This window comes from Brassica napus, chromosome C4 (assembly GCF_020379485.1).
Source record: "Brassica napus cultivar Da-Ae chromosome C4, Da-Ae, whole genome shotgun sequence".
Classification (NCBI taxonomy): Eukaryota; Viridiplantae; Streptophyta; class Magnoliopsida; order Brassicales; family Brassicaceae; genus Brassica; species Brassica napus.
In genome coordinates, this window is record NC_063447.1 from 49,138,268 (window position 1) to 49,207,950 (window position 69,683).

General features: G+C 35.0%; 9 protein-coding genes and 1 long non-coding RNA gene across 12 annotated transcripts; 3 read left to right on the forward strand and 7 right to left on the reverse strand.

Annotated features, from left to right (window-relative positions):
• The first annotated feature begins 7,112 nt into the window (after positions 1 to 7,112).
• On the forward strand, positions 7,113 to 10,860 carry LOC106446470 (extra-large guanine nucleotide-binding protein 1). The gene is made up of 7 exons (XM_013888208.2): positions 7,113 to 8,323; positions 8,730 to 8,972; positions 9,069 to 9,257; positions 9,331 to 9,508; positions 9,595 to 9,833; positions 9,907 to 10,070; positions 10,162 to 10,860. Exons 1-7 carry the CDS (start codon positions 7,322 to 7,324, stop codon positions 10,727 to 10,729), a joined length of 2,583 nt encoding a protein of 860 aa, XP_013743662.2. The 5' UTR covers positions 7,113 to 7,321; the 3' UTR covers positions 10,730 to 10,860.
• On the reverse strand, positions 10,718 to 13,151 carry LOC125586344 (protein root UVB sensitive 4-like). The gene is made up of 9 exons (XM_048756366.1): positions 12,505 to 13,151; positions 12,140 to 12,433; positions 12,005 to 12,067; positions 11,854 to 11,930; positions 11,685 to 11,790; positions 11,507 to 11,609; positions 11,276 to 11,430; positions 11,138 to 11,203; positions 10,718 to 11,059 (listed from the first exon to the last, which is right to left on the reverse strand). Exons 1-9 carry the CDS (start codon positions 12,946 to 12,948, stop codon positions 10,829 to 10,831), a joined length of 1,539 nt encoding a protein of 512 aa, XP_048612323.1. The 5' UTR covers positions 12,949 to 13,151; the 3' UTR covers positions 10,718 to 10,828.
• A 438-nt stretch (positions 13,152 to 13,589) lies between these two features.
• On the reverse strand, positions 13,590 to 16,805 carry LOC125586343. Its single transcript, XM_048756365.1, has one exon. It carries the CDS (start codon positions 16,393 to 16,395, stop codon positions 13,849 to 13,851), a length of 2,547 nt encoding a protein of 848 aa, XP_048612322.1. The 5' UTR covers positions 16,396 to 16,805; the 3' UTR covers positions 13,590 to 13,848.
• A 2,815-nt stretch (positions 16,806 to 19,620) lies between these two features.
• On the reverse strand, positions 19,621 to 22,000 carry LOC106392346 (cell division cycle-associated protein 7). The gene is made up of 5 exons (XM_013833169.3): positions 21,643 to 22,000; positions 21,279 to 21,512; positions 20,802 to 20,885; positions 20,563 to 20,692; positions 19,621 to 20,466 (listed from the first exon to the last, which is right to left on the reverse strand). The coding sequence occupies exons 1-5, from the start codon at positions 21,912 to 21,914 to the stop codon at positions 19,918 to 19,920; spliced, it is 1,269 nt and encodes a 422-aa protein (XP_013688623.2). The 5' UTR covers positions 21,915 to 22,000; the 3' UTR covers positions 19,621 to 19,917.
• A 675-nt stretch (positions 22,001 to 22,675) lies between these two features.
• LOC106395199 (GDSL esterase/lipase At2g23540-like) lies at positions 22,676 to 24,619 on the forward strand. Its single transcript, XM_013835711.3, has 5 exons — positions 22,676 to 23,179; positions 23,365 to 23,495; positions 23,589 to 23,837; positions 23,918 to 24,173; positions 24,293 to 24,619. Exons 1-5 carry the CDS (start codon positions 22,858 to 22,860, stop codon positions 24,514 to 24,516), a joined length of 1,182 nt encoding a protein of 393 aa, XP_013691165.2. The 5' UTR covers positions 22,676 to 22,857; the 3' UTR covers positions 24,517 to 24,619.
• A 2,238-nt stretch (positions 24,620 to 26,857) lies between these two features.
• On the reverse strand, positions 26,858 to 27,991 carry LOC106391073 (putative methylesterase 19). Its single transcript, XM_013831638.3, has 3 exons — positions 27,465 to 27,991; positions 27,260 to 27,397; positions 26,858 to 27,182 (listed from the first exon to the last, which is right to left on the reverse strand). Exons 1-3 carry the CDS (start codon positions 27,831 to 27,833, stop codon positions 26,901 to 26,903), a joined length of 789 nt encoding a protein of 262 aa, XP_013687092.2. The 5' UTR covers positions 27,834 to 27,991; the 3' UTR covers positions 26,858 to 26,900.
• A 34-nt stretch (positions 27,992 to 28,025) lies between these two features.
• LOC106391072 (methylesterase 4) lies at positions 28,026 to 29,136 on the reverse strand. Its single transcript, XM_013831637.3, has 3 exons — positions 28,706 to 29,136; positions 28,493 to 28,630; positions 28,026 to 28,423 (listed from the first exon to the last, which is right to left on the reverse strand). Exons 1-3 carry the CDS (start codon positions 29,069 to 29,071, stop codon positions 28,142 to 28,144), a joined length of 786 nt encoding a protein of 261 aa, XP_013687091.2. The 5' UTR covers positions 29,072 to 29,136; the 3' UTR covers positions 28,026 to 28,141.
• A 199-nt stretch (positions 29,137 to 29,335) lies between these two features.
• Positions 29,336 to 30,739, forward strand: LOC125586345. Its single transcript, XR_007322833.1, has 2 exons — positions 29,336 to 30,150; positions 30,226 to 30,739. It is a non-coding gene; the product is annotated as an uncharacterized LOC125586345 (long non-coding RNA).
• Positions 30,740 to 33,672: 2,933 nt separating this feature from the next.
• Positions 33,673 to 39,779, reverse strand: LOC106393895 (methylesterase 4). 3 transcript variants are annotated; one of them, XM_022701170.2, is made up of 4 exons: positions 39,336 to 39,760; positions 34,812 to 34,853; positions 34,202 to 34,339; positions 33,673 to 34,125 (listed from the first exon to the last, which is right to left on the reverse strand). In XM_022701170.2, exons 1-4 carry the CDS (start codon positions 39,729 to 39,731, stop codon positions 33,844 to 33,846), a joined length of 858 nt encoding a protein of 285 aa, XP_022556891.2. In that variant the 5' UTR covers positions 39,732 to 39,760; the 3' UTR covers positions 33,673 to 33,843. The 3 variants fall into 3 exon arrangements, with proteins under 3 accessions (XP_022556891.2, XP_022556892.2, XP_022556893.2); XM_022701171.2 differs by lacking the exon at positions 34,812 to 34,853 and having other exon boundaries at positions 39,336 to 39,758; XM_022701172.2 differs by lacking the exon at positions 34,812 to 34,853 and having other exon boundaries at positions 33,963 to 34,064; positions 39,336 to 39,779.
• A 22,352-nt stretch (positions 39,780 to 62,131) lies between these two features.
• LOC106446597 (methylesterase 1) lies at positions 62,132 to 64,772 on the reverse strand. The gene is made up of 3 exons (XM_013888371.3): positions 64,347 to 64,772; positions 63,387 to 63,521; positions 62,132 to 62,492 (listed from the first exon to the last, which is right to left on the reverse strand). The coding sequence occupies exons 1-3, from the start codon at positions 64,716 to 64,718 to the stop codon at positions 62,211 to 62,213; spliced, it is 789 nt and encodes a 262-aa protein (XP_013743825.2). The 5' UTR covers positions 64,719 to 64,772; the 3' UTR covers positions 62,132 to 62,210.
• Positions 64,773 to 69,683: the final 4,911 nt, after the last annotated feature.

Sequence of the window (69,683 nt, forward strand, 5' to 3'; positions counted from 1 at the left end):
TCTGCAACCTTCGTACAATGGTTGCTTTCCAGCATCCAACATATCATAAAATCTCCTAGCTTCTGCATTGGGTAAATCTTCCCCTCTAAAATGATCATTTACCATCTGCTCAGTACCTACACCATAATCTACATCCGTTCTAATTGGTTCTTCTAATCTAACCGCTGGCTGAGGTTCACTAGTACTACCATGTTCATAATCAGTTTCCCCATGATGATACCAAATTTTGTAACTTCGTGTAAACCCACTCAAATATAGATGAGTCCAAACATCCCACTCTTTAATAACCTTTCTATTTTTACAATTAGAGCAAGGACATCTTAACATACCTGTTTTTGCTTCCGGTTGTCGGTGAACTAACCCCATGAATTCAGTTATACCTCGTTGGTATTCTTCCGTAAGCAATCTCGTGTTCGGATCCAAATGAGGTCGATCGATCCAAGAACGAAAATAATTTGAAGAAGACATATTTTTTATGAATCAAATTCGTGTGTAAATAGAGTAAGAGGGAGGATGAAGATATGAAGTGAATGAAGAGGAAGAGGAGTGCTTGTATTTATAGTTTAAATCCTGCCGACATACCGAGGAAATTCCGACGGACAAAACTAGTTCGTCGGAATTTCCTCGGAATTTTGTAAAATCCCCCAACGGCTCTCCAACGGCTATATTATTTCCTCGGAATTCATCGGTTTTTTCCGAGGAACAGAGTTTTCCTCGGAATTTCCTCGGAATATTCCGACGGACTGTAGTTTCCTCGGAATCCCGTCGGTATATTCCGAGGAAATTCCGAGGAAACCCAATTTTGTGTTTCCTCGGAATTTCCTCGGAAATTCCTCGGTATATTCCGAGGATTTCATTTTCCGTCGGAATGTCCGTCAGAATATCGCTGTTTTCTTGTAGTGTTTCCTCGGAATATTCCGAGGAAATTCCGAGGAACAATATAAATTAATAGAAATACATGCACAGGATATTTTTTTTCCTCGAATTAATGAAAATATTCCGAAGAAATTCCGACGGATATTTAAGTGGCCGTCGGAATTTCCTCGGAATATTTTCATTTAACCGGGCAAACAAGCCGCCAAATATTTCGCAAAAATTGAAATTGAAAATACTGAGGGAATTCCGACGGAAAATATCCGTCGGACCCAAGGTTTTATAAACTCGAAACGCATCTTCTTCCCCATTTCTCTCTTCTTCCTCTCCGGCGATCTCTCTCTCCTTCCGGCGTTCTCCACCTTCTCTCGCGACGATCTCTCCGGCGAATCCTTTCCATTCCCTTACAAATCATGTAAGGACCCTATCCCACTCTCTTAGGTCCTATTTGTTAGGTTTTTAAGTAGATTTGATGATTTTAGAAGTTTTTTGATAGATTTTTGTTAGGGTGATTGGGTAGGATTGTGATTTGTTGTGTAATAGGTTTAGAATTGTGATTTGGTTGTGTTGAATTGATTTAGAACTTTTTTTTATAAATTGTTTAGTATTTTTGTATTTACAAAACGTTTTTTCTATATAAAATCGATTTTACAAAACCTTTTTTGTATATAAATTCGATTTTTTGATTTATAAAAGATGATTTCATATTTATAAAAATATTTATATTTATTAAAACTAATTTTGTATTTATAAAACATTTTTTGATTTATAAACACTATTTTTTTATTTTTGTATTTATAAAAACTATTTTTAAATTTACAAAACGTTCTTTGTATATAAATTCGATTTTTGGATTTATAAAAGATGATTTCATATTTTAAAATTAATTTTGTATTTATAAAACATTTTTTTTATTTATAAACACTATTTTATTATTTTTTGTATTTATAAAAACTATTTTGTATTTATAAAAAGATGATTTCATATTTATAAAAATATTTATATTTATTAAAACTAATTTTGTATTTATAAAACATTTTTTTTATTTATAAAAACTATTTTATTATTTTTTTATTTTAAATATGTTTTCTATTTCAATTTTAAACACTATTTATAAACACTATTTTATTATTTTTTGTATTTATAAAAACTATTTTGTATTTATAAAAAGATGATTTCATATTTATAAAAATATTTATATTTATTAAAACTAATTTTGTATTTATAAAACATTTTTTTAATTTATAAAAACTATTTTATTATTTTTTTAATTTTAAATATGTTTTCTATTTCAATTTTAATTTTATATTTTCGAATTTCAATTTAAAAACATAAATTTATAAAAAAAATTTAATTTTGGAAATATTCCGAGGAAGTTTATCCCTCGGAATATTCCGACGACATCTTCCTCGGAATATTCCGAGGAATTTCCGACGAACTTGTTGTCCTCGGAATTTATTCGGAAATTCATTTCCTCGGAATTCCGTCGGAAATTTTCGAGGGATTTCCGAGGAAAGATGAATTTCCGAGGAAAGATGAATTTCCAAGGAGTTATTTTCGAGAACTTTTTTCGTCGGTATGTCGTCGGAATAGCGTTATTCCGACGACATACCGATGATTTTTTCCCTCAGTATGCCGTTGTTTTCTTGTAGTGTTAGACCGAAACCAATATCTCCACATCTGTCAACCAGACTGTCTTACGTATAACTTTTGATAATGCAATGTACAGTCCCAATTGTAAATAAAACCTCTAGTTTCTGTACATGATGGTTTACAATCGATTGCACTGCTGTAAATACCATATTTATAACTGAGCACCAGCTTTTTTCCACTCTTATACTAGAAATTCGTTTAGTTTGTCCTCATGAATGTTTCGTGATGAAACAACAAGCATTCGTCAACACTTTGCAATGGCGGAGGCACCATGTTTTAGCATGGGGTCAGCTGTTCCCAATAGAAAAAACTAATGTAGTGTAAATTTTTTTAACTGATAATTATTTCCCCCTAACAAATATTAGATCCCCCCTCCCCACAAAGTTTTTTCCTTTATTCAGTTACTTATTTGATCACATCATTTCAAAAATAATTGAATGCTTCTATCAAATTTTAATGGCCAAAGTATAATCTCTTGTCATTTGAGACACTTTAAATTAATTCATTGAATCATATAATTTTAATTAAAAAACTAGGTGTTTTCCTGCACCATATGTGCAGAAATAAAAGTTTTAAATATAACTTATATTTAAAAATAAAAGCATCATTTAAACAGTAAAGAGGAAACAAGTTAGCACAAAAAACTTTGCAAATAACTAGAGGCAAGAACATCATTCAGAGAACTAATAATCTATGTATCAATATCATACTTGATTCAAAGACAGACATCTTTAACTAGTTACTCCAGCTTTCTTCCAAAGAACACAAAACCTCATTTATATGACAGCTTAAAACCATTCCCACCTCAATCCATGATTCTTTTTACTTCTTTATTATATTTATGTTTCTACTATTATATAGTGAATAGGTCTGGGCATTTCGGGTATCGGTTCGGTTCGGTTCGGGTATTTCGGGTTTCGGGTAGTTCGGATAGGGGCTAGAGGATTCATTTAGTACTTGACCTATTTTCGGTTCGGATAGTTTCGGGTTCGGTTCGGTTCGGATAGTAAATGTAGGAACCGGAAAATATCCGGAAAAAGTTCGGTTCTCATTTGGATCCGGTTCGGGTTCGGATAGTTCGGGTAGTTCGGATAATTTGGATAAAATATCGGTTATTTAGGGTAAAATATCAAATAATTAAGGTGATATACATAAAAATTTTGGATATTTTGAATTACTTTGGATATTTCGGATAAAACTATCCGGATACTTTCGGATACTTTCGGGTAGTTTGGATACTTTATAATAATTTAGTTATCATCAACTATTTTCAGATACTTTTAATAGAATTTTAAATTTAAAATATATTTAATGATGTTATATTTATATATAATTAATATTTTTATATATTCGGGTACCCGTTCGGTTCTCGGTTTGGTTCCGGTTCGGTTCGGTTATTTCGGATATAAAAATATAGGAACCGTTTGGGTATTTGAGGGTATTGGTCCGGTTCCGGTTTCGGGTATTTCGGTTTGGCTCCGGTTCGATTCTTCGGTTCCGGTTATTTTGCCCATGCCTAATAGTGAATGTGATAGTAATTGTCCATGTCACAATTAGCTTCAAGTCATGTTATCATTGTTAGTATTTCATGACATCATTGTTAGTATGTTATGTCATCATTTTTCTTTCAAAATTAATCTAGTGATGACACATTACAAATCACTTTTCAAATAATGTACAGAAGATGTATATAACCACATATGATCTTTGAATATCTAGTTGACAAAAAGACCTTAACCTATTTAATAAACTTAATTAACTTACACAAAAAAATTCATATACGAGTGCGAGATTTTACCTTTACGTTTTTTAAACGAATTATAATCTACATTTATTTTTTGTATGAATATATTATTTAAAAAGAAAAAAATCAAATATAGTTTAAAATGCTTAAAAGATTTCATACATACATCATTTTATCCTTCGGGTGACACGCCCTTCTCTCCTTTCATTTCTCTGTTTTTCTTTTTTTTTTTTTTTTTTTTGGATATATTCTTCTCTCTTTTCTTATCTTTTTTTTTTCTTTCATATTTCTCCATCAAATTAAATTCTCCTTTAACATACAATTTGTTATCGATTACACCATGATATTTTTAATTCCTAACTTAGTTTTTTTCGCTGTCTAATGATAAAAAAATTCTTGTACCATGTATGATGTATCTCGTATCTTTCGCTACTAATTATAATGTTAGCTGTTAATATTTTTTGTTGGTTAGTACTTAGCCGCTAAGACGTTCATTACCTAACATGTATATACTTACCCGCTAAGATGTACATTACCTAATGAGATTAAGTTCATACTTAGCCGCTAAGACGTTCATTACCTAACATGTTTAAGTTTAATTGGTCGGTAAGAACATAATTACCTGCTAAGACGTACATTAACTAATGTATTTGTTAACCACTTAGTAACTTCTTACTAACAATTAGATGTATATTTTATTTAGACAATTTGCTTATTATTCGTTCTTCATGTAGCAATTAAGTCACTGTTAACGGTATTAATGGTCGTTACCGATCAATGTTTCTCACTAACATGAAACTTAACGACTAATTATAACCAACTATATACCATATTTGTTATTAATGGCATATTCGTCATTTTATCATCTTATTCCCCAAATATTTTAGGGTTACGCAGAAAAAGTTTCAGAGCCGCCATATCCTTACATTCACTGATTTCATCATTTTTTCTTGCGTTTCCCTTCATATTTATGTCTGAAACTTGCAAATAAATCATGTACAATCCGATTTCAAGCTTAAAACCTCAAAAGTGAAAGATTTTTATTATTTCAGATTTCAAGCTTACGTTTCAATACCTAGAGTAAACGTGTGGATGAGAAACCTCTGCACGAAATCGTCTCCAACTGCTGTGTCAGACCACGCGGTAATTCATGTGTCAGATTTAAAGGAGTATTTTTGGCAATCCAATACCAAAAGAGTATTAAGTGACCCAGTTATTTCACGTCAAGGTAATTCGCTAGTTTGAAACCCTATTTGAGATATTTACCACATTGTCTCTTTTTTATAATGAGTAAGAAATTTTTAGTTTAACTAATTTTGCTCGCCACTTCACTTTATTTCTGGATCCACTACTGATTCTTTGGTTGATTCCATTTCCCATCAGCGATGAAATAGTTAGAATAGGTTGACATGCAATGCTTAGCAAAGTGAAAATTGTTGGAGGCGTGGGCTTCAGCCCCGCTCCAGACCCTATTCAAGAGCTCGATCTAATCTTACCAAGGCTTAGAAGAGGACATTACCCATGAAGATCGACATCCCATTTTGATCTAAGGGAACCGCCCATGTCGAGCTTACCCAATCAAAAACCATAACTAAACAGAAGTAAAAGCACTAAAGACGATCATTAAGAGTTCTGATATACTCACAAGAGATCACACCGCCGTTACGATCCATTCCTAAAGACCTATAACAGAAAGACCAAAGATAAGAAGAAGGGGATCCGAATTCTTGTAGAGCACATTTATACGTTCAATACATTCGTACACTCTTGTTCTTCGATATCTTATATATTCATAGTTGTATTCTACTCGTATTATCAATTAAATATATACTTTCATATGAAATCATCAATTTATATATTTTTCAGATTTCTTCTTATACACGTTTATAAAACCCTAGCCCTAAATTCTGAGTGAATTTTGAGATCCAACAAAGACGCAAAGTTTTAATTAAGGACTTGAGACAAACTTGAGAATGAGAAGGGTCATCTACATAAACTAAAACCTTGAGTACACCAAGGTCCCTAGTGTTTCATAGTTATACAAGCTTTTAGGAATCATGTATAACACACGAGTAAAATCAAGATCGAGTACCAAAGTTAAACACATGTTTTACAATTCCCAATCAGTATCCATAAGTCGTAGTCGCCTGGACTAAAACTGATAGTTATGGGAAAGCAAATACGTGCAAACGTTCATGACCTAATGTTATTTTTTAAAAAAAAAAAATTTGCTAAGAATACTAATATCATATTAATGATGTTCAGATTTACGATAAGTTAATCTAAGAACTACTTTACCTTGGCAAAAAGAATGAAAAAACAAAATAGAGCAAAGTTTATGGAATTAGATAATCCAACTTGACCACAGAGAATGAAATTTCTTCCTATTCCTCCTTGCCATGATTATATTCTTCACATCTTTGTATATCTGCAGTTGTTGTGATATACATCGTTTCTTTCTTCCTCTGACCTAATGTTATTGATCTCATGGTTCTCATTATGGGCCTAATGGGCTTACATAAAGTTTTTTTTAAGAACCGTAAATTTCGGACCAAATCAGAGAGAATTTTTGGAAAAAGAGCAAAGAAAAATATCAGAGCTTTTACTACAGTACTGAACACTGTTCATGGATCCCACGTGAAGAGACAGCTCAAATTCCAATCTCTCGTTAGGACGTCGAATAAAGACAATTTCGGTTTTTGTCCCTAATCCCATCTAACTGGGTCCCACGTTTTCCCCATTTTTATTTTCCAAAAAAAATTCCAAAAGCAAAAGCAACAAAAAATTAAAAATAAAATAAAATTAAAATTAATCGGACAAGATTCGAGCGAGCAAGCAAGCAAAGCAAGTGGGTTGGGTTCTTCATCTTTTTCTCACAATCACTTTCTTTCACATTCTCCTTTTCCTCTTCTCTTCTCTTCTCTTCCCACTTGTTCTTCTCTCTCTCTCTCTCTCTAACAAGAACCCTAATTCATCAACGTAACTTTGATTCTTACTTTACTCTTGCCTCTCTCTACCTCTCTTTGTTCTTGTGTTACTGTATCAGTGAAGATGCCATTGAAGAAACCAGATTCGATCCACGAAGACGATGACTGTCTATTCGCCGTCGAATACGACGGTCCACCGTTACCTTACGACATCCCACGCGCCGTCCCCATCAACATGGACAGAATCCCCGTCGCCGCCGTCGTCTCCCCCGTCTGCATCTCCGCCGCCATGTCCTTCCCCGTGATTCAGCCGATTCTCTCCATCGACAGCACCAAGAAGCAGCTCTCCAGAGAGAAGATGGTCTCTCCGACGTCAGTGATCGAACACGTCTCCGACTCCACCGCCGTCTCCCCCACCGAGGAAGTGTCCGGCGAGTTGGAGGAGGAGACGACGGCGAGGGGTTTAGCCTTCTGCGATAGCTTTGAGGTTAGTGAGGAGAAAGAGAGCTTAGATAACGAGTCTGTTCTGAGTATGGACTATCCCTCCTCTAGGGTTACTGGTGACTGCGTTAGCGAAACTGGTGGGAAGAAGCAGCCGGTTGTTACTTTCTTAGGTATTGCCTCTGATGATGATGATGATGACGAAGAGGAGGATTGTAACCAGAAGAGGACACGTGTTGCCCCCGTTAAGAAACAGCCTCAGACAAAGGGTAAAAAGGGTTCTTGCTACAGGTGTTTCAAAGGGAACAGGTTTACGGAGAAGGAAGTGTGTCTTGTCTGCGACGCTAAGTACTGTAGCAGCTGTGTGCTTAGAGCTATGGGTTCGATGCCTGAAGGGAGGAAGTGTGTTAGTTGTATTGGGTGTCCTATTGATGAATCGAAGCGTGGGAGTTTAGGGAAGTGTTCTAGGATGCTTAAGAGGCTGCTTAATGATTTGGAGGTTAAGCAGATTATGAAGACTGAGAGGTTCTGTGAAGCTAATCAGTTGCCGGCTGAGTATGTGTATGTGAATGGGCAGCCTCTGTACCCTGAAGAGCTGGTTGCGCTTCAAACTTGCGCTAATCCTCCGAAGAAGCTTAAACCTGGGGACTATTGGTATGATAAAGTGTCTGGACTTTGGGGAAAGGTGAGTGTAACATACTCTTCTTTTAGTTTCTGGTAGCCCTGGCACTCTGTTCCAGTTCCAGTTCGGTTCTGGTTTCGAGTAACAGAGTTAGGAACCGGCTATGATAATTTCGAATCCCATTCGGTTCTGGTTTTTTCAGTTAATTTATGTTAAAAAGTAAAAAAAAAAAAGGGTTTTTTCGGATTAAATATCAGATTTTTCAGGGTTTATGGTAAAAGAAAGTCGGATAATTGGATAAAAGTATTATGTTAATTCGGTTTTTTGGGTATTTCGGTTTATAAATAGTATTTTTAAATTGTTTGATTATTTTAGAACTAAATATAGTAACATACTGCTCTTTTAGTTTCTGCCTTTCTGGTGTGTTTCAAGAACGTTTTTATATGTATTATGTTGATGTGTTCCGCAGGAAGGAGAGAAGCCTTATCAGATCATTAGTCCCCATCTGAACGTTGGAGGTCCTATTAGTGCAGAAGCTAGCAACGGAAACACTCAAGTTTTCATAAACGGAAGGGAGATTACTAAAGTGGAGCTAAGAATGCTGCAGCTGGCAGGAGTTCAATGTGCAGGTAACCCTCATTTTTGGGTGAACGAGGATGGATCATACCAAGAAGAAGGACAGAAGAATACAAAGGGATACATATGGGGAAAGGTTTGTTGTTCTGTCTGAAATTTATATTTTCCATATTTTAAATGCATTTTTCATTCTTTTGATAGAAGATTCCAAACTTGTTAACTGCTTTTTCAGGCTGGGACCAAGTTACTCTGTGCTGTATTGTCACTTCCTGTTCCATCAAAATCTATTTCTAATGCTTCTGGAGACCAGCTCCACAGTGCTAACAGCAGAAGCATTTTGGACCATCTTGAGCACAGGACTTTGCAGAAGATTCTTCTGGTTGGAAACAGCGGTTCTGGAACTAGCACAATATTCAAACAGGTAATGAGCTTCTTCTTATTAACCGTAAGGTCCAAAGTTTTATAACGGAAACTCAATTGCTTTTCTCCTTCAGGCAAAGATCCTTTATAAGGACATACCGTTCTTGGAGGATGAGCGTGAAAATATAAAGGTGATTATCCAGACCAATGTGTATGGTTATCTCGGTATGCTTCTTGAGGGCCGTGAGCGGTTTGAAGAAGAGGCTCTTGGCGTCATGAACGCAAAGCAGTCTCTCATTGAAGACGAAGAAGGTGCATATACTGTTTAATGACAAGAGCTACATTCATGAATTCGTAATGTGACATCTTTATGTGATATCGGTTTTACTTACTAACAGGAGATGCTAAAAGCAACGTCAAGACATTGTACTCCATTGGCCCAAGGCTTAAAGCGTTTTCTGATTGGCTGTTAAAGACCATGGCTGCTGGAAACCTCGGTGTCATTTTCCCTGCAGCGTCTCGTGAGTATGCCCCACTGGTTGAGGAGCTATGGAGAGATGCAGCGATCCAAGCTACATACAAGCGAAGAAGTGAGCTTGGACTCCTTCCCAGTGTCGCTAGTTACTTCTTGGAACGGGTATGTATATAAGCTTTTACACTATAGCTTTTGAGTATCATTGGATTGTCTTCTAAGCTTTCTCGTTCTTCAGGCTATTGATGTATTGACACCAGACTACGAGCCATCAGATTTGGATATACTATATGCAGAGGGAGTTACTTCCTCCAGTGGTTTAGCTTGTCTTGATTTCTCGTTTCCACAGACTGCAGCTGAAGAGAATCTTGATCCTTCCGACCACCTTGATTCTTTGCTCAGGTTAGTCTAGTGACTCTAGTCTCTGTGTTTGTTTACAACATTCACTCGGTTGCATAATATGTCAAAGACATTTTTATGTTAACTCTCTCAGGTACCAGTTGATAAGAGTACCTTCAAGAGGCCTCGGTGAAAACTGCAAATGGATAGATATGTTTGAAGACGTTGGGATGGTCGTGTTCGTTGTCTCCATGAGCGACTACGACCAGGTCTCAGAAGACGGAACAAACAAGATGCTACTCGCCAAGAAACTCTTCGAAAGCATCATCACTCACCCCATCTTTGAGCAGATGGACTTCCTCTTGATACTCAACAAGTACGATCTTCTCGAAGAGAAAGTGGAACGTGTTCCTTTGACGTGCTGCGAGTGGTTCCAAGACTTTAACCCTGTGGTCAGTCGCCACCGCTCCAACAACAACAACGGTAACCCCACTTTGGGTCAGCTTGCCTTCCATTACATGGCGGTTAAGTTCAAGCGGTTCTACTCTTCCTTGACTGGCAAAAAGCTCTTTGTGTCTTCCAGCAAGAGCTTGGACCCGAACAGCGTTGATGCGTCTCTCAAGTTAGCTATGGAGATTCTGAAATGGAGCGAGGAGAGAGCAAACATTTGCATGAGTGAGTACTCTATGTACAGCACCGAGCCAAGTTCCTTCTCGAATTGATGTTTGTCACATTATAAATAAGCAAAAGTCTCTTAGTGTAGATGTGTATAGATTTTAACAAGCATAAAATTTACAGACAAATCTCTTTGTAAAACAGTTTTACAATGCGAGTGATTGGTGTTGGTCGAAAATGTATCGAACCTGCTCTTCAGCACTCAACAAGACGTTCTTCACAATCCAACCTTGTTCTTGCATTTGTTTATACAGTTCGGTAAAGTCATCTCGTGCAGCTAACTTGCTATCTCCTGCGAGTAAAGACCAATCTTGTAGCGTCAGGTTGTCCGTTCTCTTGAATCTATTGGTAACAAAGGCTTTACGTATGTAACATGTCTGAAACAAATCACAACCAGAATGTTTAATCAGTTGACACTATTATGAACTCTGATGATATTAAGTTGAATCCTTTACCTGTAACAAACTGGTGATAACCTCTAAACTGTTGGCTCCTTCACGCAGACAGATAACGATCCTCGGCTAGATATTTTACCAAGTAGTTAAGATCAAACCAGAGAATCATGAGGGATATAAGATATATAAAAAACTCACTCTTGGTGTTCTTCTGAAACCATGAGAGGAAAGCTCCAAAGTTATGAAGTAACCATCATCATTGCGGAGTGATTGCATCACCATCATTGATAGCTTAGGAATCTGGGCCTTTGGATCTAAGCATCCTATTCTGATGGGCCAAACCCTTTTGCTAGCTACAAACAACATATGAACAATTCAGCTTCACTAACCCTCCATATTCTAAGAGGGTACTGTTTTTTTTTCTTTCACCTCTGCTCCCTAAAAGATCAACTCCTTCCTCTTTGCTCACTTCAGCAGGGGAAGGCACTTGACGAGATTGAATCCATCTTTCCAAAATTATTTCAAGCCTATTCTGATAAAGAAAAAGGGAAAAATAAAGCTTGTAACATAAGAGTGGTCTCATCACCAAGATAACAAAAGGCTATACCTTGGTTAACGTTTGCAGATTGATATGCTTGAGCCCTTGATAGATGCCAAGGAGATCAATTGTGGAGAAAATCGGATACAGAACAAAAGGTAGACTTGCCTGCAGTCTAGCACATGCATCAAGTCAGGAGATTCATCTCACAAACAAAACTGTACTAGACTCATCTAACCTTTGATTGTTTTGGAATAGCATGTTTAGAAGAACCGCAAGTAGGAGGCCAAGGTTATCAAAACACACAGTTTGAATCTGAAAAATTCACTAACAAAGTCAGATGTGAAACAAACGATAAAGAACATGAGTAGATTTCTGAAAAAGAAGACCTGTGCCTTTGCAGAGACTTCACCGAGGTTATCCGCTACAGCAAAGCTTCTATGCACAGCTGACTGCACACGTGGGAAGCATTGTGAACACCAAAACTCAAAGAGGGAAAGTGAAAACGTTAGGGAAAGCCTTACACCGGTTGCTAAGTAGCAGGAGAGGCTAATTTGTTTAGCAATGTTGGCGATGGAAGCTAGGAGAAGGAAGTAGCGTGGGAAAAGTGGAGTCATTAACTCAACTCCAATGCTCAGACTGAAGAGTAGAGACGTCGAGAACCTAACTCTCTTGAGATTAGTGTCAAAAGCAGAGGCAAGACTTGCGGTGTAGATACATCTACATAACCGTCCAAGCCCATCTTTGAGAATCCAATTAAAAGCAGCAGATGAAGCAAGTGACCGAGACTGTCCAATCCCTATGGCTCTAAACATAGCCTATAACAACAACGAAAGATCAATCAACTCATGTCTGTTTGGTTCCAATTTGAAAGTCATGAGATGTTTACCTGAGTGGCAAGAACCTGAAGGGCAGAGCTGAAAACTCGGTGCAAGAACTTCCATTTGACATAACTTATATAACTATCACTGACTTGTTTCGGTATAAAGAAGTCTTTTGCAGCGGAAGATGAAAGTTTAATCAGTTTCAAGAACCTGACGTGTGAAAACGACGTCGTATCATCATCAAGGCAAACGAGCTGAAAGGAGTCTCCTTTGAGGAAGTACCTAGAAACTCTGCCGGAGGTTTTGATTACAATCGGGAGCCGACGAGCTACGTTACTGGGCGCGACCTCTTTGGAAACTTCTTCTTGCTGGACATCGATGGAGGTTCTCAGAGACTTGTTGGGTGAGGATTTTCTGGGGAAAGTGAAGATTGGGTATCGGGTTGGCGTTGATTTAGATGGGTTGAGGAAAAGACGAGAGCTTGGATTCGATTTCAGTGATGAATGCATTGATTGATGACCTGAGGTATTAAACGGTTTCAAAGGTCCATGGGGTTTAGTTAGGGTTTAACACCAGGGCACTTGATGACGACAATTAGGCGCGTGAGGTTAACTCGTTGGTTCTGTCACTAGACTCTAGACTCTCTGCCTGCGGTTTTGAACCCACCAAATAGATTTTTGGTTTTTTATTCGATTTTGGGTTCTGAACCAATTGGCACATTTCTAAATTAATTTGATTACGGTTTGGTTTGGTTTGGTTTGACGATGGAGTAATTTAAAAACTAAAACTATGTGTATCGATATTACAAATCAAATTAACCTAAAATAAGAAAAATTATCAAAATTATTGAAATTATCCAAATTTGACTAGAAAAGCAAAAAAGTTCAGACTTTAGTAATTTGTAAGGTTTCTGCTTTGGTCACTGGAAATCAGATTTAAGTTTAAACAAAGAGCCACAAGTTAAATTTAGATCGTTCATATTTTGCTACAACCAAAAGCTTCACAAGATAAGTAGAGAAAGTACAAAACGGCTTTTTTGTGTAGAGAGAGAGAGAGAGAGAGAGAGATTCAGGGTCTTGACCACAATTCATCTTCTGAGAAATTTAGATTTCCGGATATGTAAACGAGACTTGGATGAGAGGATGTGTCAGAGCTAATACTTTAAATCTAAACGTGAAAATCTTTTGGCCAAACACTGTTCTGCTTTCCAGATTACAAGAATTGTTCCCTCCCTATCTCACAAACTGATAAACACATCAAAACGCATTAAAAAAAAACACTATATAGCAGCAAATCTCAACTCACATCTCTCACTTCCATTTTCCAGAAGCACACCCCCCATCTCTAGGATGCAGCAGCCTCTTCCGAGTCATATCCAAAAAGTTTTCTGCCCTCCGTTTTCCCCCCCATCACGTCTCTGACTCTTCAGCTTCTTCATCTTCAACTACAGTCGGAAGCGTACCTTCTCTGCTGAAACCAGGGTTTAAGAACTTTGCCACAAAACCCCATAACTTATAAACATCTTCAAAGTTCGTCAAAAAGCTCAGAGATGCTGTCACAACCTCAAATCTCACATACCCTCCTCCTCCTCCTCGCTTACCACCAGCTTCTCTCTGCAGATGCAAAGAGCTATCCCCCCCACGATGATGATTTCTCGGGACATCCATCATCCGTATGTGACTCAAGATCCCAATACCAAGACACACACCTTCTCTTTCAGCTAGTTTTAAAACAACCTCTGGACTCACAAACCCTTTGCTCTTGTCTTTCACGTTGAAAGCAACCGCTGCTCCTCTCTCGTACTTAATCTTGGGCCCATATATCTGCACAAGGTTGCCTGTTTCAGGCATCTTGAGTTGCAGCAAAGAGATCACAAGCCAGTTTATAAGGAACCTGAGTCTAGTTGTGGTTTTACTAAGACCTAACATATTCACATGATCGATATGGCTGCAAACAATCTCTGGCTCCCTTCTCTCCCAATCATCCTCGTTCTGGTTCTCACCATCGCTTTCTTCGTTATACACACTTGCTAGAGAAGCTTCCCCTTGGTCCAGACTATGACTCACACGGTCTATGTTAAACGAAACTCTTGTTCCTCTGCTTGGCTGTTCATCTTCAAGCCTCCCTCTTCTTCCCAGTAACCTAAACTCTCCTTCAGTCTCTCTTCTAATTGCATTCTCTTTCATATCAGAGCAAATCTTGGAGCTTGACCCATTTGTTCCAAACCCACATTGCTCTTCTTCCTGTATCTCTTGTGTCAGGAGACTACTGGAGTTCCTCAGGTTCCGTGACGGAGTTGTAACCGACATAACTGCAGCATCAAACGAGAGGACGTCTTTACCATCATACATAGGACTCTTTGCCACTGGTCTAGGCGACTGCCGTTTGCTTGTAAACCAGAACGGCGGCAACGGAGAGGCGATTTTATGATGGTTCAAAGGGTCAGAGCCAAGCGGACTATGCCCCAAATCGATCCAAAACGAGTTGTCTGACGACTCATCTTCACTAAAAGCTGGACTCTTCATCAACCCTCCAACCGAAACGCTCTCGTTCTCTTCAAATATGGTGCTGCTAGTCCCATCTCCATCATCTAAAAGCTCTGTCTCAAACACATCTCTCACTTGCGCTGAAGTGTACGCGCCGGAGAAAGCCGGCATCTGAGCTCCTTTACGAGAAGCTTCCATAGTTGCAGAAGCAGGTTTGTAACCATCTTCGAGACCAACTAAACCGTCCAAACCATCTATTGAATCACTGAGATATAAAGGATACTGAGGTGTGATCTTCACTATGCCTGATCCTGTTTTACCAGACTGGCTCTGGAGATTACCCATCACTGACTTCTTAATCAACAGACAGCCAAACCCTGTAGGATCATGACCAAACACTTTGTAGAAGGAAGTGATGATAAACTCTGGTCGAAACAAGGATAGCCCGAGGGAATCCATATCTTTGGGACCTAAAGAGCCAGCGTCAAGCAGCACATGCCAGTTGTTCTGCTGAGCAAGAGCCATCCACTGGTAAGAGTACTTAGAGCCGGTAACTCTAGACTGCGCAGGGAACACAAACAATCCAACCGCAGAGTCCTTCTTCTTCCTCTTCTTATGTGACAAACGCTTCTTCAGATCAGTCGAACAGAGCTTCAACGTCGGCCATTTAAACCACGCGTTGTAAGCTTTAGCGCCCTTCTCCCTCGCGGTCTGAGCCATCCAGTTCACAGACTGGCTCTCGTGATCAAACATCGTCAGAAGCCTCTTGTTGGTGTGGAAAGGGTAAGACTCAGCGAGCAGCCTAAACGCTGAGCCTCTACTAACGGTGAAGACAAGACCGTACTCACTCTCGGGGATGTTGAGGTAATCCATTATCCTAGTCTTGAGATCATGCTCAACAGTTCCACTCTCGGCTCCACCGTAGAGCGCGTGGTTACTCAAATTAGCAGTGATCTCAGAGAGACTAAACGTGCAAGAGTCCCAGTAATGAAGCGTCTGGAGATAAGAGAACAGACCGAACCCGCAGTAATCAAGACATACCTTGGAATTGGAATCCGACAAGTGAGAATACTCGTCAGATCTCAACTGATCGACTTTCTCAGACGTCTCGTACTTGGGGTACATTGTGAGGAACTTGCTGAACGCTTCGAGGAGCTGAGGGATGTCGTCTTCTGATTGGAAGTCACGCTCAGCGGCTAAGGCCGTCGCGCGGAGGAACTCGCGCTGCGCGTGGAGCCTCGCTAGGGATCTAGACCGGCCCAAGCTCTCGTCTTCTTGGTCGATGTCTTGAGATTTGTGGAGGGACCCGTTCTCGGACGCGTCCTCGAGAGCTTCTCTGAGCTTGTCTTCGTAGAGCTTTCGAAGCATGGAGGAGGAGGAGGAGGAGGAGTCATGTCTCCTCCTGCTCTTGCTCTTGTCTAGGATGAGAGCAGCGCAGTGGTGGATTTGCTTCCACAGAGGGAAATGCATAATCTTTTCTGGAGATTTAGCAACAAAAGGAGGGAAGACCCATAAGAAAAAGCAAAAAAACCTAAGAATTGAACAGATCAAGAAGGTGGACCCTCTAAAGACGGAGACTTTCAGTGAACCCAGAAGATAAAGATTTAAGATTTTGGGGGGGTTTAATCAAACAAATTTCACGGAGAAATTAACAGAAAATTCGAAAGGAGATGGAATCCAAGAAACCCTAGGAACAAAACAGAAGAGAAGAGAACGAAGAAGAAGATCTTTTTTTGTTTTTGTTTGTTTGTTTGGAAGATTAGATAATAAATGCAAAGCTGAGTCCTTTCACCACCAATCTCTCGTTTCATTTACTACTCTCTCTCTTTCTACTCAGTGGGCTTCTCTCTCTCTCTCTCTAGCCTTTCTTTTTTACAGGTCCGGTCAAAAAGGCATTGACTTTTATTTTACACAAAAGCAGAGAGAGAATACTGGTGGCTCCTCCTCCTCCTGCGTTTAGGGTTTTCAGCTAATTTATTTCAATTTCTGTAATCATCATTTGCTCTTTTTAATTAACGATAGAGATATCCTAAGCTCATTTTAATGCATTTATGACAGACTATAATGTTATATACAGTATACAACTATTTATTATTACTAAATTGTTTAATGAAACAAAAGTAAATAAAACATGATTTGTATTTTTCTGTTATTAAAAACATATTTTTGTCGTGTATTGTGCCCTGAATAACGTATGAATTAGTCAACTCTGGCAGTAACGAAAAAATGTGATTCGCTTGAATATAAAGAAATAAAACTACTGTCCACATTTTAGGATTATTCGATCTGTTGATACATTTGAAAATCTCTAGCGATCTCAAAAAAAGAAAGGATTATTCGATCTGTTGATACATTTGAAAATCTTTTAAACCTTATGATATTTTGTGGCCAATTTAAGAAAGTAAAAAAGGGCTTTGACTAGATATGTTTGAGAGTGTTGGATGAACAGACAATATATATATGCGTATTAAATATGTTAGGTTGAGAACTGTGGGAAGATTCTTGCTCTCTTTAGACTCCACATTTAAGGAAAAGATTTGCCAGAATATTTATTCAAATAGATAAAAAAGAATTCTACATGACATACTATTAGAACAAGTGTGATGATTATCTTTTAATCCGGAACAAATTGACAATTAAAAACTTGATCAACAATTTCCATATACTGTTTTATATTTTGTTTTATTTCCAAAACTATACATTTTCTAGCATGAATTAACTCACATTTCTTATTTTCCTGAAAAAATTACATTGCCTAATATTTTCTATATACTATTCTAAGTTGTATATTTTCCGGAAAATAAACTAAATCCGAACGCTATCCGACTCGATGAATGAACTTGAACCGAATCTAACATAAATATCGAATGGATATTGTTTTACTATATTTTGAATTATAAGTTTTATCCAAACCGAACCGAATGGATATCCAAGAAAAAACCAAAAAATTTTAAGTCCCCAAAAAAATCCAATGTTGAACCTAAACCGAAATTAAAACAGAATCAATTGGGTTTATGATGTAGTACAATATCAGAAATGAACTTGAGAACGAACTTTAAAAATATACGGCTGAGATCAAATTTCATGCAAAAAATGAAATCCGATTGAACCCAAACCAAACCGATTGGGCACTCGAACGCCCATACCTATTTATTTTTTTTTTCCAAAACTATGATTTTCTAGCATGGATTAACTCACATTTCTTGTTTGATATTCTGTTTCAAAAGTAATTAAATGGTGAAAATTTGGAAAACTTACATCTAACATGGGCATTGAGATCTTCGGGTCGGGTTCAAGTATTTTCTTTTCCGATCTTGGTAGGGTTCTTTCGGGTTCTAGACATATGGAGTTGATTAGGTAATTGGACATTTTTGGTTTGAGTTCGGGTCAGCTATTTCCGGGTCTAGGTCGATTTGGGTCTATAATTATAATACCTATAAAATACCTAAATTTTTGGATATGTAGCAAGTCCGGATCGGTTCAGGTATTTATGACCCGAAAAAGATCTGAAATATCCGAATCCCATCAAAATTTAGCCAAAATCCGTCATGTTTTTCTAAAAAAATTCAAAATAACCAAAAATAAATTATTATTATTAATATTAAACATTTTAAAACTCTAAATCTGATATTTGAAATTTCATCTTATATATTAAAACAGAAGTCACAACCTTGATTCTTGTATGATTTTTTTAAAAATAGACCTAATGGACCTATTCCTAAAAAGTCATGTTACATTTAATCTCTAATCTTATCATTTAAATTTTGAGTCTACCAGAAACTTTTATTGGGCTATCAATAATTGGATTTAAACAATAGATGATCCATTAGATTAATGTATAGTATAAATTAAATAGATATAATTTAATGTTGTAATACTATATCTCCATATGTTAAATATCTAAATATTTGTCGATGTTAACTTTTAAAATTATAAAGATTTTTTTTAAATAACAAAAATCATATTATCTAACAATGATTAATCTTTACTACCTTAAACTAACGAAAACAAATTTTAAACTATATAGTTTATTTTAAAAATTAAACAAAAAATAAATGTTTAATTATTTACTCGATAATATAAATCTATGAAACGAAAAGTTTAATTTTTTAAAAACATTCTAAATTTGTAAAATGTTACAATATCTTTGAATATGACAATAAAACAATATTTTACTAATCTTTATATATATAGTTACAATTTTAATAATGAAATAATAATCCAAAAATATATATATATATAAGAAAATACAAATACATATGAAAGTTTGAAACAATCTATTCAATGAAAAAAATATACCGTAAACTTATTATGTTTTAAAAATTGATAGACACATATATATTCTAATATATACCAATTTAGAATTGAAAACAAAATATTTATATAAAAATAAATGAAAGCAAAAATCTACGCGGTTGCACGGATCGAGATCTAGTATTACTTAAAAATGTTACAATAGACAAAAAGACAGTACAACGACAATCATAAATTAAAATATAGAAAAAGAACACATGGAGTCGTAGTTTTAAATATAGATGTTTTTAGATAGAATCTGAATGGATTCGTCCGGGAATTGATTTATTTGGATTGGTTCTTTTCGGATTCTGATTTATTCGGATTAGGTCTTGTCAGTTCCAGTTATTTTAGATAGGAAAATTTTAGATCCAACTAAGTACTTGTAACATTTTAGTTCAATTTCGGATCGAACTTTCTTCTAATAGTGGCAGATACTTCTGAAATTTCTACTTTGAAAACACAGATTCCGAGTTATCCTCAACAACTGACATGCTAAAGAGTGTTTGTAAGGACTCTTACTCGGTCCAATAGAAACAAAAAAGGTGTTAAACTGTCAAGGAGCTTAAACAAGCAACCAAAAAAACATAACATAGAGTCATAGAGGGAAACAAAAGAGGGTGGTTACGTTGTGAAGGAGCAACAAAAAAAACATTACACAGGGGGAAATGTGAGCGAGAATGAGAGATAGCTTTCTATCTAAAGGCCACTTTGGCTCCTTCGACGTTGCCTTAGTCTTGCACCAATACTATCTGGATTAGGTTCCTCAAGAGCCGCTTTCCTCTTGCTTCGAGTATTCACAGAGCTGCCAATGCTCTCTGAATTGGGTTCGAGAGATGCTCTCCTCTCACTTCTCCTTACACCAGTATTCACTGAGTTACCTACAGTCTTTGCCTCCTCGTTGAGAACCTCAATATTTTCATGAGCTTTTGGATGATCACTAGTGACCTGAACATCTGCTGAAGGCAAGCAGAAGCTCAGTGACCTTTTAGCTGAATTCTGATTCTCGTCTGCTGTGTTTTCATCTTCCTCTTTCTTCAAGGAATCACCATTTTGACTTCCCATAATCTGAAGCTTTGGTACTTCATTAGGGAGATCATCATCAGCAGCAATGTCCGGAAGTTGTTTTGCTTCTTGAAACGAAAGTGATCTCTTTGCAGAAGCTTGATTCGGGGTGGCATCATCAGTCTGCGCCCGTTTGGTTTGAATCAGATAATGCGCCACAGACTTGTAGCCGAGTTTAGCTATCTAGAAACAATACCAAGAAAGAAATCTCGAGTCTATTAAAAACTAACATAAACACAAGATAAAGAGCAAATGAATGATATAAAAAGAACAACGCACCCTTCTATAAATCGGACCAGTTGGAACCCATCCTTTATGATTCCGGCACAAACTGCAGTTGCAAATACCGCGACATACAGGGCAAACCCACTCTGGATTGTCAAGAGCTTCAAGCACATGTTCCCCATATCTATTCATCAACAAAATAAAACACATTCAACACGAACAAGAAAAAATAATCCATTGCTAGTGTGATCTTACACAAATGTGTGTTTGAGAAGAAAAAGGAGAGTAGTCACCTCATGAGCAAACAATCTCCACAGAATTGTCCTTGGACCAAGTCGCATACACTGCACTGTGTCCGATGACCGAGCGTTTTCTGCCTGTAAAACAAACACACACACACACACTGAACCGTTAAGCAATTTCGTGGGTTTGGCCAAACTGGATTCAAATTTCTGTGTAAAGAGGGACTAAAACACACATAGAAGCATTAAGCAACTTGGTTTCAAAGAGTTGAAAAAAAAACAAGTTCGTTTCTAAAAACACACACTAAAGCATTAAATCAATTTCGTTAGTACTTACTTGTCTTCAGCTTAGATTCAGATATCTGTTTAAAGAGGTTCTAAAACACACACACACACACTGAAGCATTGAGCAAGTTCGTTTTAACAGATGCGAAACAAAGTTCTCTCTTATGACAGAAAAGGAAACACTAAGAGTTTAATGCACTTTTAAGTATGTATGAATCTTGGGAGTTAGATTGAAGAGTAAACCTGCACTGGTGACAAGTTTTGCCCTTGAAGGGATCATAAATCCTTTTTCCATCCTTGCCATAGCCATCGACAAAACAAGTCCAGCTTCGTTCTGTGTTCCCAAGCAGCTTCTCATGCTCCTCTGTGTAAACCTCCGCCCTTGGGCCTTCATAAATCAACAAGCTCTCTCCCTTAGATTTTTTACCCTTCACATTGTCTCTCTCGTTGTAGGCAACAGGGGTTGTGTTCTCCAACCTGAGAAAATGACAAACCCCAATTTCAACAGAGAAAACCCTAAACCCTAACTTAACCTGAAAAACCCCAACTTGCTCCAGCAAAACCCTAATTTTTCAATCGGAGAGCGAGACGAAGAAGGAGATTATACCGGGAAGATCGACGGGACGGAGCGGTGGGAGGAGTCGATTTCGGAGCCGGGTTGGAGTTGCCGAGCGATCTTTTACCGGGTCGGGTCTCGGATTGGAGTTTTCTCGCGAGATTCAAGATGCCGAGGTTCTGCATGCGCTGAAGATTCTCTTTGATCCTCTCTTCTCGGCATTGTTCGTAGAGAGAGGCCTTTGGGTTTCCTTGGATCTCTGATGGATTATTAGGGTTTGATTTGGGCATGGAAGCTTCCGCTGCTGTTCTCATGGCGAGCATGGTGATGATGACACTTGCTTTCAGATTGCACAGATCTCTCTAGTCTTTCACTGCTCTGAAGAAATTATTTATATATTTTTAAAGATGAGACTGCAACGGTCGGATTTTTTATTTGAAAATGTGCATGAATTTTGGGGAAATGTGTTAAAAGTGACTTGATGTGACTTCATTTAAAAATATAAAAAAAATTGCTACTTTGTAATGCAATACAGCTGGATAATAGTGGAGAATTTCGAAATTATTATTTTATAATAAATAATTATTCAATTGTTAAATAAGATTACCATACCTACTTTCTGAAAATCACAGGAAATGGAACGATATCAAATTTTTGGATAATGTCCAAATGAATAATAAAGTTTCGAGTTTTGAGTAAGGTTGCAGAAAAAACAAAAATGAGTCTCACCTTCTTGACCAGATTAACACCTAATCTTTTTTTAAACAACATTTTCTCATTTTCTGATAAAATTTCACATATATGATAAAAAAGTGAAGCATGATTTATAATTTTAAAAAGTTACTTCAATATTTGATACATAGTCTCTTTAACTCATTTTATTTACAGTTTACATTAATAAATTAAAAAATAAAACAATTTGTATTAGGTTGTAAAAAGTAGTGATAAAAAATGTAAGCAGAAGTTACTTTTCATATTGGAAATTGATATTATAATTTATTGTCCATCAGACTTGAACTACTTGGTTGGATTAATTTAAGGCCCTTAATTTAGTTATTACTTTAAATCCGGAGAACTCAAGCGTTCAACGAATCAAAGGCCGGGTCGTTATTTTCTCACAAGCAAAAGGAAAAACTAGTCCACATTGATGAACCACCACTAGAAAAATTCTTGAAGCACAGTCCCACACTTTTCCTATCGATCCCAAACCCTTCTTTATTATATAAATCTGAAAAGAAACACTCAGGTTTCTTTAAATCGAGAGATATGGCTTCTAGTTCAAGAAGAGATATGGCTTCTAGTTCAAGAAGAGATATGGACGTGTCTCTCTTCTTCTTTTTCTCCTTCCTCTTAACTCTCACTGCTTTAGTGGAATCTGCTGGCCGTGGAGTTACCAACAATGATAACAAAAATGGAGGATTAGGAGCTTCGTTTATATTTGGAGATTCTCTAGTCGATGCTGGTAATAATAACTATCTACCGACCTTGTCTAGGGCCAATATGCAGCCTAATGGTATCGACTTCAAAGCCTCCGGAGGCAACCCTACCGGTCGGTTTACTAATGGCCGGACCATTGGTGACATTGTTGGTACGTATACCTTTTTTGTTACAATTCTTTAACGCATATAAGTAAATGATATATGGTATATATACACCCCTAGTGTAGATATGATGTTCAGTTCTACTCGAGTATACCTTAATTTTTATGTTGATGTTTATTTCGTCTACTTATGTTAATTTTTGATATGAAGGGTTTGATTAATGATATGTCAGGGGAAGAACTTGGATCAGCGAACTATGCTATCCCATTCTTAGCACCAAACGCTACCGGAAAAGCTTTACTAGCCGGTGTAAATTACGCATCCGGAGGAGGAGGAATCATGAATGCAACCGGAAGAATCTTTGTAATTTTTAATCAATATGTTTAGATAATGTTTTACATTTCATTTTAAAGTACTAACTTGTGTTTTTTTGGTGTAAATGAAACTACTTGGTAGGTGAATAGATTAGGTATGGATGTACAAGTCGATTTCTTCAACACCACACGTAAACAATTCGATGACTTACTTGGAAAAGAGAAAGCAAAAGAGTATATAAGCAAGAAATCAATATTCTCCATCACCATCGGAGCCAACGACTTCCTCAACAACTATCTATTCCCACTTCTCTCCGTCGGAACACGTCTCACTCAGACTCCTGATAATTTTATTGACGACATGCTCGACCATCTTCGCGACCAACTAACCGTAAGCAACAACAAAAAGAATGGTCCGAAGAATGTTTAATTTAAGCTTACAGTTAATGGTTGTTTATGGTTGCAATGCAGAGGTTGTATCAATTGGATGCAAGAAAGTTTGTGATCGGGAACGTTGGACCGATCGGATGCATACCGTACCAGAAAACGATTAATCAACTAAATGAAAATGAGTGTGTGGATCTGGCTAATAAGCTAGCAAATCAATACAATGTTCGACTTAAGATTTTATTAGAGGACCTAAACAAGAAGCTTCCCGGAGCAATGTTCGTGCATGCCAATGTCTACGATCTCGTCATGGAACTCATTACTAATTACGACAAATACGGTAATATTTCGTTTTTTTTTTTCCGGAGAAATGTTTTCGGGTGTCGGTAATATGTTCATGCATTGAGTTACTACATACATATACTCGTTTTGAGCCTTGAGTTCATGCGTGTTGTGTAGGGTTCATAACGGCGACAAAGGCTTGTTGCGGTAATGGAGGACAATTCGCGGGTATAATACCATGTGGACCGACATCGAGCATGTGCGAGGAAAGGGACAAGTATGTGTTTTGGGATCCTTATCATCCGAGTGAAGCAGCAAACGTTATCATCGCGAAGCAATTGTTGTATGGTGATGTTAAAGTCATCTCTCCGGTTAATCTCAGTAAACTTAGAGATATGTGATTTGATTGTTTGGAGATTCTACACTTCATTTCTTGCATTTACGTATGCTTTACGCGAAGTTAAAACCGATCTATGTATGTAAATGTATGTGATGTGGCTTTAATTTAAGTGACAAGATGTACTAAAAAAATTAAAATGTATGTTGACCCAAAAAAAAAAGAAATCTATGTTTTTTTCACATTCCCCTTACGTTTACGAGTTTAATACATTGTTACACAAAGTTACTGATGGAGCTATCCGATGCCCAATACAATTTACAATGTCAGTATTTACAATTTACAACTATTTAGGGGTTTTTGCCAAAACTAACCCACAACTTGATTTTAATCCCAAACCTATACCCAAACTTGAATCAAATGCAAAACTAACCTAAAAGCCTAGTGAAATTACAGCTCAACTCCTTGTGACCAAACAAAAAAACAGAAGCCATTTTTACGAATATAGCCCCAGTAAATCGTCTGAGTCGTCTGAGATGTTGGAAGTCGTCTGGATGACGACTGAAGTGTAAGTCGTCTGGTACTAGTTTATTTTAAAAATAATTTATAAATCTTGTAAAAAAATATTTTGATGCGTGAAAAATAAAAATCAAGTAATTATAAACAGTTTTAAGTGATATAAATTAAGATATGATAAAATTGATTTGTTTTGAAGATAGATGAGTGGAAGTAGTGAATCATGAAATACTTTGGTTTAGGAGTTTGGCAAACATATGTTGTAGTATTGTATGTATTGTTAGGGTTAGATTTTGGAAAACTAAAATGTTTTTTTCAAAAATTAGTTTTCACCTATATGTGTTTATTTCTGTGTATAGTAAACACTTTTCAAGTTTGATTTGGTTTTATGAAGTCCTTAATTAGATAAATAAGTTTAGGGGTTATGTTTAGGGTGTGGACGACTTATATTTCAGTCGTCTGTTGAATAATTTACCCGGACGACGTATATTTCAGTCGTCCACATCGTACCGAACCTTTAATTTTACCAATGTACATTTTAACCTAACCGGATCATTTTACTCGGACGACTTACATTTCAGTCGTCTGGTGAAGAAATTAAAACAGACGACTTACATGTAAGTCGTCCAAATATTCCCGCCTAAATTTTTTTAAAAAATTTATTTTCTCGCTTAAATAATTTAAACCAGACGACTTACTTGTAAGTCGTCTGGAAAGTCTTCTATTTTAGTTTCCCGCTAAAAATATTTAATTTCCCACTAAAAATATTAAACTCTTCTAGACGACTTACATGTAAGTCGTCTGTTTTAATTTCTTCAACAGACGACTGAAATGTAAGTCGTCTAGGAAGTCGTCTGAGTCAAAAATATTTAACCTAATTGGATTTTTTGTCTCCCTATATAAAGAAAAATTTACACATTCTCTCTCCTCCTCTCAAATGGCTGCAACAAAAATGTAATGTTCATCATTCTAAAACTCTTCAACCTCTCTCTAATCTCTTTGAATTGAAAACACCAAACTTTATATGAATTTTTCAGTTTTGTCTCATGTATTTCTTACTAATCTATCTCTTTTGCAGGTTTTTAATCAAATGGTACTCATCTTCCACTAATTTAAAGGTAGATCTATTAATTTTAGATATGTATTTTTGTGTGTTCTATAAATGTAGATTTATCTAATTTTCCACTCATTTTCTCTATTTTTAAGTCATTTGAACGTTTTTGGATATGCAGGTTTTTCAGATCTGGATTTGATATGCAGGTTTTTCAGATCTAGAAGACTTTTGAGACGACTTACTTGTTAGTCGTCTGGAAGTCGTCTGGAAGTCGTCTGGACTTCTTGGAAGTCTTCTGACAAAGTCGTCTGGACTTCCAGGAAGTCGTCTGGATTTTTCTGAGCGTTTTGGTAAGTTCTTATGTCTGATTTTTCTTCATTTGGTAACTTCTTGTTGTATAAAGTTCTTACTTTTTTCCCAAACTAAAACTCTCCAAACCCACTCTAATCTCTTTGACTTAAAAACACCAAACTTTATATGAATTTTTCAGTTTTGTCTCATGTCTTTCTTACTAATCTATCTTTTTTGCAGGTTTTTAATTAGATGGTACTCATCTTCCACTAATTTAAAGGTAGATCTATTATTTTTAGATATGTATTTTTGTGTGTTCTGTAAAGGTAGATTTATCTAATCTTCCACTCATTTTTCTGTTTTAAGCCATTTGAACGTTTTTGAATATGCAGGTTTTTCAGATCTGGATTTAATATGCAGGTTTTTCAGATCTGGAAGACTTCTGGGCCAGTATGCATGAATGAATAAAACCTGTTATTATGAACAGTATCTCTTGCTTAGTTTTCATACATATAGATAAAACATGTATTCCCATACGGCTTAATTATTGTGGAGGATGCTGATTTTCGATCTCAGGTTTTATTCATTCATGCATACGTATCTGCGATCTTCAAGAGACAAGCACAAAGTTCTTGAGGCTTGGAGTTCATTGGCATATGATCAGCATCTTCGATCTTTATAACTTCTCTTGGTGGAAAGTTGCTGATTATCCAGCGCTGGTATTCCTTAGGTATTATATTATCCTCTTCGCATATTATATAGATACGTGGAATCGATCCATACCCTTCCTCACTAAACCTTCTTGTCCCTGCCAGATTATTTGTAACTAACGGGTTTACCCTCACCAACAGTTTCGCCAATTCAAGATCCTAACCAGTGACATTATTTTAAAATTGTTACATTTTGAGCTAGAAAAAGAGAGGTTTGATTAGGCTTGGAGTCTTACTTCAACTGGAGACAGTTGGTAAAATTTCTCGGCTAAGAACTTTGGTCCAAAAAGAATAGTCTGTAGAGGACGATCACATGTCCCGTAGCTTCCAAACACCGTGTCCAAGAACTCTTCAGGTGGAATGCTTGCAATCAACTGCAGATTTTAGTCACATGTCGGAATCACTTGTAGAGATTATACTGAATCAGTGGATGAATTGTACCTTTTCGAAAACATAAGCAGGAGGGTTTTTGGTGTCGGGCATCGAAGATGTCAAGAAGACAATAGCAGCGGTGTTACAAGGAAAGATGTCGGCAGCCAGAGCAGCTGGTATACCTCCCATGCTATGAGCGACTAGAATCACCTTTTCTTCAGAGGCAAGCGAGTCCATCATCTCTAGCAATGGCTTGGAATAATCCTCCAACGTCTGAATCTCTTCCGCTCTGGTTGTGTTGATACCCGATGCTGCCAGATCAATAGCAGAGACACATTGTCCTGCAGCTTCTAGAAGTGTTTTCACCTTGTACCAACTCCACGCGCCGTGGCATCCCGCATGGACAAGCACAAAGTGTTTCTTACTCTTCTTCTCCATTGCCTTTTCTTTTCAGCTTTTTTTGGTTCAACACTTATACTCTGAGTTCTAGAGAATGGTAAACCAACATTACATTGACTGTTAGTTTTAGGTCGTTGTCTTAGAATCGTACACCAACTTTATATTGACTTATAGTTTAAAGTTTGTACAGTTTATGGAGTTAGTTGGTTGACCTCTTGATTGGATATAATCTTAGACCACAAATTATATCTTAGGGAAAAATATAAAATTTTTTATTCTTATAAACAACATATTTGGTTATTGAGATGGTAGAAACATATTTGGTTATACTAACTTTCAAGTTTCTCTTATGCATATTTATCTGCAATCTCCAAGAGAAGAGCACAGAGTTCCTGAGGCTTGGAGAACATTGGCATATGATCAGCATCTTTGATCTCCATCACTTCTTTTACCGGAAAGTTGTTGATCATCCAACGCTGGTAATCATCACGTACCACATTATCCTCTCCACATATGATGTAGATACGTGTAACCGATCCGTACCCTTCCTCAGTGAAGCTTCTTGTCCCTGCCAGATTGTCCGTAACTGATGGGTTTACCCTCAGCAGCATTTTCGCCAATTCAAAATCCTAAACAAAAAAAAATGTTACTAGGAAGATCTTGTTTGTGGCTGTAAAAGAGAGGCTGATGAGACTTACTTGGACTGGAGAAAGTTGATACAAATGCTTGGCCAAGAACTTTGGTCCAAAGAGAGCAAACTGTAACGGATGATCAGTTCTCCCATAGCTCCCCAACACGGTATCCAACCAATCTTGCTCTGAAATGCTTGCCATCATCTGCATATTTCATTCAGACATCAGAAAATCACTTGTAAGAAGAGATAGAACCGTGTAATAGAATCATTATTGTACATTTTTGAAAACATAAGCAGGTGGGTTTGTTGTGTCAGGCATGAAGGATGTCACAAAGACAATAGCAGAGATCTTATGAGGGAAAATGTCAGCTGCAAACGCTGCGGATATTCCTCCCATGCTATGAGCAACAAGAACCACCTTCTCTTCATCAGCCGAGCTCAGAACATCAAGCAATGGTTTGCAGTAATCCTCTAGTGTTTGAATCTCTTCTAATCTGGTCGTGTTTATACCTGACGCAGCTAGATTTACTGCGGTCACAGTGTGACCTGCAGCCTCGAGAATCGGTTTCACCTTGTACCAGTTCCACGCGCCGTGGCAGAGCCCATGGACAAGCACAAACCGCTTCTGGTTCTTGTTTTCCATTTCCTTTTTTATTTATTTCATCCTTGTTGCTCTATATAAATATTTCTTTTATGGTAATATTATGTGTGGTAGAATGCTTTTGGCAAAAGATAACTTTTGACAGTATTGCAGCCACACGTTTCTTCATGTTTGGCATTTTTCTAAAAGGTTGAACAGAACTGCCAAATGTTCAATACTTTTTGTAGACTCCAAGAACATTTTAACAGATTCATGAATTCAAATGGAGAAGCTAGTCACATGAATTTTCCTCTACTTCTTATGTATATTTGTCACTGTTATGAACGAACGCAAATTAACCGGAAGAAAGCAAAGAAACTCAAGAGCAAAAAAAAAAACGAATTGAGTTTAACTACAAAAGATCAACAATCTCATACTACAGAAGATTTGTTTCACAAGCTTTTGTACTTTCAGTGGTAAAAGCCATGACCCCCCTAAGACTTTTGCACTAAACTATAAGAAGTTGGAGCTAGAAGAATCTCTAGTACAGACTTGTAACATCCTAAGCGTTATGTATGACTTCAATAATTGGTCATCATTGAAATAAAGAACCTCAGAATGCTGTCTTGTAATCATCTTTCCTACTCTTTTGTTTTCTTGCTGAGCATTTTACTTGTGCTTTCTTATTACTGCAGTGGAACCTAAAGTTACTACTTATTTCCAGTGATGATTACAGTTTTGTGTAGGTATATTTATCCTCAACCTCCAATAGAAGAGAACAAAGTTCTTGAGGCTGGGAGGACATTGCCATATGATCTGCATCTTTGACCTCCATCACCTCTTTTACAGGAGAGTTTCTGTTCATCCAGCGTTTATAATCCTCAGGTCCTCTTGTGGAATGCTTCTGACCAGCTGCAGATTTCAGACATATATCAGAATCACTTGGAAGAGATCAGGCAGTACCTTTTGTAAAACATAAGCAGGTGGGTTTATTGTGTTGGGCATGAAAGCTGTCAAGAAAACAAAAACAGCAACCTTATGTGTAAAGATGTCGGCAGGAAGCGCAGCGGATACTCCTCCCATGCTATGAGCAACAAGAATCACCTTTTCTGAGCCAAGCGAGCTCAGAAACTCAAGCAACGGTTTGCAGTAATCCTTTAAAGTCTGATTTTTTTCCAACCTGGTCATGTTTATACCTGATGCAGCCAAATCCACAGGGGTAACATTGTGACCTGCAGCCTCTAGCTGTGTGTTTTACCTTGTACCAAATCCAAGCGCCGTGGTAGAGCCCATGGACAAGCACAAACCACTCCTGTTCTCCTTCTTTACTTCCAGCATCTTGGTTCAACAATTATATTGATGGTTGGTTTCCAGGATACTCTTTTGTATATTGACTGTTAGTTTCTGGTCATTCTCTGAGATCCATAGAATGCCAAACCAACACTACATTGACTGTTAGTTTTTATTTTATTTCAACTACAAAAAGCAATAAAATCTGGTTGAAGTGATTTTGCATGAGACTTTCAAGTGATGGCCACTTAGTAATTGCGGCTTGCAGAACACTGGTAAACGATCTAGCAGTAAGTTTGCTGGGTATACTCACCGTTTGATGTGATTCTGAAACGGTTTTGTCCACTTTGTATGTATGTATGTATGCTTGTAGAATGAATGTAAGTAGAATAGTAAACTATATTTGTTCACAAACGATAAAATGCCACAATACTACATATATATCAAATGGGCCGGTCGGTACACCTGCTCGAGATTCAGTATGCTTACAATGTATTGTTAGCCTAGATTAATGTTTCCCTCAGTTCTTGCATTTCTTTGATGAGAGATGCTGAATAGTTCTTATTTGAGAAATTTCTCTTGTCAAGTTAGTTCCCGTTAATATGATTGTGTAATGAATCTTTCTGTTGGTCAAGCTGTCTGTATCAAACATGTTTCTGTCACAATAAATCAACTACATCATATTGTTTCAGTCTTCTTTCTTTTTGGGTCAAAGTTATTGTTTCAGTCTTGGTTCAGCAATTTTTTCTTGGCAAAAAAGATACTATTGCTCAATCAACATCAGAGGTTGAGTACATGGATCTGTGTGCTTCAGTCAGTCATGGCCATTGGCAAAAATCATGTTCAACATAGAAGAAACCAAACATATTCATATCAAATATCATTTTGGTTAGAGAGCATGAGAAAAATGGAGATATTCAGCTACGATACTGCAAAAGCGAAGAACAACTGGCAGACATACTCACTAAAGCTCTAGAAAAAAAGATGTTTGAGAATTTTTCGTGATCAATTTGGTTTGATTAAGAAAATGATAAATGAGAGTGTTGAGTAATGTCATTTTTGTAATCAAACCAAATCAGAAGAATCAAGGTAACTATAATGGTTTGTAGTTCAGTTTAGTGAAGTTGTTAAATGTAAGAAATAATTATTATAATTAATGTAAGCAAGAGCTTAAGCGAGAGATAAAAGGTGCTAGTGGGAGTAGTTGAAATAGTTAGACAAGAAGGTAGATGTCTTCTATAAGCTTGTAAGACTAGATACAATGGTGTATAAATTCAACAGTTGATATATTACAATGGGATGTTTAACGAAGTGTTGAAAGTGAGTTGGCATTCAACTCGTTTAAAAAATTAAACGGTGTTAAATTTTGCTGGAGATGAGAGAGATTGTAACATGAGCTTCTCCTATTAGTCGATAGACAAAAGTGTGGGTCATGACTTTTTTTTTAATTGGTTGTGTTAAACATTTTTTTTCCTTCTATATTTATTTGATTCAATTATTATATATTAAATTATGTATTTAAAAAAAATTATATCAAAATTTATCATTTTTCATGCTCTATAAATAGAGACTTGTTTCATTAGATTTGGACACAGAAAAAAAAATCATCTTTAACCTCTCATAACTCTCGTTTCTATATTTTTTTATCTTCTTTGAAAAAATGGATCTCAACCAAAACATTTCTAATAATATCCAAAATCCTTCGAACAACACTTTTAACTATTTTAATTTAATTTAAACTAATAATTATTATTAATATGTAATTACAAAATAAAAGATGTAAAACAAAACAAAAAAATGGAAAATAAAAATTGTAGGGTAGGGTGTTGAATTTTATTTTAAACAAACCATTGTAGAGTATAAAAAATGAATGAGTGTTGAATTATTAGTTGGAAGAGAGAGAAACTGATGTAGAAGAAAGAGAAGATGATGTGGAGGGTGTTGTGTGTTGAATCTATTGTATATAGTCTAAGACCACCCACACAATGGAGTGTTGAAAACACTTTTCAACAGTTGAAACCGATGTATAAGGGTGTTGATGAATTTGGTTTATCTACGTGGCATAAACATCTGTTGTAAAGTTTCAACGGTTGAAACTTTTTTTTTGTGGCCCTGCACCGCCACGTGTTAGTTTCTGATTGGATGTACATATTTTTTTTGTTTTTTATCTTCACCCAATAATTAAAACACATTTATTATATAATAAAACTTTTTAAAAAAATATAAAAATTATATCAAACTTCAAGATTTTTTTATCTATAAATAGAGTCTATTCTCATTTTATTTGGATACAGAAAAAACGTCATTTTTCATTATAATCAACTATTTTAGTGTTTTAATCTTTTTTTTTCTTGTTAAATGAATTTCAATAATCTTTTTAACACTCAAAACTCTTTTAATATTCTGTTTAACTTTTAATATCCCAACAATTATCAGTTTCAAAACCAAACTTCCAACCAACACCAAAATTTATCGAACTATGGTTTTCCACCAAAACTCTTAATTCGTATTTTTGAAAATAGAATTTGGTAAATATCTTACTTAAAAAAATAAATATGTTCTTAATTTTGATTTTTTTATTAATACATATTTTGGTATTATTTGAAAATTAAGCTAAGTATAATAATTCAAAATAAATATTATTAAAAATTATGTTATTTTAGTCTTTAAGTTAATTGTAAAAACAAAAATATGATTTAAGAGTTGTGGGGTAGGATGTTGAATTTTTTAAAACAAACTATTGTAGAGGTGTAGATTGAAGTGGATGTTGAATAAATGATGTGGAAGAAAGAGAAGATGACGTAGAATGTTAAAAAAAGAAAAATAGGGTGTTGAAGATGGGGAGGGTGTTGAAACCATCGTACATGGTAGCGTCTCCAAAGGGAAAATGTTGATGGAATTTTAAGTAATTAAGAAAATTAAAAAAATCAAAAGATAAAGAAATGTGTGAGAAAAGTTTTTGGCAGAGCATTCTTAGAAAACCGGTTAAATCTTTGAAAAACAGAGATCCCTCTCCAATTGAGCAGCTTTTTATTCAAAATACAAAAATAAAATAAAAACTAAACAATTATCAAATTATTAATATTTTTATCAATAGGAACTTGGTGTGTGTATCTCCACCGTTGGAGATGGCCTAAGATTATCAGAAATCAATGAGTAAAGCTTTAGAAAAATAACTTCCTCAAACACTTTCACTCACCAAAGTTGCTACTCAGAAACAGAGTAACGAAGATCAAGGTACTTAACTCTGTTTTTTTTAAATAAAGATTACAACAGTAATTCATATAACCTTTCTTATGAACAATATCATTTGCTGTGCCTTTAAGTTCTGCTCTAAGGTTAAGTAAGAGACCAAATGAAACTGCATCTGAGTGTATGTTTTAGGTTTTTTTTTTTGTAATTCATATAACCATTCTTATGAACAATATCATTTTCTTATTTCTTATACAGATATAATGTAGTCACCCAAATCAATCACATCAGGCTTATTATTGTGGTGGAAGCTGAATCTTGTAACTAAAATCCAGCGAAGATCTCAGGTTTATTTAAGCATATTTATCCGCAACCACCAAGAGAAGAGCACAGAGTTCTTGAGGCTTAGAAAACATTGCCATATGATCTGCATCTTTGATCTCCATCACTTCTTTTACAGGAAAATTGCTGATCATCCAACGCTGGTAATCCTCAGGTATTGCAAGGTCCTCTCCGCATACGATATAAATACGTGTAACAGATCCGTACCCATCCTCGCTAAAGTTTCTTGTCCCTGCTAGATTGTCTGTAACTATGGGGTTTACCCTCACCAACATTTTCGCCAATTCAAGATCCTAACACGCCACAACAAAAATCAACAAAAAGATTTACCTTTGAAAGTAGAGATTATTATTAAGCTTAGAGTCATACTTCTGGTGGAGAGAGCTGATAGAGATTTGTGGCCATGAAGTTTGGTCCAAAAAGGGCAAACTCTAAAGGGTGATCAGGTTTCCCGTAGGTTCCGAAGACGGTGTCCAACCAATCCTCTTGGGCGAAACTTGTGATCAGCTGCAGATTTCAGTCTATCAGAATCACTTGGAAGAGATCAAACCGGTGCAACCAAATCATCGGTACGTACCTTTTCTAAACACACAATATTATGAAAAGCTTAAGAAAGCAAAAGAACTATTGAGAGAAAACTCGTTGAAGCAATACAGGTTTAAGATTGTTAATGAATGATTTATTATACTCGTATATATAACCTTCAAAAACTTTGATAATTTTTTTTTTTTGTCATCAACCTAACTTTGATAATTTTCTTTGAATAAGAATATTTTAAGCCTAAAAACTAGCTCATTTTTTAATAAAACATTAGATTTTCATCCGCCTTTTAAAACGCCGAGATTGTTGTTTAGTGTTTAACAAAATTTTAGTTTTTGTCATTTTTATTATTTATGAATTATTAAACAAAAATTTTCAAAGGAGGTAAGAGAATTAATTCAATTCTCTTTGTAGCCAAGTGAAGAGAATTTAACCTTACCCTTTGTTGTATTTGTCTGCTACGAAACTGCGATTCTTTTTTCTGCACGAATCATAAATAAAAGCTGAGATATCTTTTTTTTTTTTTATCAAATAAAACTGAGATATCTTGACTTACGATTTGTAGCCAATGAAAGGGTATTTTCTTTTCTAGTTTGTGTTTGGTAATAACACTATGATTTGTGTCCACATATTTGTTTCTTTTCTAGGTAAAATTATTGTGTTCTGTTTGTTTTATTAAAATATAGTAACCGTTTTAATTAGAGTAAGCGCTAAAATGGTTCTTGAGGAGCACTAAATGTGTATCATATATTGAATGTGTAATTGTGTATTAATAGAATCCATTTGTAGAAAAATTACCCTTAATGAGAATGGCGCAGCTTAATGGCAGCGAAACCCCTCTTGAAATCAGGTCTGTGGAAGTATATAGGCTCTGGATACAATACTAGAGGGTGTGATGAGCCGTGGATCCCTACAATTCCTCCACGTCTGCCATCTGGTATAAGGCCAATTCAGAAGCCGAACATGCTTGACTACGAGCTTATTGATCGCAACTCCAAGAGTTGGAACATAGACCTGTTGAAAACAATCTTTGCTTCGGAAGATATTCCGCTTATCACTAGCCTGCGCATCAGCAGGTCCTTCATAGTTGATAATTTCTGCTGGGTCCATACAAAATCTAGAATATACTCCGTCAAAACCGGATATGACGAGATGCGTAGGCTGGGCAATGAGTGATGTCTTGAGATTTTACATGATTTACTTGCCATTTTTATATTCATTTGAATCACTTAGAATGCATTTAGAGTCCAATTAGGTGCATAGCATATGCATTTGTGGTATTTTAGGTTTGGTGAAGCTCAAGTTGAAGTTATGAAGGTTTGGGCAAGATAAGTGGACAAGATGGAGTGAAACTGGTGAAACGCGGGTGTGCATTGCGGACAAAGGCGGCCCGCAGATTCCGGTCCGCGAAGGCCATTTGGCACGGACAAACCGCGGCCATGCAGCGCCGCCTGATGGTGTCCGCGGCACGAGCCATGCTGAAGAGCGCGGCCATACAACGCGGGCTCGTCCTGTCCGCGGAAAACGACCAGAGACACCATGTTCTGAGACGACGAACCAAGGCCATGCAACGCGGCTGGGAGCTGTCCGCGGTGATAGGCGATGACAAGGGACGTGGTCGTGTACCGCGGGTCGAGGCAGGCCGCGGATTTGGGTCTGAGACAGCGTGTTCTGAACGCACGGACCGCGGCCATGCAGCGCGGGTTGAGGCCATCCGCGGCCGATACCAAAACTGTCTTATCAATTTGTTTTTCGGGTCAAATCTGGGTTTGTCGGATTGACCCGGTTAGAGTTTTAAACCTCTATAAATACTTTTAAGACCTAATCTTAGGACATATCTTGTTTTCTCTTAAAAATACGTTGATATTTTGGAGAACGTTTGAATCTTTAGTAATGTAATGTTTCTTTCTTGAGTAATTTGAGTCTATCTCATCTTCTTAACATGATTTTTCTTGAATCTATTATGAGTTTAAGGTTAATCATGAAGATTAGTGAGTACACTCTGTTTGGATTCATGGGTTAGAATGATTAGGATGATTAAGTGATGATCTAGAATGTTTAGAGTAGATTAATATGTTTCCTTGCTTGATTGAGTGATCCTAATGCTAATCTAGAGTTGGCCATTTTAGATTTGAACTCTAGACATTTCATTGTCCGGAAGGTGTTCGATGAAATGTCTGAGCCAGCTCAACATGCTCTTAGCTTACCCTACCAAAGGGATTTGATGTTAGGGGAGTTTAGAAAGTTGAATGATCCATTCTTAATGATTGCTTGATTGACACAAACCAAAGGAATTTGATGTTTGATCAATGAGAGTAAATGAGCTTTTGTCTTGGAAAAGAACTTTCTTAGAATTGCTATCTAGACTTAGGGGAATGTGTTGATTGAAACCTTGCCATTTTAGATTAAATCTTAGTCATCTGAAATCAAAATCATATGCCCATGATTCCTCCTTTATGCATTTGATGGAAAGTTGCTAGTTAGTTGCGTTAGAACCTTGTTAGTTTAATCAAACCACTTCACTGAACTGAATGCACTTAGATTAAGTTTGAACCTGCATTCTCTTTGCATCAAAATACTTAGAAATGGATTGACATCGTAAATACTACATGATTTGAATTAGGACCCTTGAAAAGTCCATTTCAATGAGCAGCCTGGTGAGCTATGTAAAGAACCTAGTATCTCCAGTTTAACGCAGCAGGCCTGGAAGGTCAAAACAGTACCGAAGATATGACATTTCATGTGGCAGTCCTTATCGAATTGTGTTCCTGTCTGTAGCCGTCTCGCTGACCGGCATTGCCACCCCGTACGAACCTGTCAACGATGCGGACACAACGATGAAACTGTAAACCACGTGCTCTTTGAATGTCCGTTGGCTACTCAGACTTGGACTCTTGCGCAACTACCATTCCATCCGGGCTAATTCCCGAGTTCTTCCGTCGACAACAATTTTGACTGCCTCCTTAACAGAATCCATAAACGGAATGTATCAGAGGATAGCCTGGCCCGTATCCCTTGGATCCTCTGGTTCCTATGGAAAGCGCGTAATGAGAAGGTATTTAATAACAAGGAGATATCGCCGTTGGAGGTGCTGCAATCAGTGACCTCAGAGGCGTCAAGTTGGAGATTGGCGCAGATCATTCCGGACGTATCAGAGGAGAATGACAACATGGACATGCCGGAGTTACCTGACAAACCGCCACAGAGACCTCTTTACAGGTTCGACGCGTCCTGGAAAGAGGACGATGCTCACTTCGGTGGTGGACTCGTGATTGAGAATGAGGACGCGAATACAATGTTCGGTTCATTCGCTAGTAACCGAGTTTTGTCCCCCCTACACGCAGAGTTCAGCACTTTGTTGTGGGCCATGAAATCCTCGCTAATTCTCGGTCACGTCTCGATGACTTTTGAATCAGACTGTTTGCAGCTGGTTAGGCTAATTGAGGAAGAAGAAGAATGGCCAAGTCTTATGGCTGAGTTTGATGAATTCCTTGTTCTTTGTTCTAATTTTTTGTTTTGCTTCATTTCTTTTGTTTCACGTTTAAAGAATCTCCGAGGTGATCGCCTTGCGAAAGATGCTAGGTCTCGCGGCTTTTGTTTTTTCATGTACACTCTGAGATCTCAACTTGGCTGGTGCTAGACACCACTTGGCTGAATCATCTTAACAAAAGTACGTAGCTTTCGATGTAAAAAAAAAAAGAGAAGTCCATAAAATAGTATTAAAGCAAGTTGCATTTTTGTAAATCGTATATGAGAGAAAGGTTATTTTCATATAATATTTCTGTTTTAATAAAATAAATGCCTAAATATACCGAGATTTTAATTTTTTTTTACGGCACCGAGATTTTTCTCTAACATAACCGAGATTTTAATTATGTTAGCGATTTAGAACATAAGCAGATGAGGTTCTAGTGTCGGGCATGGGATATATACAATATTTTTAATAAATGATTATTTAATTATGTCTGATGGAAATAAATAATCTAATAAAAGTAAATAGTTATCTGATTCCGTCAAAATTTCCCATTAAAATTTTGAAGACTTTATCAAACTTAAATATTTAATTAATTTCTATGGAAATTAGTAAGAATATTTTTGAGTTTTTTGACGGAAATATATATACATATATATATTCAATTTTGTTAGAAATTTTCTGAAGAAAGTATTAAAAATATATTTATTGAATTTGTCAGAAATTCGTCACAAATTCGTCATATTTTTTGACGGATTTAGTTCCATTGAAAATTCCATCAGAAATTCCAATGTTTTTTTATAGTGTATCATTCATGACTATAATGTAAACACGGGAAATTGTGGCTATATATTTGGTGGCTAGCTTAACCACAGAACTATGATCATTTAGTGGCTAAAGTTTAGTGGATAGCCAGCTACGATGATATAACCACGGTGGTAGTATAGTCAGATTTTTAAATATCTAATCGTGGTCATTTTTCATATAGTCAAGGAATATCATGTAAGTCATGAAAAGTTGGTGGCTATAGAATTTTCTTTTAACAGTGGAGACTTTTCTGCCTAATAGATTGAGAGAGAGAGAAACAAAGCAGGGATCCACACGGATAAAAGACTGTAAAAGAGATAAAATTAGAGTGTGACAGAGGGTTTTATTTTTTTTCATCTCTTAGAGATGTTGTATAGTTGTTGTTTCTTCTCTAGATTCAGTTGTCGTTAAATGCTTCATGGCACTTCTCTAACAACGGTTCTACTTTGTTTTTTTGGTATAACACTGTTTTACTTTGTTGCACATAAAAAAATGTTCTACCCAAAGGAAAAGATTTGGATGCATCTCTGACTAGTCTCCTATCAAAAGAGATAACTCATCGTTTGTTATGTTTCAGGTTTGATTGAGAGATGAAAAAAGTTAATGATAATGATATTAGCTTCCTCAGTTTTATTAAAAACATAAAGCTGCACGCGCAAGTATAGAGATTGCAGTTAGTGTTACCTTTTGGTAAACATAAGCAGGTGGATTTCTTGTATCGGGCATGAAAGCTGTCATGAAGACAATAACAGCGATCTTGCATGGGAAGATGTCTGCAGCAAGCGCAGCACATATTCCTCCCATGCTATGAGCAATAACAATCACCTTTTCGTCATCTGAGCAAAGAGAGTTCAGAAACTCAAGCAACGGTTTGCAGTAATCCTTTAAAGTCTCAATCTCTTCCAAGCTGGTCATGTTTATACCAGATGTAGCCAGATCCACAACTGTCACATAGTGACCTGCAGCCTCCAGCTGCGTTTTCAGTTTGTACCAAGTCCATGCGCCGTGGCAGAGCCCATGGACGAGCACAAACCGCTTCTTGTACTTCTTACTTTCCATTGTATTCTTTACTTTCTGCATGTTGGCTCAATACTTATATAGACGAGTTCTCATGGTCATTCAGAAATCAGAACATCAGCATCAGAGAATTTCCCGCAAATCTGTCAACCTTACAATTAAAAACGGAAAAGAAAGAAAGCGAAAGTGAAAGTGGGAGAAACGTAAGAAACTCTACGAGTGAAAGTGAAAGTGGGAGAAACGTAAGAAACTCTACGAGTCATGAGAGACTCAAAAGCAACATCACCTTCTGAATAGTAAAAACTCTATGAATCAATAATGTTGGGACTATGGTATTTTATTTTTTTATAGAGTTATACATTAATTAAAATTTTAAAAATTAGATTCATATTATTTGGTGTATATTTTTATGTTTCATAGAATTCAAATGGAGTATTAAATATAATTTTACTAAATATTAACATATATTGAATTTTTTTTTTTGAAAAAGAGCTTAACATATATTGAAATTTTAAGAAAAATATAGAAAATTTCATTGTGAATATAAAACCAACAATATAATATTTAATTTGTACTTATATAAAATGTATATATATATATAGATTATTAATTTATGATTTTAATGGAACCATGTATTTATATAAGACTTTCTAAAAATTATTATCTTATTATTTTATAGATTTATACTTTGAACTGGTCCAATTCGGAAACGGAGAAATTTATTAATTTATAGTTTTTATTAATTTGTAGAGTTTCTACTGTAGTTTTATTTTATATTTAAATTTAATTACATAATAAAATTATATTAATATATATAAATACTTGTGATACCCATTAAAAACTATGCTAATAGTGATGTGGGATAACATGTTATTTCTCGAGAACATGCTAATAGTGATGTACACCGAACTACGGACACGTGCTAAATGTCCCTGAATTAAATATTTCAAACGTATTTTTCCTCAAAATTAAAGTTACACAGTGGAAGCTTCATGTATTGCATAAAGGTTTATGAAGCAGATGTCCGGCCTTCGATTAAAAAAAAGACTGTAAACCGCTCTTTGGCGAGAGAATGTTAAATCACCGGTGACCACGTGTTAGGGATATCTAAGTGTAGTCGGATTCGAAGTCAGTTCGCTTAGCGACGCTGAAACGCCGTGCTACCACCCGACCATTACCACGTGGTTCGAACTCAGCTGCGACGCTGGAACTCAGCTCGCTTAACGACGCTGGAACGCCATGCTACCACCCGACCTCCCCGGCCTTCGATTAAGAAGGAAAAAAACTAGACCAAAATCTTTCCCACATGGTCAAATATGAAGGGTGTGAGAAAACTCGTTGAAATGGTCAACGTCTTTCCATAGATTCGCAGCTGAAGCTCCATGTCGGTTGAACATTATAATGTTTGAGGAACCCGGTAGACAGATCGTGAAAACTATCGACATAATTCTCCGTTGGCCTTGAGAACCATATCAAAGTTGGTCTGTTGATATTTTCCACAAACAACTGACAATATCCCGCATCTTTTTTCTTTAGTGATAAAGTATGCTTGCCCCATATGATCAAGAGGGATTAGATTATGAACAAAACTTAGGTTCATCCCCTAGGGTGAACCTTTAAATTCACTCTACCTTTTATGATCAATCAAAGTAACACATAGATTATTAATTAAAAAATTTTAAATTAAATAAAAAATAGCTACAAAAAATAAAAACGCTAATTTTAACGACGCTAACGCTTCCAGCTAAACCCTAAACCCTAAATCTAAAATCCTAAACCCAAATCCAAACTCCTAAACCCAAACCTATACCCTAAGTCATAATCCTAGACCCTAAACCCAAATTATATACCCTAAACCCAAAAACTAGACTATAAACCTAAACTCTATACCCTAAACCCAAATCCTAGACCCTAAACCCAAACAGTAAACCTTAAACCCAAATTATATACCATAAACCCAAAACTTTAGCCATAAGTCCAAACGGTAGATCCTAAACCCAAACCGTAAATCCTAAACCTAAAATCTATACCCTAAACCCAAATCCTAGACCTAAAACTCAAACGGTAAACCCTAAACCCAAACCCCAAACTTAGATGCTATAGGGTTTGGGTTAAGGTTTACGGTTTGGGTTTATGGTCTAAGACTTGGGTTTAGGGTATAGGGTTTAGGTTTATAGTCTATTTTTAGGTTTAAGGTATATAATTTGAGTTTAGGGTCTAGGATTAGGGTTTAGGATATAGGGTTTGGGTTTAGGAGTTTGGATTTGGGTTTAAAATTTAGGGTATAAGGTTTAGAATTTAAGATTTAGGGTTTAGGGTTTCACTGGAAGCGTTAGCGTCATTAAAATTAGCGTTTTTATTTTTTGTAGCTATTTTTTATTTAATTTAATGTTTTTTAATTAATAATCTATGTGTCACTTTGATTAGTTCTAAAAGGTGGAGTGAATTTAAAGGTTCAGCCCAGGGGGCGAACTTAAGTTTTGTCCATGAAGTGAGAAACCTCGGTGAGTTGTGTTCTGTCTCTTTCCAATTTTCGACTCTTGAACAATAAAGAGATGTTCTCAAGTCACAAAAGTTAAATTACCAGTTGGATTGATTTTCATCGTTTTATGAAGAAGAATCCAGAAAGAGAAACATAGTCTTTTTCACATAGATACTTCTTGTTTTTGTTTTGGCATATATCTTGCCTCCAACCCTACGTTATGACACACACTGGGTTTATACTCTTAATTTTGAATGATATTAAGCTCGTATACTGAGGTATGAGTTAGTTTGATCAAACTTTTGAAGGAAAAATGCTCCGGACACAAGATTTTCAGAAGTTTCAAGAAGCTTCTACGATATGGAAAGCTTCAAAACCTATCTGCAACATCAAAAGGGTACATCATGGCTAGTTTCATCACTATTAGAAAACTGTCCTTTAACGTTCTAGAGTCTTGCACCCTTCGTTTGCATCTTTGTTGCAGTTTCTTCCAGTACCCTTCACGAGGATGCATCATGCATGGCATCAATGAGGAAACTAAAATGCATCATGCATGGCATCAATGAGGAAACTAAAATGAATATGTTTTTATAAACACGTTGTGAAATGGTCTATGAATCTGCGGTATGAGAACACAGGTGATAGAATTAGATTGGTAGGAGGTTGGAAATAGAGTTCTTTAAGGCCACATTGTGAAGCTGATTTGGGAAGGACACAAAAATGGTGTTTTAAAGTTCTGCTCTAAAAGGTTAAGTAAGAGACCAAATGAAACTGTATCTGAGTGTAATGTTTAGTTTTTTTTTTTTTGAAATTTATATAACCATTCTTATGAATAGTATCATTTGCTATGTCGTTAAGTTCTGCTCTAAGGTTAAGAGACCAAATGAAACTCAATCCGAGTGTAATGTTTTAGTTTTTTTGTAATTCATCTAACCATTCATATAACCACCAGCTCTGGGGGAGAGACTGATGAAGATTCGGGGCCATGAAGTTTGGTCCAAAAAAACTCCAAAGAGCGATCAGGGTTCCCCTAGACTAGAGATGCAAAATGGGTTGTCCATGTTCGATGGACATAGTTAAATAGACAAAACAGTTTATTGAGCATTATTTTTTAAGTCTAAATTGTATTTAGTTCAAATAGTCCAAACCCAAAATTGACCATTCCAAAACCTTCCTCGGGCTCCAATAATTTTTTTGCATTAACATACTAAATCCATAAAATTAAAAACATAACTTCATACTTAATTCATATAAAATACATATACAATGTGAGAACTGTACATAATTTTACGATTTTAGTGAGAAAACCCAATTTCGTAAATTTGCCGAAAACATGATTTTGAAGTTTTGACGGGAAAACGTGATTTTACGGTTTTGACGAGAAGACGTGATTTTATGGTTTTGGTATGAAAACATGATTTTACGGTTTTGATGGGAAAACACAATTTTGCGGTTTTGGCAGGAAAACATGATTTTTTGTTTAGACGGAAAACATGATTCTGCGGTTCTAGCGAGAAAGAGTGATTTTGCGGGTTTGGCTAAAAAACGTGATTTTACAGTTTTAGTGAGAAAACGTGATTTTACGGTTTTGGCAAGAAAACATGATTTTACGGTTTTGGCGGGAAAACATGATTATGTGGTTTTGGGTGGAAAATTCGATTTTGCGGTTCTGGCAAGACATTGTGATTTTTCGGTTTTGGCTGAAAAAACGTTATTTTATGATTTTGATGGAAAACATGATTTTACGGTTTTAGCGGAAAAACGTGATTTTGCGGTTTTGGCGGGAAAATGCGATTTTGTGGTTTTAGCGGAAATCATGATTCTGCTGTTTTGCGAAAAGGTAATTTTACAGTTTTGGCGGAAAAAATGTGATTTTATGATTTTGGCGGGAAAATGTGATTTTATAGTTTTGGCGGGAAAACTTGATTTTATGGTTTTGACAGAAAAATGTGATTTTGCAAATTTGGGGAAAACATATTTTTTATTTCTATTTTTCTTTCAACTTAAAAAATCTTATATTTTTAGGTTTATTGGTTGTTCATGTCCAAATGGTTTCTGCTCATCTAATTCAGAGTTAATGGGTTTCACTTCAATTGAACAACTTTAATTTTTGGGTCTAATATGATCAGATTATTTGGATTTGGTCTTGGCTAACCCATGATCATTAATTTAAGTCCATTTGACATTCCTAATGGTCATTAAGTCCATTTCAGGCTATCAGATTCTTTTGGAAGAGATCAAACCGGTGCAACCAAATCATTAGGTACGTACCTTTACTAAACACAATGTTGTGAAAAGCCTAAGAAAGCAAAAGAACTGTAGAGAGAAAACTCATTGAAGCAAATATAGGTTTTGATTTTTCTAATTAGAGTTTTTTAAGCCTTAAATCTACCTCATTTTATATAAGAAAACTAGATTTAAACGCGGGATTGCTATTTAACACAATCTTTTAAAAAAATTATTTTTAATTATTTATGGATTATTAAACAATAATTAACAAAGGAGTGAGGAGAATTAATTCAATTTCTCTTTGTAGCCAAGTGAAAAGAATTTAACACTACCTTTTGTTGTGTCTGCTACGAAACTGAGATTCTTTTTTTCTGCATAATTCATAAATAAAAGCTGATAATATAAATGTCACATATAAAATAATGAATTTTATCTTAAGAATTCAAAATATTATCTAGTTTGGAACATTTTTTCTAAACGTCAAATATCAAAACACGGAAAAAGTATTAGTTTTAGAAAATATAATCGTAACACTCTGAAATATAGTGATGCGTGTGAAATTTCTTTAAAAAATAATATAAACATCTTTATCTTTTATTGATCATTTGTCAAAAAGAAATCATAATTAAATGTAAATAGAGTACTGGACAGATGGATGATTTATTATGAAGTATCTAGGTAAAAATCTGTGCTACGCTGCAGAACATCATACATAAATAAGATTTGTATATAGATTTAAGCCATTTTACTCCTTGAAAAAGTGGTTAAAAGTTCTTCTAGATTCTGGGCAGGTGTTTATTTTCTGTTATATATATATATATATATATATATATATATTTTCTGTCCGATCATTAGTGATATATATTTTTAATGTAATATAACTATTTCAAATTTTTTTATTTATAATTTACATCTTATAATTAATCGATTGTTTAAAACCATCAGATGTATTTTTCACTTTTTATTATATATTTATCTTATTGTATTTGAATTTAGTTGTTAAATAAATTAATATATTCATGAAAAAACATATTTGAAATTATTTTTTATTTAATTTATGTTAAATTCTATCCCGCTCTTCAAAGCTAGATTTCTTTTTACCAATATCTTTTATGTCTTTTTTATTTTGGATAATATATTATTGTATACACAAATCTAAGATATGTTAATATTTAGATATGTATTATATACTTTGCTAATTTTATGTCATTCTGTCATCGTATTATATTTTTAATATAAATATTTTATATTTATGAAAATAAAATTTATAAACTTATCAATTTAATATAATTTTATCATATTTATTTCAATATAATAATTTTATTTTAACATGATGATTATGATTATAAAGTAGATAAAAATATGATAGAATTTTAATTTTTTATTTTATAAACGATAACTTAATATATATTAATGCATAATAATAGTTTTTTGCTAATAACGAAATTAGTGAAAATATTTACATAATTTTTTTGAAAATTAAGATATTCTTAAAATATTTGTTGACAAATTTATTATAGTTTTAAAATATAATATAAAATACATATTTATGTTCAAAATGAAAGATATCATGAGTAAAGTAATTACAAAGATTTTATACATGTATCATATAGTTTTCTAATGTTAACCCGTCTTACAAATATATTATACTTTTATTTTTGAACTTAAATATTTTATACTTATAAAATAAAATATATAATTTTATCAATTTAATACAATTTATCATATTTTTCTCAATATGATAATTTTATTTTAATATAATTGATTATGATTATATAATAGATAAAGAAATAAGATATTTTTATTTTTCCTTTTGTAAACGATAACTGAATATACTAATTTATAAGAATATTTGAAAAGTAATTTCGAAAATTTCGAAAATTTTAAAATATTTAAATATAAATTTTGAAAATTAAAATATTTAAAACAAATTTGCTAGAATTTTTAAATAAATATATTTATATTTAAAGTGAAAAAAATATCAAAAGATATTATGATTAAATTAGTTCAAAAATTCTATATATTATTAGCTTAGTAAAATATATTAAATAAAATTTCTAAATAATGGTCCAAATGCTGTTCTTTTGTTTTTTTTTCTTTGCTTAAATTTGGAAATGCTGTTCTTTTATCAATCAGTGAATTATTTAAAATTCCTAAATAAAAAAACAGCATCACAAATTCTTTGGTCGAAAAATACTTACCATTTGTTGTAAATAGAAGGTTTGAGAACTGAATGTTTCTGTGTATTATTAATGGTAACATGAGGTTCCTTATATAAGGATTACAAGATAGAGATAAAAGGAAATAGTACAAATACTAATCCAACATGATTTAGGATAATTACTAAATCATAAACCAACAAGGAATATAAAAACTAGAATAATGGAAAGTCTCTCTCCAGGTCGCGGCCGCCGCCTCTCTCTCTAGGGTCTCTCTAGGGTTTGGGCCGGTTATGGACATTTATCAATTGATTTATAACACTCCCCTTTGGATGCCATAACCATTCAGAGATTGTAATACGCTTCATGTTGCCTCATTAAAACCTTATAAGGAAAACCCAGTGGGACAAAACCATGATGAAGGAAAAAGAGTACAACACGCACTACTCTCCCTGATGTGAACCTCAGTGGAAGTTCTTTAGTCTACGCATCAGATGCGTGAACTGTCCTGAACATGCAGGTGGGGAATCAGCCAGTTTTATTTCTGTACCGTAATTAGACCACTTCGACCTCTTAGGTCCTTTCTCATGTCCTTTGACATCGTGCATCTTATTGAAATAGATGAGCTGATCAATGTGAACCACATTGTCCTCGAATCTTTTGCAAATCATGTATGCATGGATCTTTTTGCAAAACGTGTCCATGGTCTAGACGTGATTGTCTACCATCGACTGTTCTTATGCTTTGGTCGGACAAACTAAGCATACTCATGGACAATATTCCGAGCATGATACTATGAATTAATGATCTCAGGTTATGAGACTATGATCTGGTGTCTTACTACACGGATGTGTACCACTCGGACGTGTACCAATGCCTTTGTCCATTGATCTTTCTATTATCATCATACTCTTAATTTAATTGATCCATGTTGAGTCATAGACTTCAACTTCATAAGTTCACGGATACTACCTTTGGTTATTATGATCCGTGATGATGATAAAGTACGGATGGTATGAGTTTCTTTTACTCACTACTATCGACCATACTGATCGACCTATGTTTTGAATTATAGACATTGTCTATACATGTCCACAACTCGTTCCATGAATGTCCAAGATCATGATGTGATCATTGATCATTGCTGCAAGGAGCTTTACAATTTTATCAAATTATGGCTCATCGGCCAGAATATACTCATGGACCCATACACATGGTCATCGATCTCTCTTTTGCATTCGGTGATGCCATATATATATATATGCCTTGGACGTTGCAGTCCTTTATCCATCTCTTGATGGCGTCCCATGACCTCTGTTGCTGTGGATTATATCACACACTACGAGTTTGATTATACATCTATTAGGTCATGGATCTCGATTACACGAGCTGATGGACTACAAACACTTTGGTATCTGATCGAGAAGGATGTATAAAACGTCTCCTCTCATCCTCACGACAATGTTTCGTGGGAGTAACGGTAGTAGCAAACTATTTTGCTATGCCGGATCCTAATCAATGGATCTGATGTCGGTTTGGTCAATCCGAAGACATGTTATATGAGATAACAAACCGGGGTAATTTAGATCACTTTCCTTTAGGCTGATCTTGATTCTCCACTAGCCCGTACTACGATCTAGTCGGTCCATGCTAGGGTTACAGATTAATAGATAATCTATATCAATCAACTAACCTCTTTTGGTTTAGTATAAACACAAGGAATTTCGATTTTATAAATTCTCATATGAACTGAATTGGATTGTTCTTTCACAATTCCTTACTAGTATTACATACTATATGCATACGCACTACAAGAAAAATGCGTTTTAATAGCGGACGAAAAATGCTATCTAACAATACGATAGCGGTTAATCAAGCGCTGTATCATCGTCCGTGATAGTAGGCCAAACACATTAGATAGCGGTTTTTTGAAGTGATATCTTATTGTTATATAATATAGCGTTTTTTGTTATGCAATTAAATATTCTTTAATAGCATATTTTTTTTGCTATTATTAACATTAAATTTGGTAATTTTACAATTATTTTTTATTTTAATTATTTTAAAATAAAAACAGAATTAAAAATTAAAATTGATTTATATATTTAAGATTTCTTTATTATTTACATTTATTTACAGTTAATTGTTTTACAAAAATATATAAAAAAAGTCTAATTAGATAAAAAAGTACTAAACCAAACCAAATAAACCAAAACCCTAAACCAAGCTTAAACCTAATTCCTAATTAACTACCATATGTCGTCTTCTTCATCTTGTACGCCGCCGCACACCACCATGGCACCACCTACGTGGTCTTCTTCATCTTCCAGTCCTCACCAGCCCCACCACCACCTTCGTCGTTGTCTCTTCTATGCTCTTCACATCCACCTTGATTCTTCTTCTTCGCTGTGGGATTTGAGAGTCAAGCTTCAGAGATGAGGCATACTCGTCGTTGCATCCAGCCACCTTCATAGTCGCTCGCCGTCTTCGTGGTCTTCTTCTCCACGGAGCTTGCTCGCCGTCTTCCTGGTATTCTTCTCCACAGAGCTTGAGAGGAAGCGTACAGAGTTTCCATGGCTATTGAACATAGGCATCGATCCTCCTCTCCAATATATTTCTTCACTTCTTGGACCCAAACTCAAATAAAAATCAGATCTACTTTGTTGTTTCAGTGAATGTACAGAGACAAATTAGAAATCGTAGAAGAAGAAGAAGAAAAAAGAGAATGAGAACGCGGAAAAAAAAATGATAGAAGAATAGTAGATCTCAGATCTACTGGGAGTAAAGAAAGAGAGAATGATTTTAGACCTTTTAGATCAAAAACAATCGATGGCTAAAAGGTGTGATCCTTGTCAAAAAAATTAACCAATAAGAAAGAAGGTTAAAGATAGATAAAAGATTAACCCTTAGATTAGAATCAATCAAAAGCCATTAAAAAGGTAATTAAAACTGTTTCTACATTTATTTTAGATTTCTTTTTAAAATTCCTAAATTTAAAGATTAGATTTAAAAATTTTAATGTTGACAAAAAAGATTTAGAATCCTTACAATTTTAAAAATTTAGATTTGAAAATTATATCTAGTGGATGTATGGTTTATATATGTTTGATGTTAGGAATTAGGGTATAAAGTTTAATTGAGGAATTAAATTTTGTATGTTTGGAAGTTACATATAATAAATTTCTTTTGGTTTTAACGTGTATGTTTTAGTATTGAAATTTTAGAACTATCAAATATGAAGTTTAGGATTTTAGATTTAGAGATTATGCATGATATTGGATTTAATGTATATAGGTTTGGTGTTTAATTTTAAAATATTTAAGTTGATAATTTTATATTTAAGATTTGGAGTTTAAGTTCTAAAATATTATAAAGACTATTAGTGTATTAGTGTTTAACTTTTGCTTTTTAGAGTATAGGGTTCAGAAGTTTGTTTAGGGTTTAGGGATTCAAAAAGTACGCTATTATAGTGTTTATTATTTTATGTGCTATTAAATGTATGCTATCATAGCGTTTCGATTGATGCCGTTCAATCATGGCGTTTTCAAAAATACAAACGCTATCTAAAACTAACGGATATATCAACCATAGCAGAAAGCGAAAAAACGCTTTACTGGTCTGCTATTAAAACGTATTTTTCTTGTAGTGACGATATGCAGCTGCTTTGTTTCAGTTCATGAACAGCTTAGGAACAATGTTGTTCTTTCATCCAGTGATCCATATGCTGCTTACTACATCTTTATATGTCAATCTTTTCATTCTTTTGACCAGACTTTTGTCAATTTCGAAATATGTAGCAGCATCCACTACATAGGAGTTTATCTCCTTATAATCTGTTCCATGGTCTCTGTGAGTATCCTTGTGTAACAAGCTATGATCTATTGCTGTTAGTAGGAAACATAAACACTCTAGGCCTCGTGATCATGTGTCTTTTCTCACGGTTTCTTTATCTCACAAGACTCATCTATTCACTGGTTTATCAGATGGCGTTTATGTATATGGCCACCACTCTATTCTTTTATGAGTACTCTTTCGTGGGTTTTTGATCCTCGTTTATATCTTTATGTTCAAGTGCTATTCTCTTATGTATCTTTATACAATAGTCTTTATGTGTGTGTGTGTCGACACTTTCATGTGGTTCTATTATGTTCCAGACATGATCTATAGATTTGAGATCTTATTATCCAGGACTTTTGTTACCTAGTAGCTTGGCGTCCCAAGACTACATGGTTTGGTACCTTAGATGTGTAGTTGCGCAACCTTTTCTTAATGTCTGGTATGGTTTCCTTTATAACCTCGGATTCTATGCACCATTTTGTTTCCGAGGTTCCTGATGCACGACTTTTCAAGGGTCCAAGATCAAATCAATGTAGTATAAAAGATTGTCGAACCCACAGAGAACTAGAGACTTATACACCAAGAATACACAAGCTATCTTAATCTAAGCAAACAAGAAGATGGATGATTTGTAACAAGCTAAGATCCTAGAAATATAAACAAGGTGATCTCAAATCCAATCAAGAAACAAGTACAAGAACTCAATCAAATGCTAAGGATGGATTCATGGGTAAGGATAATTGATATAAGGTGATCAAGGTTCAATCTAAAGGTGGAAACTTTCAATCAATCTATCAACCTTATGCCTAGACACAACACTAAGCAAACTCCTTCTCAAGATGGAAGCTCATTTGCTAAAATAACTCAAGCATCAAATCTCTTTGGTTGAATATTACTAGAGAAATCATGGAGAACAAGTCTAATAGCAATCCTAGCACCTTTGACATCAAATCTCTTTGGCAAAGCAAGCTAAAATCCTTGAAGAGTTGGTTCAGGCATTTCATCGAACACCTCTCGGGCGTGATATGCCTAGAGATCTATCTTAGAGAGGCCAACTCTAAAATAGCATTGAGATCACTCAACAAGCAAGGAATAAGAAGGATCTACAATAAAACACTATAGATCTACACTTAATCACCCTATTCTACCTTAACCCATGAATCCAAATTGTGTCTACTCACTACTCTCTATGGAAATCCTTAAATCTATGGGAGATTCAAGGCTAATCATGTTTATGAGAAGGAGAAACAAGATATAAGATGAAGAACTTCCTTAGATTAATGAAAAGATTCAAGCTTTATAAAATGAGGCAAAGTGTGTTCTTGAGAGAAAATGAGATAAGTCTTAACTTGGGGATTACAAGAGTATTTATATGGTCTTTGGAAAACCTAATGGTTTCCATAGAAAAGTCTAAAATGCCATTTGAAAATGTTTATTTTCGGCCAAGGTAAAGACGCGACCCGGGTAGATGCCATGGTCGCAACCCGCGTCGGCCAACCCGCGTCAGCTCCTCGTCCAGCTTCTGGGAGGCCGCCCGGGTAAGCTAACCCGCGTCCATCTACCCGCGTCAGGGTTGATATGCCTCTAGTAAATCGATCATAACTCCTCCAATACAGCTCCAAATGACTTGAAACCACTTCCATTAGAAAGATAACTCAATTTCCCACGTCACCCCAAAACATGAGTTTCAAAAGATATCATTAAGGTCTCTATCCATGTTCATATTTCACCCTTTTGCACCACAAATGTCTCTAAACACCTCCAAGAACTCCATAGCACACTTCAGCCCCTAATAAAGACCCATGTATGCAAAATGGACCCTAAAGATGCCTAATTCCTAATCTACATGATCATTATGTACAACAAATGATGGTTAAAACCATGTAAATATGCAAGATATCAACTCCTCCACACTAGTCATTTACTTGTCCTCAAGTAAACTTTTCAAAAACTCAAGAAGGAGAGATATAAAGATGGGAGCTTATAACCAAAAGAGACACTTACAGCACTCAACTTGACATCCTAAGGAAACATAACAAATAGCATGAGCACACTCTCTTATTATACTCTAGCTTCTCAAGGCCTATCAATACTCTTATGCTTCTACACAAGTTGCAATACTCATCAACTAACAAGTTCCTTCAACCAGCTCTCACATTGATTCATACACACACACACAAGGTGAATTCTCACAAATGCGCACATGATCTCAATCATTTGGCTAGGTAAGCAATGGTCTAATATGAATGAAGAGAAGGATTCAAATGTTTTCATTTCATGGTGGTTATCACTCAAAAACAAGGAGCTTGATCATTATGCAAAATTTATCTAAGACTAGAAGCAATTCATGCATACATAGATCCATTCTCATCATTCTACCATTTTCCTAAGTGATTACAAGTTCTACCCTTTTCATCACCATCTTAAAGCCAAAATAACACCCACTCACATCACTCACCCAATGAACAACTCTCTTTTTCTTTTGACTCAACCAACTAGGGAATTTAATTTTCTTTTTACAACACTTAGCTCTAACTCTTTCTCATTCCCCTTCCCACCTTCTCTTTGATTCTCTTTTTTTTTATAAGGGGGAAGGTCCTTTGTACATAATCTAGAGCTTCATACTTTTCTTTTGTCCCTAGAGTTTTTTTTTTTTTATGACACTCTTTTGTTCATCTTTCTCACTCCCAAAACCCAAGATATTAACATTTAGAACACACAAACCCCTCTCACCATCCCCAAATGCTAGCTCATTTTGCTAGCAAGAGATGAGAACAAATCTATGTCGTCGCTTCCAATACTCTCAAGATTTTGCACATAACAAGCTATCAAAAGAGGTCTCACTCATGCAATTCAATGTTTGGTCTCAAAGAATGGCTAGGGTTGTAGGTATGGAGTGCCATTTGGGTTAACAAAGATTGGTATAATGGAATAAGATAACTCAAATGTGTATGAGATCCATGATCAAGTATGCAAATGCCCATATGCACGAGAAATTAAGTTCATTCAAGCTAAGTTCAGATTGGAGTTGATCTTAAGAACAACGCCAATATCAAGCAAGCAAACAAGTTTCAAGAAGAGTTTTCAAGGCTCAAAGCATGCAAGGCTTTCAAGAGATGCTTAAGCTACTTGATATGTTAACTAGGGTGTCACTTTCAATTCTAGACAAGTGTTCTTTACAAGGCATTTTCAACTTCTGCTTCATATGCAAGTGAATGCAACCTCTATGCTCTAGACTCAATCCTAAGGATGCAAATGATGCAACTAAAGCTTCTTTTTGTGTTTTTCAAAATTTTCAAATTTTTTTGGTTTTTCTATGTATATATGTATGTACAATGCAATGCATGAGACTCCAAATAATCAAAGCAAACATGATTAAATACTTGGTACCTACCCCAAACTTAAGTCATAGTCTCTGTGTGATTAAGAGAAAATGAGATACCGAAAATATGAGAAAAGCAAATGGTATTTACAATGAAAGGTTGGAGTGGTACATCAAAGGGAGACTGGGGTGTGATAATGGGTGTTTAGAGTAGCAATGCTTGGCCGCCTTTCCTGTCTTATTGGCTCTAGACTCAACCTGAAAGACCTCAACCATACTTATTAAACAACCTAAAAGAAAGAAAGATAAAGAAATATATACAATGGATAAACATGGGGTTTTCTCCCAAGTGAGCTTGTTTTAAGTCTCTAGCTTGGCTTTGTGTGCTTGTTAATCATAAGTATCAAAAGGTTGGGCCAATGCACCTTTGGTCCTTCTCCTACAAGAACAAGGAACCAAGTATGCAAAGGAGCACGCTACTGTCCATAGAAAATAGACAGATTTTTCCTCAAAGAGCTTCACTAAGGATGTGACATGAATTATGAAATGCTCCTTGAGGTTCAGATGATCATAAGAATCAAAAGCATTTGGTGGAGACACAAATTCAACTACAGGCTCAAACGAAGTTTTAACAAAGTAGTCAACTCTATCTCCATCAATCAAATAAAACACAATGTTCTCATTCTCATGAAAGTTTTTGACAAGGGGGTTTTCTATATCAAACAAGAGTCTATCAACATCAAGTTCATCCCCTAAATCAGCTAGTTCAAGAAAAGGTCTAGAATTCTCAAGCATCATAAAGTCGGATTCAAGATCAATTGAAGCACAAAGATAGTTCCTGTCAAAACAAACTTCAAGATGAATCCTAACAAGCTTTTCTACTCTCAGATCATCTAGTTTTCTAGTTTCACATATCAGATCAAGACATTCATTGATGAGCAATTGAGTATTCAAATCAGAGGCAATATTTTCAACACAAGGCAAGCAAATATTCTTACATTGAATTTCTAAAGTAGTATTGCATATACCTTTTAGTTGGGTTGGTGGAACCCAATAAAATACCTCTTTGAGCTGTTGAGCCATTCTTATCTCAATGCCGGTGAGCTCTCTTCCTTCTAGTGTTGCCCGATGTGACACAAGATTTAGCCTAAGCATCACTGCCATGTCCTCCCTTGTCAACATTGGGTTCTCTTTGCAAAGCTCATCGACCTTTACACTTTGTTCTAGTGTGAGTATACTTTCATCAAATGGCTCCTCCACATGTGGTTCATCATCATCAATGTGATCTTCAAGTGTGTTTTCCTCTTCTTGTGGCCAAACAAAGTGGCTTGCAGCCATCACTGCAAATAGCAAAAAGCTAGAATAAAAGGTTAGTAGCTATACAAAAGCAAAACAAAGCATAAGAAAATAAAGCTTAATCTCAAGAAAGTTTGAAATCCTAATGACAAATCTATTTAGTTCCCCGACAACGGCGCCAAATTTGATGCAGGACTTTTCAAGGGTCCAAGATCAAATCAATGTAGTATAAAAGATTGTCGAACCCACACAGAACTAGAGACTTATACACCAAGAATACACAAGCTATCTTAATCTAAGCAAACAAGAAGATGAATGATTTGTAACAAGCTAAGATCCTAGAAATATAAACAAGGTGATCTCAAATCTAATCAAGAAACAAGTACAAGAACTCAATCAAATGCTAAGGATGGATTCATGGGTATGGATAATTGATATAAGGTTATCAAGGTTCAATCTAAAGGTGGAAACTTTCAATCAATCTATCAACCTTATGCCTAGACACAACACTAAGCAAACTATTTCTCAAGATGGAAGCTCATTTGCTAAAATAACTCAAGCATCAAATCTCTTTGGTTGAATATTACTAGAGCAATCATGGAGAACAAGTCTAATAGCAATCCTAGCATCTTTGACATCAAATCTCTTTGGCAAAGCAAGCTAAAATCCTTGAAGAGTTGGTTCAGGCATTTCATCGAACACCTCTCGGGCGTGAAATGCCTAGAGATCTATCTTAGAGAGGCCAACTCTAAAATAGCATTGAGATCACTCAATAAGCAAGGAATAAGAAGGATCTACAATAAAACACTCTAGATCTACACTTAATCACCATAATCTACCTTAACACATGAATCCAAAATGTGTCTACTCACTAATCTCCATGGAAAACCTTAAATCTATGGGAGATTCAAGGCTAATCATGTTTATGAGAAGGAGAAACAAGATATAAGATGAAGAACTTCCTTAGATTAATGAAAAGATTCAAGCTTTATAAAATGAGGCAAAGTGTGTTCTTGTGAGAAAATGAGATAAGTCCCAACTTGGGGATTACAAGAGTATTTATATGGTCTTTGGAAAACCTAATGGTTTCCATAGAAAAGTCTAAAATGCCCTTTCAAAATGTTGATTTTCGGCCAAGGTAAAGACACGACCCGGGTAGATGCCATGGTCGCAACCCGCGTCGGCCAACCCGCGTCAGCTCCTCGTCCAGCTTCTGGGAGGCCGCCCGGGTAAGCTAACCCGCGTCCATCTATCCACGCCAGGGTTGATATGCCTCTAGTAAATCGATCATAACTCCTTCAACACAGCTCCAAATGACTTGAAACCACTTCCATTAGAAAGATAACTCAATTTCCCACGTCACCCCAAAATATGAGCTTCAAAAGATATCATTAAGGTCTCTATCCATGTTCATCTTTCACCCTTTTGCACCACAAATGTCTCTAAACACCTCCAAGAACTCCATAGCACACTTCAGCCCCTAATAAAGACCCATGTATGCAAAATGGACGCTAAAGATGCCTAATTCCTAATCTACATGATCATTATGTACAACAAATGATGGTTAAAACCATGTAAATATGCAAGATATCAGTTCCTTATCTTATGGAACACTTGGTCTATCTTGTATAAACTCTATAGCAATTTGACTGTGTCTCTTTTAAGGACATCAGATTTCGTTTGGTGCTAAGCTGGTTTATGACTTAGTCATTCTTTTCTATTCGGGTCAGTGTCTGGCATCTCGATTATCTAGCCTTTTATAATCTTTCTTTACTTTAGACGTCACAATTCTAATCCGAGGATCTTTGCCAAGACCATGATGGTTGATACCATTCATTCTTTCTTTGCTCTTTACCAGCCTATAGCTTTCTCCTTATGATGTTGGATAGATGGATTCATTGATCATGCAATCCGTGTACCTGGCCACTATTTGATCACCCATGATTTGGCTCAAGGTCACTTTAGAATTCGTGGAGAAAGTCATACTCTTATCCAACATATATTCCCAATCCTCTTCTGAGGTTCCATCATAGACGGCACACATATATCTATGGTGGTGTATTCAAAGTCTCTTAAGATGGTGTATGTCTGGTTTTATGACCCGTATTCAATCTGAGATGGGAATATCTATGCTCACTTATTTGGCCTGATATAATTTTACTTTATATACATGTAAATCCATGATGTCCCTAAGTTTTAGGATAGATGTTCGATCCTTATAGGTAATGGACTGCTCGGCCAAGCCGTTTATATCATGGTCATAGACCATGGTTCACGAATTTGTAGTATTGATCATGTATCACGGGTTTATCCTCTCTCCCCCTCATGAACATACTATAATTTCGTGGTGCTTAGGACAATAAAGCTTCATGAGTTTCCCTTGTGTACATGTTACACAACGTGAGATCTTATGGGATAACTCTATGTGCCTTTTCAATATCAATCTTTGCATCAAATTTAGACTAGGATGGCTAATCCGGTCTTGCCATAAAGTGTATAATTTTCGTGGGATATATCAGTATGATCACCATGGCTCTTGCCTCTTATCATACTGATCTGTAGCATAGTTTTGATAGTAGATTACATAGGTATAGTCTTGACCACTTTCTTAAAAGAGTCTTAGGCATTTTCTCTCTTTCTTAAATCTGAAGTAACTTGTTTCCTTTTGCCCATTGTTTCTATTTGGAAACCATTTTAACTCAATGGGTCACACATTCTTTGGGTGTATATAATGCCCTTTAGGCAATGCCTTGGCCATAGATTTCTTACTAGGCTACTATACCGTACCATAATGCCCTTTAGGCAGTTTCTTTTATCAATCATTCACATTATCAAATAAGATCATGCAAGATATAATTGTAATGATCTCAAATCAAATATATTATTATCTATAAAATCGTGAATGATAATTAGGTTTAAAGCAAAACACAAATCAAAGACTGTAAACAAATGTTGAGATCTTTTCTATAAGCCGGCCACAGCTTCTGTTATTGTGGACACGGCTGCCTTGGATTCATCTTGATCCAATGCCTCAGGATATCTCATCTCACTGCTTTTGTTGCTCAATGTATCTTTTCTGAAGTTTTTCAAATCTGCTAATGGTATCTATAACTTTCTGCTCTCTTTGTTCAGTTGCCAATAGGTATGACAATAGGTCATTATAGGTTGTGAAACCCTTAGCCTTATATGATAACAATTGATCCTTTAGATGGAATGTGGAACATGTTTTATATAATAAATCCTCATATGTTACCACTTCATCACATAGTTCAAGACTATAGGCGATTTTCATCAGAGCAGATTATATTTGTCCACGGATTCAAAATCCTGAAACTTGAGAATCTTCCATTCATTCATTGCTTTTCGTCATAATTCCATTGAGTATCTGGATTTTAGTCTTATCCAAAGGTCACAAGGATCCTCAATATTTTGATACTGATTTCTCAGTTCCTCAGTGAGATGATAGCGCATAATTGTTATGGCTCTATGCTTTTTACTTTCAATTGCATTATTGCCATCAATGATACATTTCCTGAGTCCTCTAGACTTCAGGGCAATTGAAGTGTTCATTTCCCATTCTGGATAATTATCTCCAGAGAGATTTAGGGCAGCATAATCCGAGGACTCAAATTTCGAAATCTGAAATCATATTATCAATCAATTCATGATTTAGAATTTTTGCAACTAATTCAAATAATCAGTGCATATGATTTACTACTCGACCATGATGCAATGCAGTCGAGGATGCTATGTCTATATATGTGATGCTTAGGCCACACGGCCATCTTGGTGTGATACAACAATCCTAGAGATTGGATCATAATGCAATCCGGGTTATAAGATCATCCGGATACTAGGCCACACGGCCACATAGATATGCACTAAGCCACACGGCTTTCTTATCAAACAATGTGATCTATATGTCATACAATCAAGCAAGGCCACACGGCCACAATGCATAAACATGATGATCAATTTAGATGCATTCAATCTTATTTATTTAGTTGCATATCAATTAGGTTTTACCAATTTCAAGGTTGGTAATATTCAACTAGATTTTAGAATCAAGTAATCTAGCAACCTAACTCTCATTCAATATGTAAATATTCCCAACTTTAAATCAATCTTTCAAACAATGTGAGATTTAAGGTTTCAAGGCCTTTAGGAATATCAAACTAGATTAAGGGTTTCAAGGCCTTAAGGATTTCGAATTTTGAGATTAGATCTATCAATCAATACATCAATCCTAAAATCTCAAATCATCAATCAATACAAAATTAATCTAGAAACCTCAATGATCAATCGATCAAATAAGGGCATCAAACAAACCGGTTTAAGCTTTTAGGTTTCAGTTTAAACAAGTCAAGCAATTCAGTTTTCGAGTTTAAACAATCCTAACAATCTTTCTAGGTGATCAAATAAAACAATCAAGTTTCAAATCAAACAATTAAAACCGATTTTCCAATTTAGGGTTTTAGGGATTTCGAAACTTTGATCTTTGATCAAGGGAATTTGATTTGAGATTCAAAATCATTAAGACTTTGATTTTAATTGATCAATGGATCAATCTCGAATTAGGGTTTAAGGGGATCTGACTTATTCGAGCTCCGATTTACTCTTTAGGGTTTGATCTATTTATCCTATGGCTTTCATCTTTAGAATTTTGATTTTAGGGTTTCAATCTTTACAAAACAACCAGATTCAATTCATGTTCTCAGAATTCGAATTACCTTTGTTTTGCAGATTATAGAAACCGGACCACCAAGACGAACGGATGAACCTCGAGATGGACGGTACACGAGCTGGACGGACGCGAGCTGGACGGACGCGAGCTGAGGCTGAGACGAGCGCAAGCTGAGGCTGAGACGAGGACACGAGCTGAGGCTGAGAGCGTCAGACGCGAACGGGGAATGCCTAGGGTTAGGGTTCGTCGGATGGTGAGCGCCTCTCGCGAACGGGCTGAGGCTGAACGTCTGATCGGGATCGGACGGTATGCTTCAGTCGGGAAACGTTCGTCGACTTCTATCGGGAAGCGTCTACGAGCTGGAGCGGAGATCGTCGGGATCGAGGGCGGAGGTTGAGACAGACGTAAGACGCGATCGAGTTTAGGGTTCTACGGGTTCAAGGTCGCCGGCTAGGTTTTAGGTTTAGGGGTTTTTGATTTTGCTCAGGGAGTTTAGAAACTCGTGCTGATAATGTGTTGTAAATAGAAGGTTTGAGAACTGAATGTTTCTGTGTATTATTAATGTTAACATGAGGTTCCTTATATAAGGATTACAAGATAGAGATAAAAGGAAATTGTACAAATACTAATCCAACATAATTTAGGATAATTACTTAATCATAAACCAACAAGGAATAGGAAAACTCGAATAATGAAAAGTCATGGCCGACTTTCTCTCTCTCCAGGTCGCGGCCGCAGCCTCTCTCTCTAGGGTTTGGGCCGTCTCTCTCTCTAGGGTTTGAGCCGGTTATAGACCGGGCCGGTTATGGACATCTACCAATTGATTTATAACACCATTGGATTTCTACTTTATTCATCACCTCTTTCACGATTAATCCAACGAATCTGTGCAAAGCTCAAATCTTCTCTGCGGTCACCTACAACACGGAAATTCACGAATATCCGAAATGTACAGACTTCCATTTGCATCAAATCAGAGGTTCCTTGAACACAAGCTCGCTATAATCGTACAAAAGAGTTGCTTGAGAATCAGTGACACTTCTCGACAGAAGCCTAAGCATCTCTAGCTTTAACAATGATGTATGGATCTCTTGTCACTTTCATGGTTGAATCAGTCATGAAACCTTCAACCTACGATTACAACCACATATTACCAAACAGAGCAACAAAAAATAAAATATAAACCCATAAACTAAACTGAGATGCATCTGGTAGAAGCTTGCAGGCTACACCATATTAAGTTGAGAGAAATTTGTGTGTTGGCAAGGACTCCTGAAAATACTTCTCTTGCTATCGAGGAAAGAGACCGGAGACGTAGCTGACTTCGTTTTGTACTGCGAATCTTTTCCCACTACGAAATTAGATTCATCACGGTTCAAATTATTAGACTTCAAAGCTGTTTGGTTGTTCCTAACTTCATAAGCAATTACAACCTCCTCTAGAGAAGAACAAAGATATTATTTCACATGGACATGGGATCCATCCACTTGTTAGCACAATCTAACAAAAAACCTTATTCTTCTTGACAATATATGTTATTTGCTTTCCAGTGAAACAGGAAAACAGTTCCTCTGAATTATTCCATGATGAAATCTAAGTTGATACCGGCTAACAAACCTTAGTGTCAAACTTTCCAGATTTTGCTCCATGTTGCCATCATCATCACGAGCCTCCTTGAAATCTTACAACTCATTGGTGTCACTGTTTTTGATGAGATTATGTTCTACACAGAGCTAGAGATTTTGGATTTTTTGCATTCTTATATGAAAAAATAGTTCTACATGATGGATAATTTACATGAGCCGGTAATGCACAACTCTACCGTTGTCGATTGATATTTATCCCATTTTCAGACTGATCCCTAGTCGTCCTCATTGTTTCCGATCAAATCCGAGTTGGAATCCAAAGCAGCTTCAAATTCGAACCCTACCAAAAATCATGTGTATTAAGGTGTGTACATTTGAAATGATTTGATTGGTACGTTATGTTTTTCAGTTATTGACATGTTAATCTCCTAAAGACTCTAAAAATCTGATGTGTCAACACCAGAAGAGACACTTGATTCATTATTGTGTTGATTTGCAATACTATACGAATAAAATGGAAACACGAAAAAGTCACATAATAATTGGTAAAGTCAGTTAATAGATTTTTTGAACCTCTCACATTAACGATTTAACCGTGGCAAAGGTCGACCTACGGATATAAAGTGCGAACGCACATGGAAAAGACTGACAGAAGAATTACAATAACATTATAAAATATTAGTAACATTTATCTGATATAGTTTGAAGTGAATTTTATTTTGTAACCAAGTATAAAAATATATGTTTTAAACTTCTCAAATAATTTATTGAAGATACTTTCCCAAAATATTTTTATATGACGATAGAATTCCCTCACAAACAAATTAAATTTTGGTGGTATTCATAACTTATAAAAGAAACTCCGAAATTTGAAAAAGATACATTATTATTCATTTGCAACAAACCCTTATTTGTATCAAATGCAATACATTTTCATGAAAGATTATTTAAACAAATTTGTCTGCGATTTCCATGAAGTGATCACAGAGTTGCTGAGGCTTGCAGAACATCGGCATGTGATCTGTCTCGTCTATCTCCATCACTATATTCACAGGAAAGTTATCAATCAACCATTTTTGGAATGCTTCAGGTATGCCTTTGTCCTCTTTGCACACTATGTAAGCTCGAGGAACATTACCATACCCTTCATCTGAGAAGTTTTTCATCTTCGATAAGTCGCTCACAAACAAAGATCCAGGTCTCTTTAAAAGCAATCCCAATTCAAGATCCTAAATCAAGATTACATTCACCATCAGGTCAAAAGTAGGTTAAAATCAACAATTTTATCCGTTCAGTAGAAGGACTACTTCAGAAAAAAAACCGGGTTACATGTGTTGCCATTTCCATCCACCCACTATCTTTTACATCTTTTAAATAACTTTATTCCGTTAATGTAAATGTGGAGATTTTTATGAAAAGATATTATTTTATAGTCTATAGAATATGTTTGTTTTTTTAACGGAGTGAATTAGCTTAAAATCCAAAAAGAACGATGAAATTAGCAAATTACCTATGATGGGACCATGGTGTGAGATTTAGAGTATTGATTTGAAAGTTGTGTATATAGAATGCATTTTCCCTTTTATCGAAATCTTAAAGTCTAAAGGAGGAAAATCTCACATAGATCTTTTTTGAATTTCATATAATATCTATTTCCTCCGTTCCATAATATAAAATGTTTTGGAGAAGTTTTGATATTTCAAAACATAAAATGTTTTGATACTTTTAAGGTACTTTAGCTTTATTAAAAATTGGTCAACCAATTAAATTTGACTGCATTATTTATGATTAATTAGTTTATATTTAATTTATACTATTATTTAATAATATTATCTTTAAAAAAGTAGTTTTCTTAATTTTTGTGCATTCAAGTAAAACATCTTCTATTAAAGAATTGAAGGAGTATTTGTTTTCTTCTGGTGCAATAACTGTAACACCACAAAGGCCATAGAAGATATATTTGGATATTCATATTTTTGTATTTACCTTTTTATTAATTAATTTAAATATTGACGCCATGACCCAAATTATTCTAGTTTTATTTTCGATTTTTTATTGACAAAAGGTAATAAATTCAAAACAGATAGATAAGTATCATGATATATGACGATTTACTAGATTACCTCAACTGGAGAGAGCTGATACAGACCGAGCTTCATGAACTCAGAGCTGAAGAACATACTCAGCCCAGAGTTTTCTGAGCCGTATGGTATGAACTCGGTGCCCATCCATGCTTCGTGTGCCATGTTGCTTCCAAACTTTTATGTCATTACATTACAAAAAGTCAAACTCATATATTTTTCAGAGTTGAATACATCGGCAAACTTTTAACACCAAAAAAGTGATATAGATCTGAAATAAAGTATGCTCCATCAATTTAGAATCCATGACAATTAATAACATTGTATCATATTTCGGTAGCTATTAACATTCATTGGACATTTGTGTTTTGAGACGGACAGAATGAAGAAAACAAATTAATTGGCCTTTTTGTGTGTTTGAGACATTTTAGAAAGAAAGACAAAAAAAAATCATTGGACTCACGTAGACATTAAATTCCAATTCATATCGTATGTAGACCACACAATTTCTAATATTAGTTTCCAAAAGGAAAATTTTCTATCATTTCTCTGTTTTTATTCTCTTTTATTACGGAAATTTTTGGTTATATTTAATTAGTTTAATTAGTTTTATACAAAACAATTGTCGGCACTAGCGGCCTTCAAAATCTTTTAGAAAGTAATATACATAACGCAAATGTTCAAAAAAAAAATACATAACGTACGCAATCATTTAGTAACCTATATATATTGTCACCCTTAAATCTACAACCAGCATGTAAAAATAGTGAAATAATCAATACTCCTTATTCGTATTAGATTAGTAATGTTTTTGGGTTCGTTTGCAAAGGTTTGATTCTTTGACTAATCATGGACTCTACAAGTTTGCCTAAAGTTTAAACTTCAACTCAACAAGACATATTTGTTATATAAAGCATCGTTTGCAATAGAAAGAAACGTTCACGATCAGCATGAACCTTTTTCTTGACATGCGATCATCATTTAAAGTGTTTAAAACGATACCTTCTCCAAGACGAACGATGGTGAGTGTTTAGTATCGGGCATGAAAGCACTCAAGAAGACAGAGACAGAAATCTTGTTTGGAAACTTATCCATAGCAATGGCTAAACTCAAGCCTCCAAAGCTATGACCAACGAGAACAACTTTCTCATCATTTGGTAATGACTTTAGGAGATTCAGTAACGGCTCAGAATATTGTTCACATGTGGAGATGTCAGTGATCGACCTTGTGTCTATACCGGATGCAGCTAAGTTTAAGGCAGTTACTTGGTGGCCGGCCGCCTCGAGCAGCGGCTTAACCTTGTACCAGCACCATGCGCCGTGGCACGAACCATGTACTAGCACAAAGTGTTGTTTTTTCTTATTTTCACTCATTCTTCCGACTTTTATTATTGCCTTACTCTCCCCACACCCACAAATATAAATAGAACGATTTTATAGGTAGATGTGTCTGGGAAAGATTTAATAAATTATAAAGGTCGCTTCGGTGAGGAAGATCGTGGTGATTGCTACTCACGATATTGTTCGTTTATTATATAGTCTTATCCCCAACCAATAAAATATATTTCATCTGTTTCAAAATAATACATGTTTTAGAATTTTTATACTTTTTAATAAAATATATTAAAACTTAGTTATAAATACATAATTTTTTAAATTTTATATTTCATATATTTTTAAACCGATAAGACTTTAAAAATGTAATTAATGTTCTTGAACTTCACAATTTCTCATTATTAGTTGACAAAAATTATATAAAAATATAAAAAATGTATTTTTTGAAACAAGATTTTTTTCTCTAGAATATGCATTTTTTAAACAAAGGGAGTATAATTTTTAGAAAATATAATAAATATATATTTTATCCGATCCCTGAGTATTCTGTTTTTTTTACTAACTTCTTCGTCTGTATTCTTTCCCAAAAGAAGAATGTTATTAGAGCTGTAATACGTCTGCCAAGCCGTAGGTGAAACGGCGAAGAGATATTCTGACCACTAAGTGCGTTTCATTTTCTTAGGAAACCACGAAATCTGGACTGTAACTGATAAAATATCTAGAAATTGATGGAATTAAAATTGGAATGATAGAAATGAAATACAACAAAAAAATATAATGAAATTTCATTCCATTCATTCATAACAAATTACATTCATAACCAAATTTGTTATGAAATGATTTTCTTTATAGTTTATCTATTTAGCCGTGGAATTGGTAGAATGAATATTACATTCCATTAATGTCAAATGGTAATTTGTTTTGGAATTAATGAAATAAATCATTCCAAATTATTCCATTCCAAAAATCAATAATCCAGTTGCAGCCAAAAAATTTCTCCGTTCTTTGTCTTCTTCACCAACAATTTCTGCTGGCTTTTCAGGAAAAAAAAAATTTCCGCTGCTCAAGCATAACATTTTTTCCATAGTCCACTTTTTCTAATTCGTTTTATTTCATTTACAGTAAATATAAAATAAAAAGTGGACCTAACAATTATATATATATTATTTAATGTTACAATATAAACATAATATATATATATAGAGAGAGAGATGTTGGAGAGAAAAAATATATATATATATATTAGAATTCTTCAAGATCTTACTTATTTCAATGATTCTAGAGATATTAAAAAAATAAAATTTTGTCAATATGGTAGATAGCAGCAAATATAATATATTTACACCATATATATATATATATATGTGTGATGTGTGTGTGTGTGGGTGTGTATTTGGATTGAAAGGACCAAATCAGGACAGACCAAACTAAAGTTGAATATTTTGATAAAATTGATTAGACTACGTTTCAAATCAGGACAGGCCAAACAAAAGTTGAATATTTTTATAAAATTGATTAGACTACTTCTTGGGCTAAAACAAAATCTGAAAGAGAATATTATATTATTATCTGACTTATTCTTGGGTTCACCCCCTAGAGTGAACCTCTAGGTTCACCAGCCAATAGGATTGTGCTATTTTATATTTGATATCTTTTAAAAAAGAAAACAAAATATTATCAAATTATATTATCTTTTTAAAACTAATAAGTAAAAAGAAATAAATAAAAATAGTAGTAATTACAAAAAAAAAAAATTTAATTTCGTTAGCAAAATATTAAACCCTAAATCCTAATCCCTAAACCCTAAATCCTAAACCCTAAACCCTTGGGTAAACCCTAAACTTTAGGATAAATCTTAAACTTTAAATCAAAATCACTAAACACTAAAACACTCAAGGGTTTAGGGTTTAGAGTTTTAGGGTTTAGTGTTTTTATTTAGAGTTTACGATTTATCCAAGGGTTTAGGGTTTACCCAAGGGTTTAGGGTTTAGGATTTAGGGTTTAGGGATTAGGATTTAGGGTTTAGGGATTAGGATTTAGGGTTTAGTGTTTTGCTGGCGACGTTAAAAAGATTTTTTTTAATTCTTTTTTCTGTAACTAGTTTTTTTTTACGTTTTATTTTAAAAATATAATATAACTTGTCAATATTTTGTTTCTTTTTTTAAAAGATATCGAATTTGAAATAATGAAATCCTATTGGTTGGTGAAGCTAGAGGTTCACCCTAGGGGGTGAACCCAAGAATAACTCTTATTATCTTGTTGACCCAACTCCTTCGTAAACTCTTCATGTAGCACAAAAAAAAAATGCGCGGCTCTAACTAGTAAATAAAAAAGCAATACATGGAATTAATAGAGAAAAATGAAATAAGATGAATGAAATCCAGGAGAAAAATGGAATGAATTCATTCCATTTATTTTTTTATCAAAATTGTTTTGGAGTGTTTTGCTTTATATTTTTGTTAGATTTTTTTAGAATTGATGGAATGAACATTCTATTCCATTCATGTTAAATAATTAATAGAATTGATCATTCCAAAACATTTCATTCCAAAAATGATCAATCCAAGTTGCAGCTGTGCACTCTTCATTTATTTTTCATCGTACACTCTTCATATTCTTAAGGAATTAAACATAAGATGGGGTTGAACTTTTGTGCCAACCCACTACTAGTCTACAAAACTTTCAGAATCCAATGATTTAAACTGATTCTAATAAAAATCAAAATATCAAATTAACCTAGTTCTTTTTTGATATCCTATTCTGTTGCATACAAGCTTACTTTATTCCTAAAATTTTAAATTTTGCTCACTTATACATACGTGCTAGCAATATTCCTAAAATGTTAAATTTTGCTCACTTATACATACGTGCTAGCAATATATTATCTACCTAAAAGTTGACTTCTTATATATCCTAATACTAGAGCTTGACCCGCGCACCCGCGCGAGTATTGATTTTGATTTTTTTTTCTTTTATACAATTTTAATGATTTTTTTTAAATCCATAGGTTATTTGGATATTTTAATTTCTTACGAACCTACCCAGACCCGGAAAGAGACTCAAACCCCGTCCAAAAATTTATAATACTCAAATGGATTTTAATTTTAAAATCCAAAAACCCGATATCCAAATAAAATTTATTTATGTTCGAATGGACTTGGATGTCCATGTCTAACTGATTACATACACAAAAAAATAGTTAACCGATTTGAATTCTTGTCACGAATGAAGCAATTTCATTCAAACTTGTAAAATTATTAGGTTTAACACATAAGATAAATGATGTTCAAAGACTACAGTTAATACAATTAGCGAAGTAGCTAAGAAGAGTGAAAAAATGAAAATAATATGTAAAATACTTTAAAATAGGTAATTATTGTTTTATGATTTGTAATAAATGATGTCGAATTAATTAGTAAAAACAATAAATGAAGTAGTTAAAATTAGTTAAAAAAAGAATGAAAATCGGTAAGAAACCACTTAAAAATAAGCAAGTATTATTTTCTACTTTAGTTTTAATAGAATAGATTATGTTGTGATATAAAAACTAACTAATATCAGAAGTACAACAAACATGATAAAATATAGTTTTTAGAGGTAATTAATATCTTTATGACTTATATGAAAAAAAAGAGTTGTAGACTGCATATATAACATTCAGGAAAATAATATATCCATGCGATACCATTGGACTTATTGAGGCCTAGCTCTATGTGGCGTGACTGAACATTGGATTTTAAAAAGTATATGTGTGAATCGAAAGAAAGATGTAGACTGCACATATAACATAGGACTTGGGGTCATAATATTTTTGGTTTGATCCTACGATAAGAATGAATGATTTCGATATTGATTTAGTAGAGAAGTGAATAGTGTCTTTTGGAAAGCTATAATTTCGATAACAATTATTTAGTTGATACTATTTATTTTAAGACAATACATTAATCTAACTGAAAAATACAAGCATTAAAATAGGTAAGTTCCATAATTACTCAATGGCATAATAGTGTAAATAACTTTGAAAACTAAGGGATATTTTTTGTTGGTACTTCTCTTTTAATAATAGAGATATGATCGAATCAAGCTGTAAAAGGTTAACCCTAAGATTTTATTTAGCTGTCATTATCACCCAGCTAATAAGAAGACTTAGTCATTAATTTTCACCCAACTAATAAATAGACTTAGTTGTTAATCTTCCTATAATATCCATCTAATAATACATCATTTATAAAATACTTAATGTCCAGATTTCCAGATCATAACAAGAGCTATTAGTCTAACATCGCATATATTAAATAGAACTAGATTTTGACCCGCGCTTTGAAAGCGCGGGATAAATTTGCGTTCAAAAAATTATTTATAAAATGACAAATATAGTAAACATTTGAAATTTGATATTTTAGTTTGACGTTTATAATTGAGAGTTTATTTATTTCAACGTCTCATATTTTAATTCAGTTCATTATTTTAATTTATGTTTTAGTAAAAAACATCAAATATAATATTAAAATATATATTATTTATAAATCTTTAATCTATCATATACTTCTAAAACCATTAAATATTTATAAACCTTTAGTATATATTAATTATTAAATATGACTTAGATTCCCATCTACAAAAATAATCACTAAATTCAGCTACTTTGAAATTTTGATAAGAAAGTGAAGTGTCATTTTTGAGTTTCGTTATAGATGTTAAAATTAGCTTTTCAATCTTAAATTTTTTAATATTAGCTGAATACTTAATTGGAGAATTCAAATATATTTTGGGATTGATTTTGTAAATAATAAATTTTAACACATACTACAAAGTTACACCTAGCTACAATTATGTAAGATTCAAACCCGTGCTCAATTGCAAAACAGTAATTTTAAAATAAATTATTTGAATAAAATAATTAAGTTTAATCCGTAAAATATTAGTATATATACAAACTCATGTATAGTCTGCCATTTGTCGATAAAATTCAATGAAAAAAAAGTTTTCGATAGTTAAATTAAT

Bases quoted from the DNA above. Each gene is read 5' to 3' on its own strand.
- LOC125586344 (XM_048756366.1), bottom strand. From the start codon at position 12,948: ATGCATTCATCACTGAAATCGAATCCAAGCTCTCGTCTTTTCCTCAAC. The intron at 11,931-12,004 runs GTCTTCTTTTTC...TGAATTTTTCAG, and splicing joins AAGTCTCTGCAAAGGCACAG to ATTCAAACTGTGTGTTTTGA. The intron at 11,610-11,684 runs GTATAGCCTTTT...TTTCTTTATCAG, and splicing joins ATCTGCAAACGTTAACCAAG to AATAGGCTTGAAATAATTTT.
- LOC106395199 (XM_013835711.3), top strand. From the start codon at position 22,858: ATGGCTTCTAGTTCAAGAAGAGATATGGCTTCTAGTTCAAGAAGAGAT. The intron at 23,180-23,364 runs GTACGTATACCT...ATGATATGTCAG, and splicing joins GACCATTGGTGACATTGTTG to GGGAAGAACTTGGATCAGCG. The intron at 23,496-23,588 runs GTAATTTTTAAT...ACTACTTGGTAG, and splicing joins ATGCAACCGGAAGAATCTTT to GTGAATAGATTAGGTATGGA.
- LOC106391072 (XM_013831637.3), bottom strand. From the start codon at position 29,071: ATGGAAAACAAGAACCAGAAGCGGTTTGTGCTTGTCCATGGGCTCTGC. The intron at 28,631-28,705 runs GTACAATAATGA...TGAAATATGCAG, and splicing joins CTGCTTATGTTTTCAAAAAT to ATGATGGCAAGCATTTCAGA. The intron at 28,424-28,492 runs GTAAGTCTCATC...TTTTTTGTTTAG, and splicing joins ATCAACTTTCTCCAGTCCAA to GATTTTGAATTGGCGAAAAT.
- LOC106392346 (XM_013833169.3), bottom strand. From the start codon at position 21,914: ATGCTCGCCATGAGAACAGCAGCGGAAGCTTCCATGCCCAAATCAAAC. The intron at 20,886-21,278 runs GTTTACTCTTCA...TTTGTTTTACAG, and splicing joins AAAACTTGTCACCAGTGCAG to GCAGAAAACGCTCGGTCATC. The intron at 20,467-20,562 runs GTGCGTTGTTCT...TATTGTTTCTAG, and splicing joins CTGGTCCGATTTATAGAAGG to ATAGCTAAACTCGGCTACAA.
- LOC106446470 (XM_013888208.2), top strand. From the start codon at position 7,322: ATGCCATTGAAGAAACCAGATTCGATCCACGAAGACGATGACTGTCTA. The intron at 8,324-8,729 runs GTGAGTGTAACA...TGTGTTCCGCAG, and splicing joins TGTCTGGACTTTGGGGAAAG to GAAGGAGAGAAGCCTTATCA. The intron at 10,071-10,161 runs GTTAGTCTAGTG...TAACTCTCTCAG, and splicing joins CACCTTGATTCTTTGCTCAG to GTACCAGTTGATAAGAGTAC.
- LOC106391073 (XM_013831638.3), bottom strand. From the start codon at position 27,833: ATGGAGAAGAAGAGTAAGAAACACTTTGTGCTTGTCCATGCGGGATGC. The intron at 27,398-27,464 runs GTACAATTCATC...TAAAATCTGCAG, and splicing joins CTGCTTATGTTTTCGAAAAG to TTGATTGCAAGCATTCCACC. The intron at 27,183-27,259 runs GTAAGACTCCAA...GTCACTGGTTAG, and splicing joins ACCAACTGTCTCCAGTTGAA to GATCTTGAATTGGCGAAACT.
- LOC125586343 (XM_048756365.1), bottom strand. From the start codon at position 16,395: ATGCATTTCCCTCTGTGGAAGCAAATCCACCACTGCGCTGCTCTCATC.
- LOC106393895 (XM_022701170.2), bottom strand. From the start codon at position 39,731: ATGCAGAAAGTAAAGAATACAATGGAAAGTAAGAAGTACAAGAAGCGG. The intron at 34,854-39,335 runs GTAACACTAACT...TGATTCGTGCAG, and splicing joins CTGCTTATGTTTACCAAAAG to AAAAAAGAATCGCAGTTTCG. The intron at 34,340-34,811 runs GTAAGGTTAAAT...TGAAATCTGCAG, and splicing joins GCAGACAAATACAACAAAGG to CTGATCACAAGTTTCGCCCA.
- LOC106446597 (XM_013888371.3), bottom strand. From the start codon at position 64,718: ATGAGTGAAAATAAGAAAAAACAACACTTTGTGCTAGTACATGGTTCG. The intron at 63,522-64,346 runs GTATCGTTTTAA...ATGACATAAAAG, and splicing joins CATCGTTCGTCTTGGAGAAG to TTTGGAAGCAACATGGCACA. The intron at 62,493-63,386 runs GTAATCTAGTAA...ATCTTGATTTAG, and splicing joins ATCAGCTCTCTCCAGTTGAG to GATCTTGAATTGGGATTGCT.